General features: G+C 43.8%; 2 protein-coding genes and 1 non-coding gene across 4 annotated transcripts; all 3 read left to right on the top strand.

Moving 5' to 3' along the window:
• The first annotated feature begins 553 nt into the window (after positions 1 to 553).
• On the top strand, positions 554 to 2,708 carry LOC138961322 (G-protein coupled receptor GRL101-like). The gene is made up of 2 exons (XM_070332922.1): positions 554 to 576; positions 875 to 2,708. The coding sequence occupies exons 1-2, from the start codon at positions 554 to 556 to the stop codon at positions 2,706 to 2,708; spliced, it is 1,857 nt and encodes a 618-aa protein (XP_070189023.1).
• A 21,691-nt stretch (positions 2,709 to 24,399) lies between these two features.
• On the top strand, positions 24,400 to 51,936 carry LOC138963241 (uncharacterized). 2 transcript variants are annotated; one of them, XM_070335300.1, is made up of 6 exons: positions 24,400 to 24,531; positions 28,058 to 30,786; positions 47,126 to 47,386; positions 48,239 to 48,563; positions 50,359 to 51,116; positions 51,345 to 51,936. In XM_070335300.1, exons 2-6 carry the CDS (start codon positions 30,664 to 30,666, stop codon positions 51,492 to 51,494), a joined length of 1,617 nt encoding a protein of 538 aa, XP_070191401.1. In that variant the 5' UTR covers positions 24,400 to 24,531; positions 28,058 to 30,663; the 3' UTR covers positions 51,495 to 51,936. The 2 variants fall into 2 exon arrangements, with proteins under 2 accessions (XP_070191401.1, XP_070191402.1); XM_070335301.1 differs by lacking the exons at positions 24,400 to 24,531; positions 28,058 to 30,786 and adding an exon at positions 36,637 to 36,872.
• Positions 43,699 to 43,918, top strand: LOC138963369 (small nucleolar RNA U3). The gene has a single exon (XR_011454830.1). It is a non-coding gene; the product is annotated as a small nucleolar RNA U3 (small nucleolar RNA).
• Positions 51,937 to 72,089: the final 20,153 nt, after the last annotated feature.

Genomic DNA, 72,089 nt, shown 5'->3' on the forward strand with positions numbered 1-72,089 from the left:
TCTTTCCTGGCAAAATTGTATAGGCATAGATAAAAATGTCCACCAAAATACCCGTGTGACTTGGAATAATAGGCCGTGAAAAGTAAATATTCGCCGTAATGGCTTGAGATTTACTGGCCGATGTGAATGCGTGATATATTGTGTAAAAACATTCCATCTCACACGGCATAAATAAATCCCTGCGCCTTGAATATGTGCGCGATATAAATTGCATAAAATAAAAAATAAAAAATAAAAATAAATCCCTGCGCTTAGAACTGTACCCACGGAATACGCGCGATATAAGCCTCATATTGATTGATTGATTGATGGAAGGTAAAATTTACTAAAATAAAGAATAAATCAATCTAATTATAACTCAATGCATGAGCAAATCAATAATAACATAATGTCATCAATAAATACATGAACAAAATGAATTAGCAAGGAGGTAAAGAAATCAATCAATTAGCACCGTTTATCAGAACAGGAGGTGGTCCATATTATGCAGTGCTCCATATTAGGCAACCTTCCCCTATTTAATGTACGATGTATTGAACACGTGTTACCTACCATGGCACGCAATGGTATGGTATGGTATGGTGGGTCGGTTTAGGTGAAATACCATTGTAAGGTATGATATCGGATGAGTTGTTCTGATGTCGCGTTGGATTGATTTATGCTACAGTGGGCTTGGCTATGCTGGGATAGACTAGGTCATGCTTCGCCAAAATATGATACGGGTTGGGTTGCTTTTGGGTATCCTATAAGTTTTGATAATCTTTGGTAGGATAGGGTGGGGTAGGGCAAGGCAAGGTAGGGTAGGCAACAGTACAATATCATGAAAAGATCACATACCTGTGGGTCTAGTTCATAGAATTCTGTATCTTGGCAGGTGTAACGGAGTCAATGACTGCCCGGGGAAGGAGGACGAAGCAGAATGTGACACCTACACCTGTCCAGGTCTCTACCGCTGTCGTGGTCTTGTGACCACCTGTGTGCATCCTGACCACCTGTGTGACGGCTGGCCGCAGTGTCCACAATTAGATGATGAACGATTCTGCAACATCACGTGTCCCCATAACTGCTCTTGCCTGGGCCACGCTTTCACCTGCAGCGGGGATTTCCAGGTGGAACTGTTCTTTGATCTCCGTTACCTGGATGTCCGTGGCACTGGGTTGTTACCTGAACGTATCGGCGAGAAACCTATGCTGATTCATCTCAGTATGGCCAGGTGTGAGTTGAAGCAGGTGGGGAACTTGATGTTGCCCAACTTGCGCAGTTTAGATGTGAGTGACAATCACATCACTTCTTTCCCAGCTTCTGATCTGAGAGGACTGACAAACCTGCAGAATCTGTCAATGGCTAGAAATCCTCTATCGGGAATGTTCACCGGTAACTTTTCTTTGATTTCTCCCGTGAACGAAGTCCTCCTGCAGATCGATTTGTCTGGTGTGAAATTTAAAGAGCTGGATGTGCGTAGCTCTCTGCCTTTTCCCAGGCTTCGCAGCCTCAACCTGACCAATAGCGGCGTGACACGTGTCATCGGTGACGGCTTCCGGTCGATGACGTCACTCGCCGTCCTTGACCTTCGAGGATGTCCTGTGACAGACTTTCCGAGAGACATATTCGAGGGTCTGGGAAATTTGAGGCAGGTGTTTGCTGACAACTTCAAACTGTGCTGCCCTGCCGCGCTGCCTGCGGGTTTCAACCCTGAGAACTGTCGAGCACCTTTCAACGAGGTGTCTTCGTGCGATGCTTTGCTCCGCTCCGATTTCTACCGTGTCTTTCTCTCTGTGCTGGCTGCCCTAGCTCTCATCAGTAACCTGGGTTGTTTCTGTCTGCGTGTCTTCGCCCTGACAGGCCGAGGCAAAAAGAGCGGGTTCAACGTGTTTGTGACTCACCTGTGCGTGTCAGACTTCGTGATGGGCGTGTACCTGGTGATGATCGGCGTGGCGGACCGCATGTACCTGGGCAGCTACCTGTGGGAGGACACGGCGTGGAAGAACAGCGCGGGGTGCAAGGTGGCCGGCCTTCTGTCCCTGCTGTCCAGCGAGGTGTCGGCCCTCCTAATCTGCCTCATCACGCTGGACAGGTTCCTGGCGATCCGTTTCCCTTTCAGCCGGCTTCGCTTCTCTCCCTTCTCCGCTCAGGTGGCCTGCCTGCTCACCTGGCTGGCGGGTGTCGTCCTGGTGACCGTTCCCCTCCTGCCTGCCACCTCCCACTGGCGGTTCTACAGTCAGACAGGCATCTGCATCCCGCTGCCCGTCACCCGCAATGACTTCCCAGGCCGGCACTACGCCTTCGGGGTGATGATCCTCCTCAACCTCGTGGTGTTCCTGCTGATCGCTGTTGGCCAGATCTCCGTCTACACGGCCATGACCGGCAACTCCATCACCTCCACGGACACGGGCCGGAGGTCCAGGGATCTGATCGTGGCCCGACGACTCCTCACCGTGGTGGTGTCGGACTTCCTCTGCTGGTTCCCCATCGGTCTGCTGGGCGTGCTGTCGACTAGCGGCGTGCCCATTGCCGGCGAGGTCAACGTTGGTATGGCCATCCTGGTGCTGCCGCTCAACTCGGCGCTCAACCCCTTCCTCTACACTCTCAACATGATCCAGGAGAAGAGGCGGAAAGCCAGGGAGGAGAAGCTGCTGAAGTTCATCATGGAGCGCAGGAAGAGGGAGCTGGTGGAGGGGGCGGGAGGGAAGGACATGGAAATGTTGTGAGAGTTTTATTTTTAAACACACAGTGATGATAAGGTTGAAGGCCGATCGTTATTCGTTTAAGTGGTTGGCTCGTGTTGTGCGCGTTTGTTTACACGTTTTTACATTTTGGTCAAGTTTTGACTAAATGTTTTAACATAGAGGGGGAATCGAGACGAGGGTCGTGGTGTATGTGTGTCTGTGTGTGTGTGTGTGTGTGTGTGTGTGTGTGTGTGTGTGTGTGTGTGTGTGTGTGTGTGTGTGTGTGTGTGTGTGTGTGTGTGTAGAGAGATTCAGACTAAACTACTTGACCGATCTTTATGAAATTTGACATTAAAGTTCCTGGGAATGATATCCACGGACGTTCTTTTTATTTTTTTTCTCGATAAATACCTTTGATGACGTCATATTCGGCTTTTTTGTAAAAGTTGAGACGGCACTGTCACACCCTAATTTTTCAATTAAATTAATTGAAATGTTGGCACAGCAATTTTCGACAAAGGCCGGACTTCGGTATCGCATTTCAGCTTGGTGGGTTAAAGACTAATGAATGAGTTTGGTCATTAAAAATCGGAAACTTGTAATTAAAATAATTTTTTTATTAAACGATCCAAAAATAATTTCATATTATTCTTCGTCATTTTCTGATTCCAAAAACATAATACATATGTTATATTTGTATTACCAACAAGCTCTGAAAATTAAAAATAGGAAAATTATGATTAAAATTAATTGTTCGAAATCGATTTTTTTTTTTTTTTTATCTTATTCCTTGTCGGTCCCTGATTCCAAAAACATATACATATGATATGTTTGGATTAAAAACAAACTCAGTAAGCTAAAAAGAATAGAGATACAGAAAAGTGTGTTATCCTGCTCAGCGCGACCACTACCGCACTATTCTGGCTTGTCGATGTCACTGCCTTAGCCACGAGCGGTGGACTGACGAAACTACGAGTATGCGGTCTTGGTGAAAAAAGCGTTGCGTTCAGTTTCATTCTGTGAGTTCGACAGCTACTTGACTAAATGTTGTTATTTCTCCTTACGCTGCTTGTTTACATTTAGTCAAGTTTTGACTAAATGTTTTATCATAGAGGGGGAATCGAGACGAGGGTCGTGGTGTGTGTGTGTGTGTGTGTGTGTGTGTGTGTGTGTGTGTGTGTGTGTGTGTGTGTGTGTGCGCGCGCGCGTGTGTGTATGTGTGTGTTTGTTTGTGTGTGTGTAGAGCTATTCAGAGTAAACGACTGGACCGATCTTTATGAAATTTTACATGGGAGTTTCTGGGTATGATATCCCCAGATGGTTTTTTTCATTTTTTCGATAAATGTCTTTTATGACGTCGTATCTGGTTTTTTTGTAAAAGATGAGGCGGCACTGTCACACCTTCATTTTTCAATCAAATTGATTGAAATTTTGGCCAAGCAAACTTCCAGGAAGGCCGGACTTCGGTATTGCATTTCAGCATGGAGGTTTAAAAATTAATTGATGACTTTGGTTATTAAAAATCTGAAAATTGTAATTAAAATTATTTTTTTATAAAACGATCCAAAATTACTTTTATTTTATTTTTCATCATGTTCTAATGCAAACAACATTACCCGCTATTACGAGCTAGTCGTGTGACAGAGAGTTTTCTTGCACACGAGACTGTAGATGTTTCACGACGGCTTTAGCCGGAGTGAAACAGCAGCAGTCGAGTGTGCAAGAAAACTCTCTGTCACACGACTAGCTCGTAATGGCGATTATGTCTCACAGCATAGGCATAGAAAGATATAAATGAGTTTTTGTGGACGAAATAACAGGCACAAAACCAGACTGACAACACAATTGCCTTTTCACACATACTGTACACACGCATACGCGCAGAAGATAGATCCAATTGGTTTCGTGTCTTTTTCTGGTTGAATGCATTTAACAAAGTATCAACCAACGTTTCTGAATCTTTCAATGAAAAAAATAAACTTTTTTGTTAACCAAACAGCACAAACCAACGAAAGCTAAACACACAAACACACGCGCGCACTAACACAGATTGAATGCAAAGCGCGAACGAACACGGAGAATGTTTGTAGGTCAGGTCGTGGGAAAGTCCACCCGAAATGTTCCACAGGGGAACTGGTTGTGTTTGCATTGTTCTCTTTCTCACAGTGATGTTGATGTTGTTTACAGTGCAGCTTTGAAAGAATATTTTCCGAATTTGGGGCACACTTTCGTCTTTTGGTTCGTTTATCTTGTCGAAGTAACATTCGAGTGTTTCTAAATCCAAACCTTCCATCACCGCTGGTGCAGATTAGACCTGCCTGACTGTCTGCGTGCGTGTTAGAGCTGAAGACGAAGCCTCCATCGCAAAAGCGTCACCCATCTGTAGGTTCTGAGCATCGGATGTACGTTGATACGTGGTAAGATCCGCACGGAACTGTCTATGTAACTTTTCCTCGTCACAGGTGTAAGGTTCGATCTTTTCTTTGCAATTTCGTCCTCTGTGTACGTAGCAAAGCGTTTCACCATTTTCGGTTTTCGTTGCAGACGACGATAGTGAAAATAGTACCTATTGTTTTGTTTTGAGCTTTCGTATTCAGGGTTCTTCATTGAAGCTTGGTAAAGGGACCGTGTCGTGTAAGTGGAAAGTTGACGAAGCTTTTGAAAACCGAAATTGAATGAAGAAGAAAATGTGGCTTTCAGTTATATACAGGAGAACGGGGTTGGTGTTATTTTTTTCCCGTCAAACACGAAGTACACAGATACAACGTGGTTGACTGACCGAGGCCTGTTGGCACACTATTCAGAATGCACAACAAAATGTAACAACGCTTTGATACCCATTTTTCTACGTTCGTGATCACTTGAAATGAATACTGAAAACAAAAGTGTTGAAAGTAGTGACTGAATGTATGTAAAGGTAAAAATTTTCAGAAATAAATGCATAATCAAAATAATTGATTTCGGCATCAAAGCGTGTAACATACAATCTTGCACACGTTTGCTTTAGTAGTGGCAAAGAAGGAATGCGTGTGACATATAAGTATGTTATATTCGGATTAAAAACAAGCTCTGAAAATTAAAAATATAAAAATTATTATTAAAATTAAATTTCCGAAATCATTTTATCATATTCCTTGTGGGTTCCTGATTCCAAAAACATATAGATATGATATGTTTGGATTAAAAACACGCTCAGATGTTCAAACGAAGAGAGGTACAGTAAAGCGTGCTATGCAGTAAAGCGCACGCGCTAAACAGGCTCGTCACTTTCACTGCCTTTTGCACAAGCGGCGGACTACGGTCATTGTGAAAAAAATGCAGTGCGTTCAGTTTCATTCTGTGAGTTCCACAGCTTGACTAAATGTAGTAATTTCGCCTTACGCGACTTGTCTAACTTTCTGTTAGTCCGTCTCTCTCTCTGTGTCTCTGTCTGTCTGTCTGTCTCTGTCTCGGTGTGGGGCGGGGAAATAGCTCAGTCGGTAGCGGCGTTGGCTTCAAAATTAGTTGTCGCTATCGGCGTGGGTTCGATCCCCACGTTCGGCGAGGGATTTATTTCCCAGAATCAACTTTGTACAGATTATACTCGGTGTCCGAACACCCCAGAGTGCACGCATGCGCACGATAAAGAACCCACGTTCACAGCGAAAGTCTCAGGGCTTGGAAACATGAACACACACACACACACACACACACACACACACACACACACACACACACACAAATGGGCAGCGCCGTACTGTATGGCAGCTCGCTTTCCCCCACGGAGAAAGCAGCCCGAATTTCCATGAGGCTAACCTCACAGGACTATATCAATCTTGTCCTTATACTTATGTCTGGCTGTCTGTCTGTCCGTCTCACTCTGTTTTCTCTCCTCTCTATGAATGTGTGTGTGTGTGTGTGTGTGTGTGTGTGTGTGTGTGTGTGTGTGTGTGTGTGTGTGTGTGTGTGTGTGTGTGTCTCTCTCTCTCTCTCTCTCTCTCTCTCTCTCTCTCTCTCTCTCTCTCTCTCTCTCTCTCTCTCTCTTCTGTGTGAAAATGGATTTTACCAAGTTTGGATGTTCGGATGTGGAAACGAGAGTGTGTTTTTTGCAGAACTGAAGGAGAGGCTCTGCAGTTCCTTCTGTCATGATTGGCGTAATCATTTGGACTCGAGTGAGCGCCTATCACTGTGTGGAAAATATAAAGTCTGTTTTGAAAAAGAACGTTATGTGGACATTTTATGGAAAGATATGTACAGAAATGTCATCGCTCAATTTAGAATGGGCGTTTCACAGATAAATATCCACAGATATCGCTTCTAAAATTCAACAGAAAACAAGTGTTGCCCCTTTTGTGAAGATAAATTAGAGACCGAAATCCATTTTTTGCTTGAATGCCAAACATATTGTAAGTTAAGAATAAAGTATTTAGTACAGTTTTTAAGTGTTGGTGATCAGTTGGGCAGTATGATTACCATGTTTAAAAAACAAGACACAGAAACAATTGTAGATTTAGCAAAGTTTTTGTTTTTTGCATTTCAGTTAAGATTGTCAATGTTAAATAATAATGAGGACTAATTGTCGCTGAAGGTTTTGTTGTTGCTGTATTTATTGTTCGGTTGTATGTATATATTAGGCAGCATTGATGTGCAAGATTATTGATAGAGGAAAGCTTGGAACAAACCACTGTGTATTTTGCATACGTTTAAATATCATGTTTTCTATTTTTTCCTGTGATTCATGTGTACACCCCCCCCCCCCCCATTGAAAGGGGCTGTAGGCCCATATTCAATTAAACAGTGTCAGTGTCAGTGTCTCTCTCTCTCTCTCTCTCTCTCTCTCTCTCTCTCTCTCTCTCTCTCTCTGTTTCTCTCTCTCTCTCTCTGTTTCTAACCTCTCTCTCTCTCTCTCTCTCTGTGTTTCTAACCTCTCTCTCTCTGTTTCTAACCTCTCTCTCTCTCTCTGTTTCTAACCCCCCCCCCCTCTCTCTCTCTCTCTCTCTCTCTCTCTCTCTGTTTCTAACCTCTCTCTCTCTCTGTTTCTAACATCTTTCTCTCTCTCTCTCTCTCTCTCTCTCTCTCTCTCTCTCTCTCTCTCTCTCTCTCTCTCTCTCTGTTCTCTCTCTCTCTCTCTGTTCTCTCTCTCTCTCTCTCTCCCTCTCTCTCTCTCTCTCTCTCTCTCTCTCTCTCTCTCTCTCTCTCTCTCTCTCTCTCTCTCTCTCTCTCTCTGTCTCTGTCAGTAAGTGGCTGTTTGCGTTTTCAACCTCGAAAATGTCTTTCTGTGCGAGTTTGTTTCTGTTTCTCTAATGTGTGTTTCTGTGTCTGAGACTGGCTGAGCTCTTCATTTTTTCAAGTACGGCGAAAAACGAACTCAAAGCATCAACACGAGCCTGCAAGTTTGGACTAGACACTTGATTTCGGTAAGTTATCAAACGTCAATTGCTTACGCATGTGTTCATTCACAAATAATGACGTTTGTAATTTGTCATGATCAGGTGCCTATACTCGACATGTTACAGATTTAACAGAAACAAACTGTTACGGTTCCATCGGTATCGCAGCAAGTATGGAGTATTGCTTGTATTCATCATTGTTGTGATTATTATTGGTGTCAATGTCCACCCCCAGGAAGGTGATGCGCTGGGTAGGCCCCACCACTTTCTTCCAACTGATGTTAAATCCTAATTCGCTGAGTAATCTAATCAAGGTAAAAAGCATTTTTTCACACTCTTCTTTTGTTTCTGTTGCTTACAAAAAATCATCAATATAGGCCACTACTCCACTCATTCCTCGTCTAATCATACACCGTCTCACAGCCTGTGAAATCCTATGGAAATGAGCGGGACCTACGTTACTGCCAAACGGCAGTCTGCTGTCAAAAAGATAAGTAGGTGTTTTGTCATCACCAAAAACCCATTTGAGTCCAGTTACCTGATAGTTCTCTGGGTGGATACACACAGATCTGTATGCTGCTTGAAGATCAACTTTAGCGCACCAATATCCGCTCTTTGCTAATTTACAGGCATCTCCTAATGTTTGAAATTTAACACTTTCCGGTATTGAGTAATCGTTCATTGCTTGTCCATAAGGTCTTCTGCCATCGTGAATGAGTCTAATTTCTTTATCGTTTTTGAGTCACTTGAGAAAAAGTGACTCTATGTAATCGGTCAGTGTTAGTCTGTCCGGCCGGCCGGCCGGCCGTCCGGCCGGCCGTCCGTAGACACCACCTTAACGTTGGACTTTTCTCGGAAACTATCAAAGCGATCGGGCTCATATTTTGTTTAGTCGTGACCTCCAATGACCTCTACACTTTAACGATGGTTTCGTTGACCTTTGACCTTTTTCAAGGTCACAGGTCAGCGTCAAAGGAAAAATTAGACATTTTATATCTTTGACAAAGTTCATCGGATGTGATTGAAACTTTGTAGGATTATTCTTTACATCAAAGTATTTACATCTGTAGCCTTTTACGAACGTTATCAGAAAAACAAGGGAGATAACTAGCCTTTTCTGTTCGGCAACACACAACTTAACGTTGGGCTTTTCTCGGAAACTATAAAAGTGACCGGGCTCAAATTTTATGTGAACGTGACTCCCAGTGACCTCTACACTTTGACGTCTGCTTTGGTGACCTTTGACCTTTTTCAAGGTCACAGGTATGTCTTGAATTCTTCAGGTATGCATTGTGTTGTGAATAGCAATTTCTTCCTGTCCATCTGATGCCTCATATAATATTCAGAACTGCGAAAGTGACTCGATCGAGCGTTTGCTCTTCTTGTTTGGTATAGCTGCCAAGGCACTAACTATGGTAGGCTTCTTTGAAGCAATAACGTAGTTTCCTTTGTTTATCTGATCTATGAGTTCCTGCTCTACTGCTACTTTATGCTGTATCGCTGATCTGTGGTTCTTATGTTCTACTGGTGTTAATACACTGTCTCTTTCAATAATGCGAAAACCGTGTTCTATGCCATCCAACAAAAAGGTCTTACCGCTATCATCTACAAGCTCATTTTGCCAAATATGAAGTTTTGCGCTAATGGAAGAACTACCACATAGAAAGTTACGATTGTCAGCAGGGCCGGACCAAATGAGTTGTAAGGGGGGGGGGGGTTCCTCCATTTTTGGGGGGGCAAATCAGCGAAGTGGCGAAGCCACAAGCGCGCGCCTGCTTTGCAGGCGCGCGAACTAGGGGGGTCCGGGGGCATGCTCCCCCGTAAAATTTTTGAAAAACGGTTAAAATCTGTGCAATCTGGTGCATTCTGGGCCTTGTTTTGAGGGTTAAGAGCAGCATTGTTTTGGTGCTAAAACTAGTAAAAGTCCTAGCCCCCTCCCCTCCCTCCCCCCCCAGTCAGTCAGCCTGTCAGTGTGAGTTGGTGGGGGGGGGGGGGGGTACCTTTCTCTCATCGGATTTCACATTGAATAAAATTTGTTAGAAACACACACAAAATGTATTTAAAAAAAATTAAAAAATAAAAAAAAAAACACTCAAAGCAAGGTACATACTTTTTCCAGGGGTGGGGTTCCGGAACCCCTGGAACCCCCCCCCCCTGGGTCCGGCCCTGGTCAGGGTTCTGTGCTGCATAAGGACTAGAGTGGTTGGGGCCTACCTTGGCCGTAGAGACAATGTGCTGTGCTGGATCCTATATCAGGGGGTGGCTGCCAGGGTTCACTGAGTGCTGGGTTGTGGGATGGTCCTTGCCGCAGCTGCTGCACGCGTGCTCGTAGAAACAACGTGGACCATAGGCGCATGACCCCTTGTTGTACTGCAGGCACACCTCTTTGTCCCCCGGGTCCTGTCGGTCGCTGTCGGTGCGCGCCACTGGCTCCCCCGTTGCCGCCAGACTTCTTGGTGGCTGGCGTAGCCCGCTCCCGAAGCACAACTGTCGCCAGGTGTGGTGCTTCGGTCACCCAGGACAATTTGTCGGCCGCCTGACGCTGTCGATATTCGTCATCGAAGATGAGCACAGACTGCCAGGTGAAACGGCAGCCTAACTCCCCCACCATCTCTGTGCAGCGTAGATAGGCCGCTACATCAAAGTCTTTATCACGGGACAGGAGTGTGGCCATGATTCTGACATTTGCCACAATCCAGGCGGAGGGTGACACCTGATCTAACTTCGGCTTTGTATTGGGTAATTTGATTGTCACCCCTCCGCCAAGAGACACCTCCTCCTCCACAGCCAACGAGGATGAAACTAAGTCGATGATCTTTAATCCCTCACCTTTTGGTCTTGCCGGCGTCACTGGCGAACCGTCCATGTTGAGTCGCCCCAGCAATTCCGCCAAACCACTGGCACCTCTGGCGGTGTCGTTGCTCATGGGGCATCCCCCACCTTTTGCTTGCAGGGTTTTAATCCCTGCCTGAAGCAGGGCAAGATGCCCCCTTTTTATGTTGGCACTCAGAGATTCCAAATCCTCCGGCTCGACACATTTGAGGGCCGCCAACGAATCGAACCCCTCTTTGACGAGGACGCTGATAACCGCTGAAGGAAGGTTTGACTCCTTACACCATTGTTCTATTTCGGACATGATCACAAATAATGTTCACTTGCTGACGCGCGCACTTCAATGCTGCTGCCGCTGCTTTGCCGCTAATGCAAAAGCGTGTATCCTCTGGCACTCCCTTGCCAGAAAGTTTGGCGCCAAAACCTCCACTACAACACCCTCCCCCCTCCCTCCTTACTTCTAGGTCCCGCCCACATCCGCTATCTCCATTCCTTCCCCCTTTTCCTCACCGGCACGGTTGGCCTAGTGGTAAGGCGTCCGCCCCGTGATCGGGAGGTCGTGGGTTCGAACCCCGGCCGGGTCATTCCTAAGACTTTAAAATTGGCAATCTAGTGGCTGCTCCGCCTGGCGTCTGGCATTATGGGGTTAGTTCTTGGACTGGTGGGTCCGGTGTCAGAATAATGTGACTGGGTGAGACATGAAGCCTGTGCTGCGACTTCTGTCTTGTGTGTGGCGCACGTTATATGTCAAAGCAGCACCGCCCTGATATGGCCCTTCGTGGTCGGCTTGGCATTAAACAAACAAACAAACACAAACCCTTTTCCTCCATCCTTGTCCAGTCCTAAATACCATCGCCTCACCTTCAGTTTAAAAACAATTTATCGTTCCTCTAAACTGACACTCTAAATCGGTATCGCAGCAAGTATGGAGTATTGCTTGTATTCATCATTGTTGTGATTATTATTATTATTATGTGTGTGTGTGTGTGTGTGTGTGTGTGTGTGTGTGCTCTTTGTATATTGTTTGTTCCTACAAGTGTGAACCCTTTATTACAGTGTATGTGTGAAGGGGCGGATTAGGGGGGAGGGGGGGGGGGTTACAGGGGTGGACTATGATAAATTTAAAAGAAAACGAAAAAAAAAAGAACTTCACGTGACTTGAAACTCAAACGTTCTGACCAGTTATACAATAAATACATCTCAAACTTCCCGATCAGTTATGCGAACTAAAACAAAAACAAAAACAAAAACAAAAAAAGTAGCGCAGAAACACCGTGAAAAGATAGTGCAAATATATGACAAAACTTACATGAAACTGCTACATAATTATAGTGGTCAGAATGATTTCTATCACAGTAGCAGCAGTAAGTACACATATAAGATCTTGATCAATACAAGATACCACCAAGAGACTTATCAAATCCCACACAGTGTTGCAAAGCGAAAAACCGCATCAACAACCAAGCATATGTTTGATCCACCATACTCTTTAACAGCTAGGTACAAATTCCTCCCTCGCCATCCAAACTGTAGGCTGAATATTTCATGGCACCGCTCGCGGCCGTTACATAATTTTTCTTGATTAGATCAAATTGGAGCGCGCCGGGCCCGCCTGATCAGGTTAGGGAATAATAAAGTAGCACCATTTGCAGCCATTTATAATTTGTTCATTGGGACGAGCCCCTCAAATCGTTTTATATCAGGCCCCGGGCCACGCTAACCAAATTTCCCTCTTGGCATGTTTAAAATTAAGGATAAGCCATACAATTTTCATAAAATAGCTAAATCTCTTCAACTTCAGGGGGGCTTTGCCCCCCAGACCCCCCAACGGGGCATTGCCCCTGTACCCCACAAGGAGTCTACCCCTGCACCCCAGGTTGTAACCCCCCCACCCTCTGGCTTATATGATCCGCCCCTTGTGTGTGTGTGTGTGTGTGTGTGTGTGTGTGTGTGTGCCTGGTTGGCTGGCTTGCTTGCTGGCGTCATCCTCTGTTATACAAGAATTGTTCAAACAGTATGCATACATTGACCTACGGTGTACGCAAATAGTCTAAGTAGCCTACCCATGTGTCATGCGCCTTTCACTTCCAAGTCTTCCGTACACTGTTGATGAGTGCTCATCAGGACGAAAACACACACACACACACACACACACACACACACACACAAATACACACACACACACACGCACATGTACACACCAATTTACACGCACACAGATACACACAGGAGCGCGCGCGCACACACACAGAGAAAGGAAGGGCAAGACGGGAAGATGGCCGAAGTGGCAGTGCACTGGCCATGAAAAGTAGTGGAGACAATTCTTTTCATGCCATGAAATGCGGTACCAAATGTATTCTTCTTCCAATAGGAATATCACAGATACTTTGAAAAGATAAAAACACAGCTTAGCTGTAATTTATGAAAACCTGTTACTTGTGTATACAGTATTATAGACATTTGTTATGGACAGTTATTATAGACCCTAGTTAATGATACTTTCTAACATCGCAAGATTATTCCGGGGAATTCCACGATACACAGATCGATCGACGGGTTTACATCACACCGTCCGCTTACTCATGGGGTGAGCACATTGTATGAATCCGTGAAAGCATATATGCAAATTACATTAAGATACGCCTGCGTTTTTCTTACGGCAGTCAACATCTATGTTATGATAATTACAGGTTATTGCTACAGATGTCAAAGGGTGATAACTTTACAGACATGCAACTGATATGCAGCTTGAATTGTATTCGTGATAAATCATTGATGCAATCTGTGTTGAAGTTCATAAATAAGGAACAGCATTAGTATTTTCCAGTTTCTCAGTTCATTGACAGTACAAAGTTGAGCATAAATAAACTACACGTTTCTCCTAAATAACTCCGATATAGGCCAGCATGCTAAGGTTTAAGTTATAATGGACATCGTTGAATTCCTAACATTGTTTTAATTAACAAACAGAATGTGACATCAACCCGTATAAACTACGTCGTCATCTTGCACCATCTGTGACGTCATCACGCACATTTTGATCATGACGTAACAGTATCTGACGTAATACCACGCTTAAAGTCCGTTACGTCTTCGCGCACATTCGATTATGACGTAACAGTCTCTGGCGTCATGTCACGCTAAAAGTCCGTTATTTTAGGACACTCACGAAGCCCAGGAAACCATGTCCTCACTCTTAATGTTAGGTCTCACACTCACGAAGCCCAGGAAACCATATCCTCACTCTTAATGTTAGGTGTCACACTCACGAAGCCCAGGAAACCATGTCCTCACTCTTAATGTTAGGTGTCACACTCACGAAGCCCAGGAAACCATGTCCTCACTCTTAATGTTAGGTGTCACACTCACGAAGCCCAGGAAACCATGTCCTCACTCTTAATGTTAGGTGTCACACTCACGAAGCCCAGGAAACCATGTCCTCACTCTAGGTCTCACACTCACGAAGCCCAGGAAACCATGTCCTCACTCTTAATGCTAGGTCTCACACTCACGAAGCCCAGGAAACCATCATGCTAACCTTTGTTTTGTAATTATTATGATTGCTTAAAATAAGCATTATATGCTTGAGTATGTAATCATCCATGCATTGTTCTTGTCATGATTAAAATTGAATAAAATTGTGTTTAAACCAAACCATGTCCTCACTCTTAATGCTAGGTCTCACACTCACGAAGAAGCCCAGGAAACCACGTCCTGACTCTTAATGCTAGGTCTCACACTCGCGGAGTTGACATGCGCTGCGCACGTGTCCTCAGAACAATGGTCACTTCCAGCAATATCCGACATATACGTGCTCTCACGTGTTCGATGACGTTCTTTGCGTAATGACAGAGTGACGCAATCTGGAAGGTTCTGTTTAGTGACGTCCCTCTTATTCTTCCACTCGTCCGGAACGTTGACCTTGAACTTCTTTGTTTTGGGAAGTGTTGCGCTGCTTACGGCTTTAAGCGGGGACCACATTTGGACGCCGTTTTACGCTCTATGCGCCGCAGGCCGTTTTGTGCGTCGCGCGGGAATTGCCGAGTGGCCACACATCGACGATTTTTTTCACAACGCGGTATCACAGTGGAGCGGGTCTCCTGACAAGAAAGTTCAGTTGCATTCGACTGCCGCGCCGCGAGCAGCTGACGTCATCGCTCTGGTTTGCTCTGATTGGTCAAATTTCCGTCGTTCTATGTCTGTGTCATAGAAATTAGAACACGCGCTATTCTTCTGCAAATAACGCTTCGCGATCATGGCACGCTACGGCGCTCCCACGTGGGCCGTTTTGAGCATAAGTCAAATGTGGACAGGGTCGGACGGGAGTGTATGGACGGGCCTTTAGGTTTCATACTATTGGCTACATTTTCAGTCTTGTTGTTATTATTGGCAACGTTTGCATTCTTATTGTCACCGGCAACATTTGCATTGTTGTTGTCACCGGCAACGCTATCAGTCTTGTCGTCATTGACAACCTCCGGAGATTTCACATCACTTCCAACAATGGGAACCCGGCTGTCTTGAGAGTTGACGTCGGACTCGTGAAACTGATCGCTCTTTACAGCCGTCAGGGATACGGTAGCCAGGCTGGTTTGGGACACTGTGATCAAACTGCTCGCCGACTGCCTCGGATCCTGAGGCGCCGATGACAGCAGAGAAACTCGGGAGGAAATGGACTCTGCTTGCGGGTTCTTCGTAAGAGTGCCTATCCCGCGTTCTGCCCAACTTGTTTGTGCCCCAGGTTTAAAACTGTCCCGGGTCGGTGACTGCTTTTTCTTCTCCGATTGACTGGTCAAAGATCTGACGTGTTTTGCAGACCTGTGATTTCTGTTCGGCTTGGCGAAGCGTTTAGAGTCTGTGATGTGGTCCTCGTCCTCAGAATCGACGAGTACAAAGGGAAGTCGAATAACGTTCTTCTCCTGTCTCGGGAAGCCATCGTTGATGGCTTCAGCACCAAAGACGGCAACTTCGCCATCAAATGCCCGAAGTTCACCGAAGTCTGCCGAAAGTTTTGACTGAGCGTCCGCGGAGTCCTGCTCCACTCGCAAAGAGCTCGGCCTCGGCCTGGCAGCGGAGATTCTGTAGTGTACTTTACCCTCCAACCCCTGACCTGAACTTTGACCTCCCTTGATCGGTTGCGCATGCGCAGTCTGAGATCTGTATTGTTCCGTTTTTCCGGACTGACCTGCGAGCTGAGATTTAGACTGTGAAGCGAGATCTAGACACAAGCTTCGTTCTTTGTGGGCGGACTGACCTGCGAGCTGAGATTTAGACTGTGAAGCGAGATCTAGACACAAGCTTCGTTCTTTGTGGGCGGACTGACCTGCGAGCTGAGATTTAGACTGTGAAGCGAGATCTAGACACAAGCTTCGTTCTTTGATTGTGGGCGGACTTTGTAGGTGCAAGAGAAACAGCGGTAGTTTCCCTTTGGGGCATTGCGGAGTAAGTCTTGGGGCGAGAGCTGATGGAGGTGTAGGACACAGGCGGGTGGGAATCATAATCCGTCCCGTTGCTCACAGCACCACGAATCTGAGCGTCCCAAATGTTGCTAGTGGAACTGTGGAGTCCTACATCCTCCACAGCAGAGAAAGCCACGGAAGCCAGCATTCCGGGATCTCTCGCAGAAGGCACCATGGTCAAAAATCGATGCAGACGGAAGGGTTTCTTGGCCGGCTTTCTTGGAGACGTTTCACTGTGGGAGTCCGTTCTGTCATAGCCGTTCTCTCTGCCCGGCAATCTCCACGACCTAGCAGTGTGTCTGTCTCCAGAACTCTTGACTGAAGGCCGCACCAACGCCTCTCCTCCCCTCCTCCTCCTCCGCCGCCGTCTACTCTCTGGGTCGACGAAGCGGAGGGTGAGCCATCCCTCCACTCTCCTCCTCCTCCTCTTCCTCCTCTTCCTCCTCCTTCTCCGGACAGAATAGCAGAGGACCTGAGATAGATCTCGGTGGCCGTGGATGAGGAGGAGGCGGTGGATTTTCTGACGGTTCCCCGCAGGACGCCCGACTTGACTGTGCGGGGGAGATGGAGGTCGTGGTTGTTGATCGCCACCTTGCTCTTCGTCTCTTGGGGCAGCTCCACCGCGTCCTCCTGAGACTTGCCCTTGGACTGCAAAAACGCGATCACCTGGTGACAAGAAAAAATGAGCAGTTTTAGTGAAATGATGTGTCAAATAAAGCCCCAGTCTGCCTCGAATGGTTTACAAAACGATTTAAATCTTTTCATGAAAAAAAGCAGTTCTAACCTTATGGAACACACTTTCAATAGCATTTAATAGCATTAAATGATACAGTTCGTTTGAATAGTTATTTAGCTCTCGTAAACCACACACCAGTTTTCGTGGTTTATCTAACCCCTGAGCCATCGTGGACCCGTGTGATCCACTTTCCTTTTTTTCACAATTTAGTCGTCAGTTTGTCATTTCAATGCGACTCGCTATATCTGCAATAGCACGTTATTGTGTGCCTCTGAATCTAAAACGCAACAAACGGCTGCGAGTAACACGAACTTATCGTTTTCGACTCGTCGGCATTGTACTTGTCGCGTCTAAATATCGGACCGCTGAAAACACAATAGCTGTTATTGACGCTGGTTGTGTTGTTGTTGTGTTGTGTTATATGCGTGTTCTCCTTCTCTGGATTTACTATTCACGTTTAGAGGGTTCGGTTCATTGAGCGGACAATCACATAGCACTTGAACCGCTTTTCAACTGCATATCATTCAAAACGTAAGTTAACCACGTAGATAGTGACGTCTAGTAAAATTAAGTTCTTTGGTGGTCATATTAGCATGTAGTTTATGGGATAAAATGTAGGACTTTAGAGAAAGGTAATGAACCCAATTGTCTGAGAGACAGTTAGTATGTTCTCCTCCCCTAGCAGGTACGGTGTAGACAATGGTTAACCTGTATTACCTGTACTACCTGTATTACCTGTACTACCTGTATTACCTGTACTACCTGTACTACCTGTATTACCTGTATTACATGTACTACCTGTATTACCTGTACTACCTGTACTACCTGTATTACCTGTATTACCTGTATTACCTGTATTACCTGTATTACCTGTACTACCTGTATTACCTGTGCTACCTGTATTACCTGTACTACCTGTATTACCTGTATTACCTGTACTACCTGTATTACCTGTACTACCTGTATTCCTGTATTACCTGTATTACCTGTATTACCTGTATTACCTGTACTACCTGTATTACCTGTATTACCTGTATTACCTGTACTCACCTGTTTCATGTTGAGTTTGTCGGGATCGTGGTCGTTGACGGGCGTGGTGCTTCGGGGCAAGTCACGAACATTCATCTTGTGGTATCGCCGTCCATTCTGTGGAGACGAACGTCAAGTTTGTACAGACAAATAACTATGCTGTAAACAGGTATTTGTGGTTGAATGTCTTTTGTATGTGCCTCTGTCTTTTGATCTTTCTAAAGGGGTGAGAATCAAAAGATCGAGGACATCTGGTCGAGGACCAAAAGGTCGAGGACATTTGGTCGAGGGTGACAAAAGGTCAACAGCAAAACGCCGAGGGAACAAAAGGTCGAGGATTGAAAAAAAGTGGAGGATTAAAAAATGGTCGAGGATGCTGCTTCGAGTGAATATGAACCATGAGGATTTGAATAGGATCTGACCAGGTGTGGGGGTGATTTGTGAATATGAATACACACACACACACACACACACACACACACACACATACACACACACATACACACATACACACATACACACACACACACACACACACACACACACACACACACACACACAGATGTTTCACCTTGGAAAGCAAGATTCAATTTTGCATCTGTTTGTTGGTCGGAGTATGTATTGATTGTATTAAGTTATAAAGCAAAGTATAGCATTGCATCATTGTGTTAATGTCTTTTGTTTTGGGGAGGTTGAGCAATACATACAATTAATTAACAAGTCGCGTAAAGCGAAAATACAACATTTAGTCCAGCTGTCGAACTCACAGAATGAAACTAAACGCAATGCAATTTTTCAGCACTGCAATTTTTCAGCAAGACCGTATACTCGTAGCATCGTCAGTCCACAGCTCATCGGACTGGGTGGCCGAGTGGTAACGCACTTGCGCTCGGAAGCGAGAGGTTGCGAGTTCGACCCTGGGTCAGGGCGTTAGCAATTTTCTCCCCCCTTTCCTAACCTAGGTGGTGGGTTCAAGTGCTAGTCTTTCGGATGAGACGAAAAACCGAGGTCCCTTCGTGTACACTACATTGGGGTGTGCACGTTAAAGATCCCACGATTGACAAAAAGGTATTTCCTGGCAAAATTGAATAGGCATAGATAAAAATGTCCACCAAAATATACGTGTGACTTGGAATAATAGGCCGTGAAAAGTAGGATATGCGCCGAAATGGCTGCGATCTGCTGGCCGATGTGAATGCGTGATGTATTGTGTAATAAAAATTCCATCTCACACGGCATAAATAAATCCCTGGGCCTTCAATATGTGCGCGATATAAATTGCATAAAATAAAAATAAAATAAATAAGTCCCTGCGCTTAGAACTGTACCCACGGAATACGCGCGATATAAGCCTCATATTGATTTATTGATTGATGGCAAAGGCAGTGAAATTGACAAGAAGAGCGGGGTAGTAGTTGCGCTGAGAAGCATAGCACGCTTTTCTGTACCTCTCTTCGTTTTAACTTTCTGAGAATGTTTTTAATCCAAACATATCATATCTATATGTTTTTGGAATCAGGAACCGACAAGGAATAAGATGAAGTAGTTTTTAAAACGATTTCGGAAATTTCAATTTTGATCATATTTTTTATATTTTTAATTTTCAGAGCTTGTTTTTAATCCAAATATAACATATTTATATGTTTTTGGAATCAAAAAATGATGAAGAATAAGACGAACGTAAATTTGGATCGTTTTATAATTCTTTTTTTTTTTTATACAATTTTCAGATTTTTAATGACCAAAGTCATCAATAAGTTTTTAAGCCACCAAGCTGAAATGCAATACCGAAGTCCGGCCTTTGTCGAAGATTGCTTGGCCAAAATTTCAATCAATTTGATTGAAAAATGAGGGTGTGACAGTGCCGCCTCAACTTTTACAAAAAGCCGGGTATGACGTCATCAAAAGTATTTATCGAAAAAAACACTTCCGGGGATATCATTCCCAGGAACTCTCATGTAAAATTTCATAACGATCGGTCCAGTAGTTTGGTCTGAAACGCTCCACACACACACACACACACACACACACACACACACACATACCTAAAGTGTGGATGGTTACCTAAGAGGCGGCACTGGGTGTAGTGCCTTTCTAGTGCACTTGCACTACAACAGCACTGGGTGCAGTACTCGCTCCGGCATCGAAGAATTTTGCACTAATAAATGCACAAAATTTGACCTATTTCGTCGCCTATAGAGGACGGAAAGAATGTCATTTTGAACATTGTTATGACATTCTTTCCGTCAAAAAAGTCAATTTAACGGTGTTAAATGAAGCGACCATCCACACAATTAGGTTGTCATCCAGAGTTTAGGTTGCCATCCACGTGTGGATGGTTGCCTTATGGTGATTTAGGCAACCAAACCTGTGGAAACGGGGGTACACACACACCCACACACACACACACACACACACACGCACATACACCATGACCCTCGTCTCGATTCACCCTCTATGTTAAAACATTTAGTCAAAACTTGACTAAATGTAAAAAGCAGAATTCATAAATGTGTACGATGTGAAAGAGAAGGTTGGACTAAAATACCCATTTCAATTGCTACATTTCAACTAGATATGGGGAGGCAATGCCTCTTCCCCTGTAGACACCCCCCCCCCCCCCCGACATCCCCCCCCCTCACCCCCGCCTGGCCAGCAAATTAATGTACCCCTGCCTCACCGTGGAAGCCCATCACACACACACACCCCACACACTCACACACACACACACACACACACACTCACACACACACACACACTCTCTCTCTCACACACACACGCAAGCACACGCACACACACACACACACATATACACACACATACACACACACACACACACACACACACACACACACACACACACGCGCGCGCACGCACACGCACACACACAGTCCGTGTCCTAATCATTGGCAGATTCTAATATGATCAAGACTAAAACTCGGGAATTCCCAAGGAATCGCGCATTAGACTCTGTGCGGGGTAGCGGCAAGGTGGTTACGCAAAATCAATCATACCAATGACGTCAAAAGTAACCGTAACTGCCTGACTTGAAACAGTGTCAGTTTTTTGTCAGTCTCAACAGGATCGATCAGATTTAGCTAAATGAAATATGTAATTCCAGACACGCTTCCCAAAAGTTCCTTTCGTGACGTAACGTTTCGGTGCACATTTAGTCACGAGAGGGGAGAGAATCGGATATCCCTGACTCAGAAAGCCGGGTAAGAGATTAGTGCCTTGTTTCGCGACAGCTTGTGACAATCTGATTAGAGTAGCAGGGTGGTCAGGAGTAACATACCCTCCCGTAAATATCACGCACAACAACGTTAAAGCCTCGATCCACCCCGATTCGCTGATCTGCAGCCGAGCTTTGTGGCATTTTGCTGCTACGTCAGTGCCAGTGGTAGTGCGGTAAGACATGTTTGCTCCGCGCCGTCGTGTACAGTAGCCTACTACCTGCGATAAATGAACACCCTCTGGACCAGCCAAAAGTGGCCCTACATCGCAGGCGGCCAGTCATGACTGGTATATTTTGGTGAAGATAATGACGGGCGCAGTGGCGTGGTGGTAAGACGTCGGCCTCCTAATCGGGAGGTCGTGAGTTCGAATATCGGTCGCTGCCGCCTGGTGGGTTAAGAGTGGAGATTTTTCCGATCTCCCAGGTCAACGTATGTGCAAACCTGCTATAGTGACTTCGTGTGTACACGCAAGCACAAGACCAAGTGCGCACGGAAAAGATCCTGTGATCCATGTCAGAGTTTGGTGGGGTATAGAAACACGAAAATACCCAGCATGCCTCCCCCGAAATCGGCCTATGCTGCCTGAATGGCGGGGTAAAAACGGTCATACACTCGTGCTAAAAACGGTCATACACTCGTGCTAAAAACGGTCATACACTCGTGCTAAAAACGGTCATATACTCGTGCTAAAAACGTGAAAGAAGAAGGTGAAGATAATTAGACACATGGACATCAGAATATGTCCTTTGCTGACAGGTGTCCTATCATCGAAGGGGTCTCAAATTGAAGGTACCACTGTATGCGCACCCCTACACATCCTGTAAACTGCTTGACCCTGGCTTGACACACACCCCTACACATCCTGTAAACTGCTTGACCCTGGCTTGACACACACCCCTACACATCATGTAAACTGCTTGACCCTGGCTTGACACACACCCCTACACATCCTGTAAACTGCTTGACCCTGGCTTGACACACACCCCTACACACCATGCAAACTGCTTGACCCTGGCTTGACACACACCCCTACACACCATGCAAACTAATTGACCCTGGCTTGACACACACCCCTACACATCCTGTAAACTGCTTGACCCTGGCTTGACACACACCCCTACACATCCTGTAAACTGCTTGACCCTGGCTTGACACACACCCCTACACATCATGTAAACTGCTTGACCCTGGCTTGACACACACCCCTACACATCCTGTAAACTGCTTGACCCTGGCTTGACACACACCCCTAAACATCATGTAAACTGCTTGACCCTGGCTTGACACACACCCCTACACATCCTGTAAACTGCTTGACCCTGGCTTGACACACACCCCTACACACCATGCAAACTAATTGACCCTGGCTTGACACACACCCCTACACACCATGCAAACTAATTGACCCTGGCTTGACACACACCCCTACACATCCTGTAAACTGCTTGACCCTGGCTTGACACACACCCCTACACACCATGCAAACTAATTGACCCTGGCTTGACACACACCCCTACACATCCTGTAAACTGCTTGACCCTGGCTTGACACACACCCCTACACACCATGCAAACTGCTTGACCCTGGCTTGACACACAGCCCTACACACCATGCAAACTGCTTGACCCTGGCTTGACACACACCCCTACACATCCTGTAAACTGCTTGACCCTGGCTTGACACACACCCCTACACATCCTGTAAACTGCTTGACCCTGGCTTGACAGCGGACGTGTAGCAGCTGGTCTTTAGTATCTTGCACATGCACCCGATATCATTATTTTGCATGAAATACTTTTTTTTCATTTCTAAGCTCAGATCTATTCATTCGGGAAGCACGTTAACCGGACTACGTTTCCTCCTATGGCACTCCTACTCTAGGAAATAGCTTTTTTTGTATCAGCAGTTTTCTATTTTCAGTTGTGTCACATTCATGTGACTTGCTTCACGTACTTCAACATAAGTGCAAACAAACAAAATTGCACAAACACAAAATCCCACCCAAAATACAACAAACAATAGAACATTGCACAAACACAAAATCCCACCCAAAATACAACAAACAATAGAACATTGCACAAACACAAAATCCCATCCAAAATACAACAAACAATAGAACATTGCACAAACACAAAATCCCATCCAAAATACAACAAACAATAGAACATTGCACAAACACAAAATCCCACCCAAAATACACCAAACAATAGAACATTGCACAAACACAAAATCCCACCCAAAATACAACAAACAATAGAACATTGCACAAACACAAAATCCCACCCAAAATACAACAAACAATAGAACATTGCACAAACACAAAATCCCACCCAAAATACAACAAACAATAGAACATTGCACAAACACAAAATCCCACCCAAAATACAACAAACAATAGAACATTGCACAAACACAAAATCCCACCCAAAATACAACAAACAATAGAACATTGCACAAACACAAAATCCCACCCAAAATACAACAAACAATAGAACATTGCACAAACACAAAATCCCACCCAAAATACAACAAACAATAGAACATTGCACAAACACAAAATCCCACCCAAAATACAACAAACAATAGAACATTGCACAAACACAAAATCCCACCCAAAATACAACAAACAATAGAACATTGCACAAACACAAAATCCCACCCAAAATACAACAAACAATAGAACATTGCACAAACACAAAATCCCACCCAAAATACAACAAACAATAGAACATTGCACAAACACAAAATCCCACCCAAAATACAACAAACAATAGAACATTGCACAAACACAAAATCCCACCCAAAATACAACAAACAATAGAACATTGCACAAACACAAAATCCCACCCAAAATACAACAAACAATAGAACATTGCACAAACACAAAATCCTACAAAAAAGACAACAAACAAACAAACAAACAAACAAACAAACAAACAAACCCCCTTGAAGAGAGTGAGTGTCGGAGGCCGGGGTTCTAATAAGCCTAAAAACAAATCAGCGCCGCTGAATCCGCCGCGGCGTTACAACAGCATGCCTCACCTGCAGGTGTATTATGTTACAATCATCAAACACAAACTCATACACACCTTGTATGTTGAGTACCAACCTGCCAAGCACCTGTTTGTGAGTACCTGTCGTCATTTCTGCATTGGAGGATCGGGTTTACACTGTTTGCTACTGTGCATTCGTTAGACGCGTTAGGTATGTGACATTCGTTAGACGCGTTAGGTAGCCTATGTGACATTTTGTTTCTGTCATGCACACGAAACTATACTTTCTTCTCTTTATATTGTGACGAGGTTGACTGAAATGTATATGTAATTGTGAAGTTCTAAACACTGACCACAATGAAATAAGTCAAATTGATATACAAAATCCAAGTACCAATGAGTGTTTTTCGTTTGTTGCGAATAGCATAATGATTGAAGGTGGCATGTGCTGTCACTTTCCGAACAGCGGCTTCGAAAAGCCACTTAAACTCAGACACTGATTGTCAAGATAACACAGTTGTATCGTTCGTTCTGTTCGAGAGCTTTTGATGACGATATCTTCTTCTTCTTTTGCGTTCGTGGGCTGAAACTCCCACGTACACTCGTGTTTTTTGCACGAGTGGAATTTTACGTGTATGACCGTTTTTTACCCCGCCATTTAGGCAGCCATACGCCGTTTTCGGAGGAAGCATGCTGGGTATTTTCGTGTTTCTATAACCCACCGAACTCTGACATGGATTACAGGATCTTTTTCGTGCGCACTTGGTCTCAGTTGTGCTTGCGTGTACTGCACACGGGGGTGTTCGGACACCGAGGAGAGTCTGCACACAAAGTTGACTCAGAAATAAATCTCTCGCCGAACGTGGGGACGAACTCACGCTGACAGCGGCCAACTGGATACAAATCCAGCGCGCTACCGACTGAGCTACATCCCCGCCCCGAAGGATGATGACGATATGAAACGGCTCTTGTGTTGAGACAACGGACATCACTTGAACTTGTGGCGTCACAAGAACTACCTGAGTCTATATTCAAAACATACCACAGCTATATATTCTGATCGTTTATTTTAAAAGAAAGTTCCAACTCACAAGAAAAACCTTTTGTTTTAATACCATGCTTTTGGAGCAATCAGTTGTGCGCAACTTACTCAGCTCTGAAGTAGGAAGCTGAAGTTACATCAGAGATATTGTAGCAAGAATGAACAGGGTTTATTGTTACATCTGTACGGTACTTCTTTTACTATTCCGTAATAGCGTATCTATTCGACGGTGTTTGGGAGACGTCTGCTGAGTGGGCATTCATTTATTCAAAGTTGACGAAATAGTCGGTTACTATTTCAGTACCACTCGCTAAGCGGTAAGAGACTATAATTATGAGCAAACACTGTGTTCACTATTGCTAATCCGTCTGGGACGATCGCACAGCATTCTCAGGCAAATCATGACAACTTACAGTGTAAATTGAAATTATCACTGTCATAGATAATGTTCACTTACAGGAGGGTACTACCAAAGAATGTCATCAAGTATCTTCCCATGCAAAACGACACATGCTATGACTTTGTACATGATTAGGATTTGTACACGTATAGGTGTGCCGCACGATTTTCACGTGCGTCTTTCGTGCAGAGATGAAAGGAGAACTTATCAAGCGATGCTTGGGATGTCGGAATTGCTCGTCAAACATGCAGCCAGAAAAAAAAGGCTTCTGGCTCACTGAGTTGATAAATATAGCTACAAGCATAATTATAACTCAGTGTTAACCTTCCAATATTGTCAATTTCTTGCGGGGGTACATTTTCTATCGCAGGTCTACAATATTAACTGACATAATAAATATCTAGGTTACAAGAAACGAGCTAATAAATATAGCATGCGTGTTTCTTCTTTTTTTCTGGTTTTTTTTCTGTTTTGCTTTTTTAGCCGCCGAAAATTCTTACTTTTACCAGTTCTTGCCACTTTAAAGTTTCGAGGGCGTGTACGACTGTGTAATCTATTCTCGTACTGTGACACTGTTTATCATAGGATTCTTTATCTCATGAGAAATCCTCTTCTAAGTTTGGCAGCATAATTGTGTAACTCAGACCGATAGTATTGTTACTCACAAACCTAGGCCTGGGACAGTTACACTAATCGATGAAATGCTATACTCGACAAAAGAAACCTAGGCCTGGGACAGTTACACTAATCGATGAAATGCTATACTCGACAAAAGAAACCTAGGCCTGGGACAGTTACACTAATCGATGAAATGCTATACTCGACAAAAGAAACCTAGGCCTGGGACAGTTACACTAATCGATGAAATGCTATACTCGACAAAAGAAACCAGGCGTGTGCGTTTTCTTGTGGATCTTCCGGCGTGATGAGCGGAACTTCGCTTTTGTGCATTGGATTTTCGGGGGTTTCTGTGGTCTCCGTTTGATTGTAAAAACACTACCTCTTGTAAATTCAAGCAGTTTGTTGCATACGGTATGGAAATAATGGACTTTGTCAAAGAAAAGCTGGTTTCAATATTAACAGTCTCGTCACAAAGCGCAACGGCGTAGTTTATCATGACGAGTAGTATAATATGTATACTATACGTGACACAGCCTATACATGACCTCCATAGAACCATGTGAGGTGTATTCTGGTGGGAGTTGAGATGCGATACACTTACTCCAGCTCCTGAATAACTGCAGGCGTAGCAAAATGTAATCAATCCTTGCATAATTTCCTTTATATGTCTTGTATTTAATAGCATCGTCCATTTGCAACAAGCACAAAATAAGCGAAACAAATAGGAAATAGCAAGCAAATTAGGTCTCTTCTGAAAGAATAGAAACGTATAAGAGTGCTTCCCCTCAACAAGCGAGAGAGAGAGAGAGAGAGAGAGAGAGAGAGAGAGAGAGAGAGAGAGAGAGAGAGAGAGAGAGAGAGAGAGAGAAAGAGATAGACAGAGAGTGAGAGAGAGATTGAGAGGTGGACAGAGAGAGAAGAGAGAGAGAGGGAGAGACAGAGACAGAGACAGAGACAGAGACAGAGACAGAAAGAAAAAGAGAGAGCAGTAAACGACAACAACAAAAACATTACTGACTAGGTTTAGTGGACAATATACCAAGCCAGACCTGCACACGAAGGAAATGGAAATAAATTTATAAGAACGCCTTCAATCGATCAGTTGTCGATGGCTCAATGTAACCAGCGGTCATAATTGATTGACGGTGCAACATTTCCGTTCTCTGTAATCGATGTAATCTGGATCAAATAGGCAGTTACAATAGGCAACCATTAATGGATCACCAGTTGTCGTGATATGCATACAGCCTAAAAGCGGCGTTGCCCAAGAAGAAAGTTGAAAAGATTATTTCAATTTGAAAACTATGAATATATATTTCGTGCCCTAATCACGGAATTGCAGAATTCGCTGAATCAGCAACATTTTTGCCCATTTTGCGTCATCGGCAAATCGCTGCCCATTTCGCAAAATCGGCAAAAATATTACCGATTCCGCGAATTCGGCAATTCCGTGAATTGGGCACGACATATACATATCAACGCCTCAAAACTATAAGACTCACAATGTAACATATTGATCGTTTGATATATTCCGCAAGATTGTACTGGTGTTCTGCCCAAGGAAGACACAATTGCAGATGGACGCTGCCCCTTTAATAAGGTTCCTCTTACCTCTCTAGCTCCTACTGTTGAGTCCTGAGCCTTCTTGATTTTAACCATATTCATTTTTTGCAGTTGTATCGATACCAAGACAAGCATGACGCGAGGAAACTTCGAAGAAGGGAAACGAAGCAGCTTATCAGAGAGATGTATTGCATCCAGAACCTGCTGAGATTGTCACTTAGATAACCCTGGTTTTGACAAACTCTGGCCGCTGGAGCTTTACATTTTCAACAATTAAAAGTATTTCATAACGAAGTGCTGAAGATTTTTTACAAAGAAGATTCTTTTGGGAGGTGACATAAAATATGTTTGCAGTAACGAGAAAGTGGAGCGCACGCGATGACTACACGAACACATGGTTTATTGTGGGCGTCATGAAAAGTTCAAACTGTTATCATCTTCATCTTTCCTTACTTCGCTATTTCTGGCGTTCTGTGTAAAAAAAAAAAAAATAGGCGCTGAAAAGTTTGTAAAATAATTGCATTTAACAGTCTTCATCACATAGCAAGTCCCGGTGGAAAAAAATGGCGATGACTGTCCACGACCAAGCACGGCGACAGAGGATTAGTTAGGGCACGGTTGACTTAATCAAGGAAGTATTTAAACACAGCGAAACAAAGTGGCGGTTGTAATGAGCACAACGGAACCAGCAACACTGATGGTAGAGCTGAACGAAGTCAGCACCAGACGGCATCACTGTAGCCTAATAAAGCGAATCATTTCACAGCAAGCAGTCCTTGTGGTCAGAATTTCGCAGCTCGGAGAGGCAGTTGTGTGTGGAAAAGATCAAGTTTATGACAATGGAACTAGTAACACTGATAGTAATTGAATCAGTGAAGCCTGCACCAGTCTGCATCCCTGTAAAGCAACGGACTTGACAGCAGTCCTTGTGTGTGGAAGTGACCAAGTTGTGCATCATGGAACCAGTAACATAACAAGAGGAACCACTCATAGGACATGTATAACTGAACGAAGCCTGCACCAGTCGGCATCACTTTACTAGAGTAAACCCTTTCACGGCAATCCAGGACCTTGTCCTTGCTTGTGATCAGAATATCTCAGCTCAAAGAGGCAGTTGTTGTGTGTGGATAAGACCAAGTTGTGTATCATGGAACCAGTTACACTTATAGTGTAACTGAACGAAGTCTGCAAACGATCAGAATATCTCAGCTCAGAGAGGCAGTTGTTGTGTGTGGATAAGACCAAGTTGTGTATCATGGAACCAGTTACACTTATAGTGTAACTGAACTTATTCCCCCCTCTGCTTCTTTACCTCTGTAAACTTGTAGGGGTAGTTATTTTTCGATAATGACCCAGCAACCAAACAAATAACGACCCAGCAACAGCCTGAATCCTCGATAGTGCAATGGGTTGAGAAGCTGTTCTGTTTCGGTACTACTTTTTTCGACTGAAAAGTTCCGAACGCTCTAACGTACGAAGTATACATCTCTGGAGCAAACAATACAAACATACCGCATCTAAATTAACAACTACAGGCCTGAACACATGAATCTCCATATAAAATCCATGAGTTCGGTTGTTTTCTGAGTCTAGATCAGACGTTCATCACAAGCAATTTCCCAAGGCAAGTAACTCATACTTTGTCTAGCGACAAGAGTAGTTCCCCTTCTTTTCACTCAGTTTCTTCGACAACAGACTGCAATCCGACGGTCAGTTTTCAACAATATTTCATTTAATAAACAGATCACACGCAACCAAATGCACACATCTCATCAATTTAAACAACATAAAGCGGTTTCATACACTATTTTCCCCAGAAAACTTAACTTCATACAGTTTTTAACGTTGGAACACGGGTGCAAAAGTTCGTCTGCTAGTCCCATTTGACGAAAAAACATTATCCTAAACGATACCAAAACATATACAGAACACACAATATCTGCCTTTGCCGCCACAGCAGAATAACAGCATATCCGTGTACTTGATTTTAGCCCAAAATAGGAAAACTGACAAGAAGTGTTAACAGAATGGAATGATTTGCACGGAACTATACAACCGCGCATTAATCGATCGCCTGCGCAGGTTGACTGGTTGAGAGAATAGGATTCGATCAAACTTTCGCAAAAAAACTCCTCTTTTCTTTGAATAACTGAAGAAAGGAGGAATAAAGAGGTTACACACCTCGTCTCAGTGATTATAAAAAATAATGGTCTCAGTTCGCGGTCATGAAAAAGCTCGCTAAAGCTCGCATTTTTCATGATCCGCTAACTTCGACCATTATTTTTGATAATCACTGAGACTCGGCATGTAACCTCTACGAAGTCTGCAAACGATCAGAATATCTCAGCTCAGAGAGGCAGTTGTTGTGTGTGGATAAGACCAAGTTGTGTATCATGGAACCAGTTACACTTATAGTGTAACTGAACGAAGTCTGCAAACGATCAGAATATCTCAGCTCAGAGAGGCAGTTGTTGTGTGTGGATAAGACCAAGTTGTGTATCATGGAACCAGTTACACTTATAGTGTAACTGAACGAAGTCTGCAAACGATCAGAATATCTCAGCTCAAAGAGGCAGTTGTTGTGTGTGGATAAGACCAAGTTGTGTATCATGGAACCAGTTACACTTATAGTGTAACTGAACGAAGTCTGCAAACGATCAGAATATCTCAGCTCAGAGAGGCAGTTGTTGTGTGTGGATAAGACCAAGTTGTGCACCATGGAACCTGTGACACTGATCGTGACGGGACGCAGTCTGCATCAGTCAGCCTTGCAGTACAAACCCAAGGGCAGGATGAAAAACGGGGTGTGGTACCCGATACCCAGGAGTGCTCCTCCCCAGGTACGTCACACCTGTGTCTTATTGATCAATATGTGTTGGTTTTGTCGCAGGAGAAACTGTATTGAGTCTTTTTTAAAATTATTTTCTTCCCAATGTTTAAGGTGTGTTACGCGTTATTTGTTTAATTTTTGTTATTTTTTGTTGTTGTTTTTGTTTAGATGCATATTTTAGCCTTTTTATTAGTTCAAGTGTTCCGTAGCTGTCAACACCGTACGTGCGTGCTGCTGTGTGCTTTTGAAAGTCGCCTTGCCCCCTTCCCCTCCCCCCCCCCCCCCCCCCCGTCACCCGATAAACTCACTTCGCCCCCCCCCCCCCCCCCGATTTGTGTGTGCTGTTGTTGTGACAACGTTTTACCCCCCCGTAAGCTTTCTCTCATTTGGACTGGCACTGTTGGCATGTGTATACATAATCCATATCCATTGCCATTACCTATAGTAATCCTAGTGGCCTGGAGCCTTACTGGTTAGGCAAAAAATAAAAGTTGGTTTAGACCGACCCTACTGATTGTTTCATTTCTAAAAACAAAATCAACCTTTGGCACAGTTTGCGAACCATACCGAGACTAAGGGAAGTAACCTCCTTTAAACTCGACTAAATCTTCACAAGGTCATCAGCTTTAAAAGACGAAGACAAGTGACTGGCAGGGTCTGAACCTGCTGGAAAAAAACCACCCTGATGTTCTGGCTTTTCTATACTCTATGTAGCCTCGCCATTGACAGACAGACAGACAGACAGACAGACATGCAGAAAGAGAGATAGGCAGTCAGTCATCAGACAGATAGACAGACAGACAGACAGACAGACAGACAGACAGACACACACACACACACTCACACGCACACACGCACACGCACAGACGGACACAGACAAACACACTCACACACGGGACACAAACACACACACAGGAACACACATACACACACACACACACACACACACACACACACACGCACACACACACACACACACACACACACACACACACACACACACACACACACACACACACACACACACACAGAGTCGCCAAACTTTTCCTCCCAAACAAACACGTAAACAGGCCAATCAATGTGTTTCTTATCAAAGTCAGACAAGCACTTCATGTTCCTCATTCTATTTCAAGGCAGGTGCGTGTCATTAAAGGTAATCGCGCATGGAGAAATATTCTCTCTGATCATTCTGTGTCCGTTTACCCGCCACTCAGGTCAAATATGTTTGACGTGGGCAGGGAACGGTGTTGAGGCTTTAATCCTGCCACTAAACGATCAGACTAGGTCAATGTTGACACGCCAAATGGATGTGTTTGGGTAAACCGCGAAAGCATAATATTTTGTCGTATTATCTGGAAGGTTAGGAATAAAGAGCAATATCGATCGCACTTGCTTGTGTTCTTCCGATTACAATATGAGCGGACAAAGCGCGCTTTGTGGTTCGAATATAATTTTCTTTCGATGACAAAGAAAAGAGATAAGGACGCGTACAGTGTGGTAGAAAGGAGACGAAGTGGTGCGCAAGTCTGTTTGACTTGTTTTTTTATGAATTATATAATTATGCACTGGATAAAAATTCTACTTCATTGCTTTTCTGTAGAGAATAATGCGAGCATTTACTAAATACACATGTTTGAAGATAGATGAGATAGGGGACTTATTAGAACGACAAAGAAAACAGATAAGGTGCACAATACGGTGGACATAAGACGAACTGAGTGTGCTGTCTCTTTGACTTCGCTTGTTTTTGTGAATTATATGCACTGGACAACAATTCTACTGCATTGCTTTTCAGTACAGAATAATGCGAGCATTGACTAAATACACATGTTAAAGTAAAGTTTTATGTTATTTGATCTAGCAGAACATTTCCAAGATCATAAAGATAAATGAGAAAAGGGGTTTGATGGAAGAGACTTATGTCTCTCATTTTGACTGGAAAGATCGATTACCGCTTACATACGGCTTTAGTGTGGAATGCGAAGGCTCAGGTCAAACAAAAATATATGTTGGTTTAGGGTAACGTGACCAAAAATGATAGGGTCGGTAGGTCGGCTTTTGAAAACTTAGTCGATTTTAAAAGAGGTTACTTCCCTTAGTCTCGGAATGGTTCGCAAAATGTGCCAAAAGTTGCTTTTTGTTTGAGAAATGAAAATAACGTTTTAGGGTCAGCGGGAAAAAATAGGGTCGGTCGCGATCGAGTTACCGTTAACCAACAAATATTTTTGTTTGGCCCAAACAGAAATAATAGGAAATCATGCTGTCTCTGTCTTAGAAGTCTCTGTATCTCCGTCTGCCTGCCTGTGTCAGTGTCTGACTCGCCATCTGTATGTCTGTCGGTCGATATTTGTGCATGTCTGTAGACATTAAAAGACCACAAACAAAGAATTTGCACCGAAGTAATACTAATTTCAAACGTGTTTGCTTTTCCTTTTACATTGTCTTGTTGTTGGAGAAAAAAAGAGCTTTTCAACAGAACTAATCGTTCGATCTAGGTTATTTACTTGGGGAGGTAGTTAACCGTTGACTCGGTGGGTGATTAATGCTGAATTATTTTTTTATCACAGAACTATTTTCTCTCATTCGTCCATTTTCTCACAAACTATGCGACAAGGCTTCATCCACTATGAACATTTTTTTTTCATGCGGTAAACATAACAAAATACCAAATGACACTCTCTCAAACGCAACATATCCACGCGACTTTATTGGCCACAAGAAAGCCATACGTTTGACCTTGGTCAGGGTCATTCGCACATGCAGTTCACAGGGTGTCAGGTACGAAATGGAAAACTGATCCCTACTTCAGAGTCGACCACCCAGCCGAACCATATTGAAGACTGGTAAATAACTCGACCATTCAACGCGATCATTGCATTGTATAACACCGTCACGGCTGGGGCCTGACCACTGAAGCGTGAAGCGACTGGCCACCGGCTCATAACGTTCGATTCATCGACCCGATCACATGAAACAACATGGGGCGTTCGATCACCGTGATATTCAAGTTCTCTTGATGTCCGCTGTGATTGGTGTTGTTGTTGCTTTCCGGCGATCACCGCGTCACCACGTGTGCGCTTTCTTTCTTTCTCCGTTCCGATCTATTCATTGCTTCCGGTATTGTCTAAAATGCGGAGCAGGTAGGTGGAAACTGCACGAACAGTTGATCTAAGAATTCAATGACTGCTGAGAAAATGAGACGCCCGTGGAGGATGGGAGCATTCAGGGAATCTGTAATTATAAAGACAACGAAGAAGAAGAAGAAGCAGAAGAAGAAGAAGAAGAAGAAGAAGAAGAAGAAGAAGAAGAAGAAGAAGAAGAAGAAGAAGAAGAAGAAGAAGAAGAAGAAGAAGAAGAAGAAGAAGAAGAAGAAGAAGAAGAAGAAGAAGAAAAAGAAGAAGAAGAAACAAGAACAACAACAATAACAACAACAACAACAACAAAAACAACAACAACAACAACAACAACAACAACAACCTGAAAATAGAGAAACGACAGAAAACTATTCTTGGCTCAGTTAAGACACCGGATGACACAGAAGTCTTGTTGAAGGTTTACGTACAGTGGAAATAAAGACCCATGTCTCCCACACTATTCCGTTATCTCTTAATCTCTGGACACGATTGTTCTGCAGTGGGATTGAAAGACCACACCAACGGAATCAATACCTGTCTGACTGTGACGCAACTAATGACGTCGGGTAGAAAGTTGGGGAACAAATCGCCTGCACAAAAGTCTATTGATCTGACTATTGACAAATGTGCGTTGCCATTGTGTTTTGCACTCTCTGTACTCCACAGCACTTAGCATGTTGGGACATCAAACATTTGCATGGCTGACGTCTGTGGCATACAGTGACCTACACTGGTCACCCAACGCCTGGCCTTTCACAGGGCTCCCCACGGACGCCCCTCCTAGTGCGTCCCGGGACCCCCACTTTAAATGTTAGAGGGTCCATGGACCCCTACTGCAGTATTTTAGAGGGTTCCAAGGGTCCAAAAGCCGGAAATTCCCAGTGTACTTATAAAACATTAAGGTCACATATAGTGTACTGCGAAGTGTCGATTGCAGTCTGAAAATGGTATCTACGGTACGCACGATAAAGGAGATTTAGTGCGTCCTAGGATCCGCTCTTTTAAAATCTAAAGCGTCCAGGGACCCCCTCCATATATTTCTAGTACGTGTTTTCGGCTTCTAGTGCGTATAGGACGCAAGGAGGCGCGCTATGGGGAGCCCTGCTTTCAGCATGCAGTCATGCTATGGGGAGCCCTGCTTTCAGCATGCAGTCATGCTATGGGGAGCCCTGCTTTCAGCATGCAGTCATGCTATGGGGAGCCCTGCTTTCAGCATGCAGTCATGCTATGGGGAGCCCTGCTTTCAGCATGCAGTTATGCTATGGGGAGCCCTGCTTTCAGCATGCAGTCATGCTATGGGGAGCCCTGCTTTCAGCATGCAGTCATGCTATGGGGAGCCCTGCTTTCAGCATGCAGTCATGCTATGGGGAGCCCTGCTTTCGGCATGCAGTCTTGCTATGGGGAGCCCTGCTCTCAGCATGCAGTCATGCTATGGGGAGCCCTGCTTTCAGCATGCAGTCATGCTATGGGGAGCCCTGCTTTCAGCATGCAATCATGCTATGGGGAGCCCTGCTTTCAGCATGCAATCATGCTATGGGGAGCTCTGCTTTCAGCATGCAGTCTTGCCATGGGGATCCCTGCTTTCAGCATGCAGTCATGCTATGGGGAGCCCTGCTTTCAGCATGCAGTCTTGCTATGGGGAGCCCTGCATGGGGAGCCCTGCTCTCAGCATGCAGTCATGCTTTGGGGAGCCCTGCTTTCAGCATGCAGTCATGCTATGGGGAGCCCTGCTTTCAGCATGCAGTCATGCAAACAGTCCTGCAGTCAAAGGTTGACCTACATCTACAGTGTGCACGTGCACGTGCGTGAACTGAGGGCGGTAGAAAAAAGATCAGAACATGTCAAATTGAAACATCACTGCAATAACACATACAGACAAGCAAGTGCTGACACAAAATGAAACAAATAAGTGATAATACGCCGAAACGGAAAGTAATTGACAGGTCAGAAGAAAAACAAACAGAACAGATAAAATCGCGTCAAAGTGAGATCTTCAATATTTGAAAAAGACAGCGAGTGTAAACCTCGTATCACACATCAAGCCAAGTAATATTCTATTTATCCGACATTGTGCACTCACGCGCGTGCCTTCTGTCCTAAACTTATAGACAGCTCCGTCGCTTTGAATCAACTTACTTTCGAACTTCAAATCATTCTCTCTTCTGGGCAACTATTCGTTCGCGTCACAAGTAGATTGCCTTTTTACGTTTAGTCAGGTTTTGAAAACACACGTACATAGTCACACACAGACACACAGACTCTCTCTCTCGCTCTCTCGCTCCCCTCGCCTCTCCTCTCTATGTTTCACCATGCATGTTCTTTGTTGCTGAAAATCCTACTTTTGCCCAACTCCACCCATCTCTCTCTTAGATCTTCTTCTTCGTCCATGGGCTGAAACTCCCACGTTCACTCATGTTTTTGCGCGAGTGGGTTAATTTTTACGTGTATGACCGTGTTTACCCCGCCATTCAGGCAGCCATACGCCGCTTTCGGGAGATCTCTTACATCTATTACTACATGCACGGCCAAAAAAAAGTACCTTTTCCCGGGTATAATATTGACCGAGACATGTCTGAAACCCAGCTTTTAAAAGCATGTGAGCCCAAAAGAGCGACTGACAGGCAAAACCCACAGACTTCAGAAAGGTTCATTCCGGTCTGCGGACAGAACTGAACGCTGAGTCAATATAGGAAAGAGCGAGGGTGAAAACACATTAAGAGGAGAAAGCCGCGCGCGAGAAAGGGTGGAACTAAAAGCAAGGGTAGCCTAATGTTCTGTGAGTATATGTATAGGCTCTACTCGGAACCTGTGGTGTACGCCTGAAGGAAGCGATTCATTTTCTGCAGGTGTTTGGGGCATCGGAAGACCATATAACACTCTTCGGTGTGATTTTGTGCGTGGAATTGGTGGAATAATTTGAGTACAGACCTACCAATCTGTGCACGGTATTGTTGTGAAAAATGTAAGTGATTTTTTTACAGCTGTTTCTGTGTCATTAAGAATTGTAAGTGGCTGACTGACTGACGGATGAATGACTTAACTCTGAAGGATAACAAGTTCAAGAAAAAAAACCTTTGTTTTCAAGCCTGTTTTTATGGAGAATACTTCTTCTTCTTCTTGTCGATCACTCGGATGGAAACGCCGGTTCTCCGCGCAAATGTTGCCGTGCGCTGTAGGTCGTCCAGACTGTCATAGAGCTTCCCTTGCACCGTGGTCGCCTCCGCCCAGATCTGGCTCCTGAGGCCATCGTGTAGTGGGCAAGTCTACAGCAGGTGTTCCGTTGTTAAATGTTTTAACATAGAGGGGGAATCGAAACGAGGGTCGTGGTGTATGTGTGTGTGTGTGCGTGCGAGCGTGCGTGCGTGTATGTAGAGCGATTCAGACCAAACTACTGGACCGATCTTTATGAAATTTTCCATGAGAGTTCCTGGGATTGATATCCCCGAACGTTTTTTTCGTTTTTTTGATAAATGTCTTTGATGACGTCATATCCGGTTTTTCGTGAAAGTTGAGGCGGCACTGTCACGCTCTCATTTTTCAACCAAATTGGTTGAAATTTTCGTCAAGTAGTCTTCGACGAAGCCCGGACTTTGGTATTGCATTTCAGCTTGGTGGCTTAAAAATTAATTAATGACTTTGGTCATTAAAAATCGGAAAATTGTAAAAAAAATATTTTTTTTATAAAACGATTCAAATTTACGATCATCTTATTTTCCATCATTTTCTGATTCCAAAAACATATAAATATGTTATATTTAGATTAAAAACAAGCTCTGAAAATTAAAAATATAAAAATTATTATCAAAATTAAATTGTCGAAATCAATTTAAAAACACTTTCATCTTATTCCTTGTCGGTTCCTGATTCCAAAAACATATAGATATGATATGTTTGGATTAAAAACACGCTCAGGAAGTTAAAACGAAGAGAGGTACAGAAAAGCGTGCTAACCTTCTCTACTAAACCGCTCTTCTTGTCAATTTCACTGCCTTTGCCATGAGCGGTGGACTGACGATGCTACGAGTATACGGTCTTGCTGAAAAATGGCATTGCGTTCCGTTTCATTCTGTGAGTTCGACAGCTACTTGACTAAATGTTGTATTTTCGCCTTACGCGACTTGTTCTTTCTCTTTCAATCTAAATAGAAGTGTTCCACTTTTGAACACACTTACTTTAACCAGTTTTCAACACAGTGTAAATTGTAAAGAAGTATGGGACTAGGGTTTTGGATTTTCCCCCTGCTTTATAACCACAAAAAACGGTGAAAATGGCGTTTGGCAGAAGTACGTTTCGGATTAACACAGCATTTTGGTTTAGCGTGTTTTTATTAATTTCATGTATACATGTTATATACAGTAACAACATTAAGAACGTAACAAGCAGACTGCTTATGGACACGTTCTAAAACGTTCTAAAACTGATAATCAATACACATTCTGATAACAAGACATGGCGAACAAGTGATAACTTCAACCCTTTTCTTTCAAAATATTTCATAATATTTTATACAAATAAAGAGAGAGAGAGAGAGAGAGAGAGAGAGAGAGAGAGAGAGAGAGAGAGAGAGAGAGAGAGAGAGAGAGAGAGAGAGAGAGAGAGTTAATCTTGTTTGAAATAAATTTCTTATTGTGTAAACAATCACATATCTGTCCAAACTTTTACAACTATGAGGGGTAAGGTTAAGAGCACCCTACACGATAAAGACGTATCTCAACAATTAACAACCAGCCTGGCCGCTTCCTCTGCCGAGTTGGAATTGATTTCAAAAGCGGCCCTCATGTCAATCTGCTAAATTAGTTCAGCAAGAAATGCCCCCTCTGCACAGCACGCAGCAAGACTTTGAATCAAAGTATTAGTTCAAGTGGAAAGATGATCTCACTTCATGTGGAAACCTGGATAGATCCGTGCTGTGCATGCTTGTTTCAATTCAATTCAATCGAGTTCAGTTCAATTCAATTCAATTCAATGCAATGCAATTCAATGCAATGCAATGCAATGCAATGCAATGCAATGCAATGCAATGCATGCGATGCGATGCAATGCAATTCAATATAATTCAATTCAATATAATTCAATTCAATATAATTCAATTCAATTCAATGCGATGCAGTGACCAAGTGCAGTGATGTTTTTTCCCATGTAACAGCTTGGCCAGATCTGAGACGGAAAGCCGAAATGTTGACACAGGCAAGAGTGTGCCTTTAATTGTCATCCGCTTTTCTGGTGTATTGTCAACGATTCTTTCTCTCTAGTACACACATAGACATAAAGGCGCGCGATATAGAGTTCTGTGAATAAGCACCACAACCACTTGTTGTCTTTTTGTCTTTTTCAACCACCTATACTGCCTTTTTATATTTAGTCAAGTTTTGACTAAATATTTTAACATCGAGGGGGAATCGAAACGAGGGTCGTGGTGTATGTGCGTGTGTGCGTGTGTGTGTGTGTCTGTGTGTGTGTGTAGAGCGATTCAGACTAAACTACTGGACCGATCTTTATGAAAATTGACATGAGAGTTCCGGGGAATTATATCCCCGGGCGTTTTTTTCTTTTTTTCGATAAATGTCTTTGATGACGTCATATCCGGCTTTTTGTAAAAGTTGAGGCGGCACTGTCACACCCTCATTTTTCAATCAAATTGATTGACATTTTGGCCAAGCAATCTTCGACGAAGGCCGGACTTTGGTATTGCATTTCAGCTTGGTGGGTTAAAAATTAATTAATGACTTTAGTCATTAAAAATCTGAAAATTGTAAAAAAAAAAATTTATAAAACGATTCAAATTTACGTTCATCTTATTCTTTATCATATTCTGATTCCAAAAACATATAAATATGTTATATTTGGATTAAAAACAAGCTCTGAAAATTAAAAATATAAAAATTATGATCAAAATTAAATTTCCGAAATCGATTTAAAAACAATTTCATCTTATTCCTTGTCGGTTCCTGATTCCAAAAACATATAGATATGATCTGTTTGGATTAAAAACACGCTCAGAAAGTTAAAACGAAGAGAGGTACAGTAAAGCGTGCTATGAAGCACAGCGCAACCGCTACCGCGCCAAACAGGCTCGTCACTTTCACTGCCTTTTGCACTAGCGGCGGACTACGTTCAGTTTCATTCTGTGAGTTCCACAGCTTGACTAAATGTAGTAATTTCGCCTTACGCGACTTGTTTATTATTGGTTAAATACTTTACTATTTACCCTCCCTGGTGTTTAATTGTTTCTGTTGCTTGTCTTTGTTAGTCACAGCTTACTTGAGACGAACACAGCAGGATGCAATAGAAGCTTTATTACAACGTATTCATAGCCAAGGATCAGAAAAATAATCTATACCGTTCTTCTGTCATTTTGAATAATGATTATGTTCTAGGCAATTGTTTGGGGGTCAGGGGGAGGGGGTGGGGAGGTAGTGGAGCGGAAGGGGGGGGGGGAGGGATAAAAGTGGTGGAGGTAGAGGCACGCGGATCGGATGGATGACAGCGAAAAATGCAATCTTTCACACATACAAATCATCTTTTGTTTCCCTCTATGAATCACTCAGGGTTTTGGTTACACCTGTTAATGCAAATTTATGGATTTCTGGCGTGTAAAAACGTGTCTCTCATTCCAGACTTGTGACCTCTACATGCGATAGTTTGACGTTCATTCCCTTTGTTCGACACACAATAGTAATGCTGCCGTCTTCTTGTGTAAAACACTCATTTCAGGAGTAAGATCGTGAAGCGAATAACTTTCTGGAATGAATTGTGTTTCTTAAAAAAAAGGTGGGTGGGTGTAGTTTGGGGGGATGGGTGGGTTGTTAAAAAAAAAAGAGAGAGAGAGAGAGAGAGAGAGAGAGAGAGAGAGAGAGAGAGAGAGAGAGGGAGAGAGAGAGAGAGCGAGCGAGTAAATAAACAAACAAACAAACAAAAAACCAAACAAACAAGAAGGGCAAATGCTAATACCACTCACCGTCGTCATACGTACTATGAATCAGAAACAAATTGATCTGCTATTGCATTCGCAGGAACACTGTTGTCTTATCTCTTCATCAATACAAGTACAGGTGTAATTCTACACGATCAAGGAAAGAGTCGCCCATTTTTACAGACGCCCGACCGTGGCTTAAAAATGAATTAATGACTTTGGTCATTACAAATCTGAAAATTGTAATTAAAATTATTCTTTTATAAAACGATCCAAATTTACGTTCATCTTATTTTTCATCATTTTTTGATTCCAAAAACATATAAATATGTTATATTCGGATTAAAAACAAGGTCTGAAAATTAAAGATATAAAAATTATTATCAGAATCAAATTTCCGAAATCGATTTAAAACCAATTTCATCTTATTCCTTGTCCGTTCCTGATTCCAAAAACATATAGATATGATATGTTTGGATTAAAAACACGCTCAGAAAGTTCAAACGAAGAGAGGTACAGAAAAGCGTGCTATGCAGCACAGCGAAACCACTACCGCGCTGAACAGGCTCGTCAGTTTCACTCCGTTTTGCACAAGCGGCGGACTACGGTCAATGTGAAAAAATGCAGTGCGTTCAGTTTTATTCTGTGAGTTCCACAGATTGATTAAATGTAGTAATTTCGCCTTACGCGACTTGTTTACATTTGGTCAAGTTTTGACTAAATGTTTTAACATAGAGGGGGAATCGAGACGAGGGTCATGGTGTATGTGTCTGTATGTGGGTGTGTGTGTCTGTGTGTGTGTGTAGAGCGATTCAGAGTAAACTACTGGACCGATCTTTATGAAATTTTACATGAGAGTTCCTGGGTATGATATCCCCAGATTTTTTTCATTTTTTCGATAAATGTCTTTGATGACGTCATATCCGGCTTTTTGTAAAAGTTGAAACGGCACTGTCACACCTTCATTTTTCAATCAAATTGATTGAAATTTTTGTAAAGCAATCTTCGACAAAGGCCGGACTTTGGTTTTGCATTTCAGCTTGGTGGCTTAAAAATTAATGAATGACTTTGGTCATTAAAAATCGGAAAATTGTAATTTTTTTTTAATATAAAACGATCCCAATTTACGTTCATCTTATTCTACATCATTTCCTGATTCCATCAAATTTAAATTTTCGAAATCGATTTAAAAACAATTTCAACTTATTCCTTGTCGGTTCCTGATTCCAAAAAACATATAGATATGATATGTTTGGATTAAAATCACGCTCAGAAAGTTAAAACGAAGAGAGGCACAGAAAAGCGTGCTATGCAGCACAGCGAAACCACTACTGCGCTAAACAGGCTCGTCAGTTTCACTCCGTTTTGCACAAGCGGCGGACTACGGTCATTGTGAAAAAATGCAGTGCGTTCAGTTTCATTCTGTGAGTTCCACAGCTTGACTAAATGTAGTAATTTCGCCTTACGCGACTTGTTTAGCTCTCCGCTTGCGTGCTAACTGTATAGAACTAAGTAAACAAGAGGTGAGCCACACCCCACCCCCTCATCCTCCCCCCCCCCCCCCCCCATCCCCAACCATGGCGTATATATGGTGTTTTTTCCCCGTCCTGTCACAAAGCCTTCCGTGATTTGACATACTTTGCTAGTGGATCTGTTGTGTGAGTGCCACCTACGAGTTTTCATTAGTTTCGCCATGATGGAATGGCTGTAAAGGTTTGAACGTAGTCCGCCGCTAGTGCAAAAGGCAGTGAAAGTGACGAGCCTGTTTGGCGCGGTAGCGATTGCGCTGTGCTTCATAGCACGCTTTACTGTACCTCTCTTCGTTTTAACTTTCTGAGCGTGTTTTTAATCCAAACATATCATATCTATATGTTTTTGGGATCAGGAACCGACAAGGAATAAGATGAAATAGTTTTTAACACGATTTCGGAAATTTAATTTTGATCATAATTTTTATATTTTTAATTTTCAGAGCTTGTTTTTAATCCAAATATAACATATTTATATGTTTTTGGAATCAGAAAATGACGAAGAATAAGATGAAATTGTTTTTGGATCGTTTAATAAAAAAATAATTTTAATTACAAGTTTCCGATTTTTAATGACCAAACTCACTCATTAGTTTTTAAGCCACCAAGCTGAAATGCAATACCAAACCCCGGCCTTTGTCGAAGATTGCTTTGCCAAAATTTCAATCAATTTAATGACAAAATGAGGGTGTGACAGTGCTGCCTCAACTTTTACAAAAAGCCGTAATGACGTCATCAAAGGTATTTATCGAAAAAAAGAAAAAAACGTCCGGGGATATCATACCCAGGAACTCTCATGTCAAATTTCATAAAGATCGGCCCAGTAGTTTAGTCTGAATCGCTCTACACACACACACAGACAGACAGACAGACAGACACACACACACACACACACACATACACCACGACCCTCATCTCGATTCCCCCCTCTATGTTAAAACATTTAGTCAAAAGTTTTGACTAAATGTAAAAAGAAAACGAAGAAGGTATAAGCCAAATATTTTGAAGTGATGAAAAGTGCATAACTAACACGGAGGCTTTTTTTTTTTAACATGGGAGACAACCACTGTAAACGGTAAGGTTTCTTTGTCAAGGGAAGTAACTGTGAGTAGTTCTGATCCCTCGAAACTGCAGTCTCCCACATACAGTAAACATAACGTCATTTTGTACAATTGGTACAGACGACATTATGCACAGACATATGATACATCTTTTGCAGCTAAATCAAGTCTATAATACGACCTTTCGGTAAAATCAACATCTAACAACTAACATGTATGCTGTACATCCCATTTGTTTAGTCATACGGCCCTGAGTTGGGGTCTCGGTTAACCCAAACACTAAATAAGATCATACTTTTAGGGATCACTTCAAAAGTATGTTCTGCCGAGACGTCAGGTAAAACTGACAGGACCGTAACCCGCAAGGACGAGAAGCAGCCTCCCCTTCTGAGCGCGAAGCGGGCATGGCTGACTGCTGGCTCTAGCGGTTGGCTTGTGCCATTGATGAACGTTCCTCTCCTCCCTTCTGTGGGGAGTTGGAGGAAGGGGTGGCATTCTGAGCGGTTACGGTTCAAATAACTATGTTTCAAACAATGAAAAGCTCTTCCCCAACACCTCAGATTCAGACCTCGCCCATGACAACGTAAGGGTTATCAGGTGTCTATTGAGATCATACCCCCCTTCACCGTTTCCGCCTACCGCCATACACCTAATGACCGTCTTCATGTATACAAACAGGATACACTTTCATCTTCTTTACTATATTAACCTTGATCTTGTATGCACCCCCAGGTAAAAATGTCCACCAAAATACCCGTGTGACTTGAAATAATAGGCCGTGAAAAGTAGGATATGCGCCGAAATGGCTGCGATCTGCTGGCCGATGTGAATGCGTGATGTATTGTGTAAAAACATTCCATCTCACACGGCATAAATAAATCCCTGCGCCTTGATTATGTGCGCGATATAAATTGCATAAAATAAAAATAAAATAAAAAATAAATAAATCCCTGCGCTTAGAACTGTACCCATGGAATACGCGCGATATAAGCCTCATATTGATTGAGGTACTTTTATGGTGCAAACCCTGATGAGGGTCGTGGTGAGGGTCGTGGTGTATGTGCGTGTGTGCGTGTGTAAGTGCGTGTGTGCGTGTGTATAGAGCGATTCCGAGAAAACTACTGGACCAATTTTCATGAAACTTCACATGACAGTTCTTGGGTACGATATCCCCAGACTTTTTGTCATTGTTTCGATAAATGTCTTTGATGACGTCATATCCGGCTTTTAGTAAAAGTTGAGGCAGCACTGTCACGCCCTCATCTGTTGACCAAATTGATTAATATTATGGTCAAGCAATCTTCGACGAAGTCCGGACTTTGGTGTTGCATTTCAGCTTGTAGGTTTAAAAATGAAAATTGTAATTAAAATAATTTTTTTTTATAAAACGATCTTAAATTAATTAAGGGGGGGGGGTGGGGGTGGGGGGGGGGGGTTCCACTGTTGTAGAAATGTTAAAAATTCACTTTGACCTTGACAGTTCTCTAGAGCACTGACTTCGTTCTGTTGTGACATCCGTTGAGTGATTGCATGAAACACACGTTACAACTTCACCTCACCGGCCTTTAATGTTCCCAGTTCTCTAATAACACCGGGTTTGCCTCCATAGTGACAGACGTTGAGCGGTTGTTAGGAAAGCTGTAAATCACTTAATGAAGTTTAGAGCCCTTCTTCGTGGGGTCCCAAGATCCCACTTCCACTAAAGAAGCCCTTGTGCTTGGGTCGGCGCTGGGTGTCACTACATTCAAATAGATCCGTCTGTGTGGCTTAGTTTTGCGTCTTTGGTAGGGCTTAGTCGGTGTGCGCTAATGAAGTTCCTCTAGGAAACTAAGGATTGACGCACGACAGTTTGTGAGTGGTGTTTTTTCCTGTCTTTATTTGTGATTTACACCTCCTTTTTGTGGATTATGTGATTAGATATTTCCTTTTATCGTTCTTCAGAACATTGTAACGTGTTCCTTAAAGAAAAAGAAGTGTTGTGTCTTTCTTAAAAGAGCACCACGTTCACTAAGTGTTTACTCTATAAATTGAAGTGTTCAACTGTTGAACAGTCTTTCTATAACCAGTTTCGAAAACAGGGTGACATAGTGCATAGTTCTACTAACAAAATTACCATTAGTGTTCAGTTCAGAGACATCCTGTTTGCTGCCGCGCGGGCAGAGAAAATGTTCCCTCTTTATCTTCACCGCGCTGGCAGCAAAACCCCTCACGCGGAGGTGTTTTCAGACAGGCCAGACACAGGTTGGCCCGGAGGTGTGTTTACCATGTGCTACTTTTGCTTATAGAACTATGTACTATGATGTCACACTGTGTCCAAAACTGGTTACAGAAAGTGTGTTCAAAAGTGGAAACTTCAGTTTAGAGTGTGTTGGGGCCATTTTGTCAGAAACCTTGCCCACGAACGTGTTTTTTTTCCTTCTACGGTGTGTATTTCGATGTAATAATTGCTGCCTTACCACGGTGTGTCAACTGATTCCGTTCATACACCGGATTTTTCCGTTCGTACGCAGGATGTTTCCGTTCATACTGCCTAATTTCCGGCACTTTCTTAGCGGAAAAAACGTGGCGGATGGTCGTGTTGGCTGCGGACTTTTGTGATAAATATTGCAAAAATTAGGTAGCTAATTGGTTGTGCTATGTGTACGATAAGTACCAAGGTGCTAGTAATCCTCATAATAACACACGCGGGCCAAACGTGGCAGAATTGCCTGATTTAAAAAAAAAAACATTTTCTTTTTGTTTTTCTCGCTCTGTTATCAAATCTGATCCCTGATTTCCATATGATCACCAAAACCATTGCCTGTTACGACATTTCGCTTGAACAGAAGTTTATAGAAACCCATGGCTTTTGTACAATCACTTGTCTTTTGAAAACATGCCGATTCCGTTCATTAGCTACCTAATTCTTGCAATACCACAAAAGTGCGCTGCCCACACGACTTACTGCCACGTTTTTTCCCCAAGCAAGTGCCGAAAATGAGGCTGTACGAACGGAAACATCCTGCGTACGAACGGAAACATCCGGTGCATGAACGGAATCATGTGTCAGTTGACACACCGTGCTTTCGTTCACCTCAACACTTCATTCATTTTAGATCAGTGTTTGATTCGAGTGCGACTGGTTTGAAGTACTCAATTTTCTTTTTGAGTGTCAGAAGGATCCGTTAACTGCTAAAGAAGACGTCAACACCACGTGCTTTACCAGACAAACGCGTTGAAAGAACATGTTTCTAATGCAGACCTTCCCCTCATATCCTTCGTCCGGTGAAATGCCTTTGTTGTGTAACGTCTACGACATGGTTTAACGTGCTTTCATCGTAAATGTGAAACCCTCTGCGTCAAAGGACCGGTGGTAGGACAAGCAAATTGCTGTTCAGTACTTGAACGCGGAAATCTAGGTACTGACCAGATTGTCGAGCTAAAAAACACACACCTGTACTGCATGCTTGTATTACTCTTTTATTTTCATTTTAAGTCCATACAATTTTTTACTTTTTTTTTTTCCATCACAACAAGTATTTGCGTTTCTTTTGCCTCGGAGTATAGATAGGAATACTGACCTTACTACTTGATCTGTTAAAAAAATGCAAACAGATCGAATTTGTCTTTCCTGGATTAAATTTCTATGTTCACCTGCTCCGAGATCTTAAACGGTAATCTGTTCATGAAATTTACTACATGGTTTTATTGAACTTAAATTGTATTTTTTCAGCTCTTGCGACACAGAAAAAGAACAGCTCCTTCCAGTGCCGCCTCCACCAGGAGCATGCGCGTTGCGTCTGCGCACTCCGTCATGACTTCCCAGCAGCCTCAGCAGCTCAGCGTCAATGACGTGTACAAGATGGCCGAGCGCACGCGCATGCGCACGTCGATGGAGTCACGTCAAATGATGCTGGAACGCACCCAGAAGATGGTTCGCAACGACTCTGGCATGTCTCGTCCTGAGACAGGATGGAGCCGGGGCTATAGTGAGGTAAGGTCACTCTTAACTCAAACTAATCAAACTAAGCCAAAATGAGAACCACTTGAAACGATTTCGAAGTCATCAACCTCCGCGTGTCATTTCACAGCCATTCTATCTTCTTCTTCTTAACTCATGTTTTTAGCACGAGTGGATTTTTACGTGTATGACCGTTTTTAACCCCGCCATTTAGGCAGCATACGCCGACTTCGGGGGAGGCATGCTGGGTATTTTCGTGTTTCTATAACCCACCCATGGATTACAGGATCTTTTCCGTGCGCACTTGGTCTTGTGCTTGCGTGTACACACGAAGGGGGTTAAGTCACAAGCAGGTCTGCACATAAGTTGGCCTGAGAGATCGGAAAAATCTCCACTCTTAACCTATCAGGCGGCAGCGACCGGGATTCGAACTCACTACCTCCCGATTAGGAGGCCGATGTCTTACCACCACGCCACTGCGCCCGTCAGCCATTCTATCATTCTATCATATCTGCCATTCTACCCTCTGAACAGAAGTTTGGAACACTTTGTGACATAGTTTTTAGTTCTACAAGCAAACGAGACACACGTAATAGACACATGGTGTTCACATGGTGTTCACATGGTGTTCACATGGTGTTCACATGGTGTTCACATGGTGTTCACATGGTGTTCACAAGTGTTCATTTGTGTGTAGAAAGTCAGCTGACATCAAAACTTCCAGAAATGTCATCTGATTTAACAAGCATGTCTTATTTGTTCATTATTCCGCAGAGCTGCGGGTCGAGAGTGTGAGAATTCAACATTTTTTGAAAAACTTGCAGAAATTCCAACAAATTGAATTCTTCACCTTCCAAAATAAATGAATTGTTGAAAATGTCACAGAGCCGTGGTCCGCGTGTGGGAAGCACGCCGGGTCACGTGATCATCAAGAGGACACTGAAGGAAAACGAGGACTCTGGCGACGACACCGACAACGGGCCAGGTTTCATCAGCAACGTGGAGATCTCCCTCAAGCCCCGCACCGCCTCCGCCGGCGCCTGGAGCAGCGGCATCATCACCAGCGCCCACCACCACAACAGGCTGGGGTCCGCCGTGACGACTGTCAGTAGTTACGTCAGTAGTTACGTCAGTAGTTACGTCAGTAGTTACGTCAGTAGTTACGTCGGCTCCGAACTGAGCTGTGCGTCTCCGCGTCCGGAGGAACCAGGTGGGATTTGTTTCTACTGTTTGTCTCTCTTTTCTTTGTCTCTGTCCTGCTTGCTTTCTACTGTTTGTCTCTGTCCTGCTTGTTTTCTACTGTTTGTCTCTGTCCTGCTTGTTTTCTACTGTTTGTCTCTGTCCTGCTTGTTATCTACTGTTTGTCTCTGTCCTGCTTGTTATCTACTGTTTGTCTCTGTCCTGCTTGTTATCTACTGTTTGTCTCTGTCCTGCTTGTTTTCTACTGTTTGTCTCTGTCCTGCTTGTTATCTACTGTTTGTCTCTGTCCTGCTTGTTTTCTACTGTTTGTCTCTGTCCTGCTTGTTATCTACTGTTTGTCTCTGTCCTGCTTGTTATCTACTGTTTGTCTCTGTCCTGCTTGTTTTCTACTGTTTGTCTCTGTCCTGCTTGTTATCTACTGTTTGTCTCTGTCCTGCTTGTTATCTACTGTTTGTCTCTGTCCTGCTTGTTTTCTACTGTTTGTCTCTGTCCTGCTTGTTATCTACTGTTTGTCTCTGTCCTGCTTGTTATCTACTGTTTGTCTCTGTCCTGCTTGTTATCTACTGTTTGTCTCTGTCCTGCTTGTTATCTACTGTTTGTCTCTGTCCTGCTTGCTTTCTACTGTTTGTCTCTGTCCTGCTTGTTTTCTACTGTTTGTCTCTGTCCTGCTTGTTACCTACTGTTTGTCTCTGTCCTGCTTGTTATCTACTGTTTGTCTCTGTCCTGCTTGTTATCTACTGTTTGTCTCTGTCCTGCTTGTTTTCTACTGTTTGTCTCTGTCCTGCTTGTTATCTACTGTTTGTCTCTGTCCTGCTTGTTATCTACTGTTTGTCTCTGTCCTGCTTGTTATCTACTGTTTGTCTCTGTCCTGCTTGTTTTCTACTGTTTGTCTCTGTCCTGCTTGTTATCTACTGTTTGTCTCTGTCCTGCTTGTTATCTACTGTTTGTCTCTGTCCTGCTTGTTTTCTACTGTTTGTCTCTGTCCTGCTTGTTATCTACTGTTTGTCTCTGTCCTGCTTGTTATCTACTGTTTGTCTCTGTCCTGCTTGTTATCTACTGTTTGTCTCTGTCCTGCTTGTTTTCTACTGTTTGTCTCTGTCCTGCTTGTTATCTACTGTTTGTCTCTGTCCTGCTTGTTATCTACTGTTTGTCTCTGTCCTGCTTGTTACCTACTGTTTGTCTCTGTCCTGCTTGTTATCTACTGTTTGTCTCTGTCCTGCTTGCTTTCTACTGTTTGTCTGTCTTGTGTGTGTCTCTGTCCTGCTTGCTTTCTATCTTGCCTGACAAGTCCACCTGACGAACGGATATTGACGCTCTCACATGAAGTTTTCTACATCTATAGGATTGGTTTTTCGCCTTTCCCGCAACTCACGCCGTTTGAAGAGTTATGAAACATTTCCTTGGTTTCTCCCAAACATTGTTGCTGTTCATGATTGAGATCATTCAGCTTTTCTAATATGTACAGTATGTTATTTACACCTATACCTGTCAGCTGTTAACCTTTTCTGGTCATGTTCATAATTCCACAAGCAAGCAGAGAAAAACTGACAGACGACAGTTAAAAACTTCTGGGACAAAAAGGTGACATCAAGTATTGTAAACATGTTGAAGTTATTGACGCTCCGTTGTTTAGTTCCGACGAGGCGAAGTTTTGCGCGACGCTCCAAATTTCAGTTTGTAGTTTGGCGACCTCGAGTATGCAATACTTACGGCAAATTTACACTGTTTGTCCTTTTCTACCGATTTTTTTTTCTTCCTAGCTACGTCTAATTCACGCTGTTTGTGTCTTAATCCATCGTTTGCAGAAGCCCGCAAGATGAGCGTGGCGCGACAGTGCTGTGAGGTGATGGGGCCCGGGGTATGCCGGGATTGCCGCAAGCTGCGCGTGCGCATGATGGACCGGGAGCGGATGGAGGCCGACTTCCCGCGCCTGCGCGTCAGCGAGAAGAACGTCACCACCTCCGCCATACTCATGCGCATCTTACCGGATATGACGCAGGCGGAAATCCAGGACAAGATCGCACGAGGAGAAATAGCCAGGGACGGTCTGATGTTCCCGCGTCGTCGTCGTCGAAACAGCGATGACTCTGACGACGACAAGGAAAACGACAACAAACTACGTCACAACGGACTTCACCCTGCACAGGATGACGACAACGATTCTGACGGAAGTGACGACAGGGACTCTAGGGGAACCTCCGAAACCTTCATCACGCAAGCGCCTGTAATCCCCCAGATCAAACTTCCTAGATCTGCTCCTGCATCCAAAATGTCCACAAACCCTTTGTACCTGTTGGCAAAGCTAAAAATGAAGATGGGATGTGAGGCCAGCACTCCTCTGTTCTTTATGGACCTAAGGCACATGAACTCCAAGATCTTTCAAGGTCGGGTGGGCAAGAGCTCGAAGGCACCCAAAGAGGAGCCGGGGAAGAGAGAGGGACAACTGAATGTACCCGGTAACCCCACGTACCCGGCTTTTGTCAGTCCCAGGAAGAGCAAAATGATGGAGGAGCCAGCTTACAAAGCGTCCTTTCAACCACCACTGCTTGCCAAACACAAACAGGTAAGACACATGCAGAAAACATGTCATCACTTTGAAACTTCTTATAGCTTGCCGTAAATACAAGAACAAAAATAAACAACGACGTTCCGAGATTCTAAAGACTTTTTCATCACAGTCTAATCGAAGATTTATTGAGCTCTTTAATGTATAGCTCTTTATTGTTCAAACTGCAACATCTCGGATTCAATACTTGACCGTTTTTAACACTCCATCCTCTCTTGCCCACAGATCTCCAACCCTTCCTTCTTCGCCGGGTCCGACGATCCTTACTCCTTGCCGGACCGTCTGCCGGACGTGATCGAGTTCGCGGACGGCAAGATGGCCATTACTGACCCCAGCGCTGCCCTGCGGTCAGAGTCCTCTATGTCCTTCGCGTGATGACGGACCACAGCTGTCCGGACGAGGCGAGGTGTTCAAGGCCAGCACAGGACCCTCCGAGGAGACAGTGCTTGAGTGAAAGTAGAACCGTATATATGGGAATCGTCATCGCTTTGTTCATGCAGCGATCAACTTTGACTGGGTAGTGTCGAATGAACGGAGAACCGCCTCACCGAGCAGACAGTACATGCGTGAAAGTGGAACCATAAATGGACATCTTCGTCGTTTTTTCATGCACAGCAGCGGTCAACTTTCAGTGGGCAGTGTCGACTGGACGAAGAACCGCCTCGATCAGTGCGCCCTGATACAGTGTGCGAAACTGAAATCTGTGTGAGGATATGAACAAGATGAATATGGTCGAGATTTCGGTCGTTGTTGATGGATGTTCGGCTGCGTATTTCTGTTGGGAGTTTTAGTGAATAATTATGATATAAAATATTGAGCAATGTTTTGCTCTACTTTTGTTGTCAGGTGTGTGTGTGTGTTTGTGTGTGTGTGTGTGTGTGTGTGTTTGTGTGTGTGTGTGTGTGTTTGTGTGTGTGTGTGTGTGTATGTTTGTGTGTGTGTGTGTGCGTGTGTTTGTGTGTGTGTGTTTGTGTGTGCGTGTGTGTGTGTGAAAGAGAGAAAGAGGGGGGAGGGGAAAGGGCTTCAAACAATACTGAAATCCAAGGGGAATAAGCAGCCAGGTGTCGAGAGAGAACTCAAATGAATAATAAGTTACTTCCCTTCACAGTCCAGACACGTTCCGCACACACACGCACACACACTCACATACACATACACACACACAAACACACTCTCACAGTTACTCTCTCTCTGTCACACACACAATCCGTGTCCTGATCATTCTAATATGTAGGGGAAGGGCTCCTAATATGGACCACTTTTTGTTTCACGCTGATAACTAGCTTGTTTTCTTGCGAAGAAGTTTCATTTTGTGTTTGGTAGTCCTTCTCTCTTAGGTTAACCGTTAGGCCTAATTAGAGAGTGAAATAGCTTTGATAGATATTCAGCAAAACTTAAAGACAGAAAAAACCACAAATGGTGCGTATTAGGAGCCTGGGCGCCTGATATGGACCACTGAAGTGGACTTCTCGAATCACTGAAAAAGCCCCCCAAACTTCAAAATAACATGGTACAACTTAGTTTGCAAGTCAGACTAATCAAAATATGCTTTAGATTTATCTGTTTCGGGTTGATGAGAGCATTATTTGAAGCACACCAGGAAACTAAAGAAGCTTATCAAAAACAGAGTGAAAATAAGTGAAATTATCAACTTCCACGAAAAGAAGACTATTTGTGATATTTTTTTTTAAATCTCGAAGGCTAGTTATAGGTTATTTCCAGCAAGCTTCTGAATGAATTAATAAAAATAGCATTTAGCTTTTATTTTCTTTGATTTGTTGAAGGTGGTCCATATTAGGGGACTCACACATACTTTGAGATTTTCCTATTATTTTTTGTTTGCAGTAGAAACTCGGGGTCAACACTGCTAAAATGTAACAAATACGGCCTTAGCTGTCATATGTAGCAATTTTTGTGTGATAAAAACTTTGACTGGGGACAGAAACGAGTCCGTTTTAGGCGGCAAATTTAGAGTGAACCCTGCCAAAAGTGAAAAAAAGAGAAAAAGCCTAACGGTTTTGAGGTTTGTGTTTCTGCAACTGTTTTGACATGTGAAAGTTATCCAGAGAGGGTGAATACAGCCAATGAAATTGTTTTGAGCGCTCTAGCGCCGTTAGTTTGTCAGAACAGGAGGTGGTTCATATTAGGAGCCGGTCCATAGTAGGAGCCCTTCCCCTACTTCCGAATTCAGGACAATATCTATAAACAAACAATGCATTTATTTATGAATATGTTTTTGAAATGTCAATTTTGATTACTGGAATCCAAGGGGAATAAGCAGTTAGGTCTCGAGAGAATACTCACTGAATGAATAATAAGTTACTTCCCTTCCAGACACGTTCCGCATTTGGCTCTCAGTGCACACACATACACACACACACACACACACACACCGGCACACACACACACACACACACACACGTGTACACGCACACAGACATACACATACGTACGCTTTCAATGGACTGATGTATTATTTCGCTCATTTGAACAATCGAACGATGATGCAGAAGTTGTCAAAATCATTCTTGCCCTTAATTGTAAGTATCAAAGGTTTTTACTTTCATTCCTAATTCAGTGACAAAAATAAAGAAGATACAAGTATGCCAGCAAAACGGAGAAAAACACACACATACCAACCGAAGAATAAAAACAACTCGATACACATTTGTTGCTCTAAGAAACGAGAGTTGTGGATTAGCTGATAAGTAGCCAATGCTACAGCTTTAAAGTTAACGTTAACATAATAAGAACTGTTAAAGAAACCGTCGGGGCAGTGATAATTTCACAAGAATAACAGATTCTATTTGTGCACAAAAACCACCCCAACAGCGATAAAGAAAGTGAAAAGCGACCATATCAGGTCAGCAGGATTTTACGGAGATTTAACCTGTCAGACAGTTAAGTGAAAGAAAGTCCAATCGTGAGAGATAGAGCAGACTATGTCAACACTCTGGAATCTTCTCTGACACCAACGTTTTCTTTGCTCTCGCGCGAACGGGAAGATAACGCGACTCTGAAGCTTTTGACTGGGAGGGCTTTTCACGAAGTAATGAGAATATACAGACAAATCATTGAGCACTACGAAACGGTGTTTGTTATCGGTGTATCTAGGATTTCTATACACCAATCACTCGCAAAACGAAGCAGTTCTTCTGCATTGATGGAGGGCTGTACTAATGGCTGTCTTCAATAGAAGATGTTCAGTTATAACTCTGTCAAGTTGTTTGTGGGTTGTGGACGAGTTGATTTGCTTTGTTTTCATTTTCTATGGAAAAGCAAGGAAAAGAAGTGTCTTCCACAACCCATTACAAACCGACACAGTTATTTCCCGAATTCGAATATTCTTTGACAAGAGCACCTTAAATGATCTAAGTTACTATGTACGAAGATTGGAATAATCCGTTCCCCACTAGGTGTGAAAGATACCTTCTTCTTAATAATCCGTTCCCCACTAGGTGTGAAAGATACCTTCTTCTTAATAATCCGTTCCCCACTAGGTGTGAAAGATACCTTCTTCTTAATAATCAGAGAACTGGCATGACCTATGAAGCAAACAAACAAAGAAACAAAACAAAATACATCACACCCCACAAACAAAACAAAACCAACCACCATCAAAATAACCGTCGCCACCACCACCACGAACAACAACAACAACAACAACAACAACAACAACAACAACAACAACAACAACAACAACAACAACAACAACAACAACAACAACAACAACAACAACACGACAACAACAACAACAACAACACGACAACAACGGACGAACAAGACGTGAGAAAAGCAGAAAAGAATAATAATTCACTGAACAACAAATCAAGACCTTATTTTCTGTCCTTACTTACAAAGTTCACAAAATCCCAAGTCCTGAATATCACTTATGACCTCTTCCATCAGATCTCCTTAGGGTCGACAGCGCAATCAATGTCTATATGTATTGACCCTGACACGGTGCTAGGACACCCGACCACCATTCAGTACAGCGGAACCCCCATTGTACGACCTACACAAATCTGAAATAATCAGGTCTTAAAAAGGAGGAAGTCTTACAATAGAGGTAAGTTTACATCATACGTAGGCTTACATCCTAAACAAGACAGTTTATCGCTGCCGAAATATTTATAAAGAACATACCAAACCTGGTTTTCTGTTGTGCCATCTTTTGTTTTTTATTTGTAAGTTTACAGAGATTATAAACAGACACTCTGAAAAATCAAGGCCCCTTAAAGATGGAAGAGGGAAGATAGGTTCTGGAGAAAACCTGTTCTTGAATTAAGAGCAGAGATGACAAGAAATGACAAGTTGTTTCTTTAGAAAGCTTTTCTTTTCTTTGAGTTCCTTCACTACAAAACTCAAAACAAAACAAAAAATCCTTAAAAGTTGTTTTTGCATGATTTATGGGCCAGAGTTTACTTTTCTTTTGAGTTTTTTTGAAAACATTCAACTTCAAGAAAACTAACGATAGAATTTTAAAAGTATGTTTTATTCCAATCTAAACAGGCTCAACCATGCAATAGCAGAGCAATTTCTTCATATTCATGAATAGATTTTGTTCCCTGTGTAGATACCAACATAAATTTTGTAAAATAAGGCGAGTTTTGGTACTTCAAATAATTTCTGAAATAAGTTTTGGTACTTCAAATAATTTCTAAAATAATTCTGCGGTATTTCATAGAAAGTCTCTCTGTTATTGCACGTAGACATCATTCCTGACGAAAAAGAAAAAACAAAAAACAATGAGAAGATTGTAAAGTTAGTCTGGAAGATGAGTATTTCCCAATGACGGCACTGCTGCTCAAAAAACGATTCTGAGAAAACGGCGTCGAAAGTCTTCAAAACGATGTCAATTGTGAAGAAATCACTTTGAACAAGATTAATTTACTGCAAGGAAGAGGATGATGAGGACAACGTTTCATCGCACAATGATTCTATGAAATTTTAAGTACCTTAAAAATAAAAAAGCTTTTTGTACCATGTTTGCGTGCCATCTCTGGCCTAAAACTGCATTTGTCTGTGAATGATCTGCCATTTTCCACAATAAATTGATAATTTAAAACCCCCTTCTTACTTACTGGCTACCCGTTGTGTGGCAAGTAGTTCAGCAACCAAGGACCTCCATTTAACATTATTTAAATTAACAGCTATTGTGTTTTCAGTGTAGCAATAACATAAACGCAGTTTTTCTTGTCAATATTTGCACCGTTAACCTGCTGGTTAATCACTCCATACATTAACAAGTCGTTTTTGTCCGTTCTGTGGTAAGCTTTGTGCACACAAAGCAAATCTTTTGTATCAACAGACCTACTCATTTGAACACTAAATGCAAACCAATTCAGCGTTCTTGATAATACAAAGGCATTCAGCACCACGTTCAGAATACATTTGCTTCGCTTCACTGAATTCGTCGACTTGCACCTCTCTCTCTCTTTCTCTCTCTCTCTGTCTCTCTCTGTCTCTCTCTGTCTCTCTCTCTCTCTCTCTCTCTCTCTCTCTCTCTCTCTCTCTCTCTCGCCGCGTCTTTCTCTCTCTTTCTCTCTCTCTCTCTCTCTCTCTCTCTCTCTCTCTCTCTCTCTCTCTCTCTCTCTCTCTCTCTCTCTCTCTCAGTCACTCTCTCTCTCTCTCTCTCTCGCACACACACACACCCACACACACACACACACACACACACACACACACACACACACACACACGCAGCTTTTCATTCAAGCCGTTGGAACGAAACACTCTGTGACGGTTAATCTCCTGTGCACCCCATTACCGAATGTTTTCTTTGGAGCTCTTTCAGGGTCTAAACCTTGATTACACTGCAGGAGAGTCGTCAGCAACCTTTGCCGATTGTTTCCCTTCAAAATGGTTCAAGATCACAGACACAGTGTAAACACAGTAATGGTACGGTTGGCGAGTGTATTTCTGGTATCTTGAGGTTTTTACAGGTAGAATGCCAGAAATTACAGTTGACACGATTCATGGAAGTTCACTGTTCTTGAGCAAGTCTCCACAAAATTAAAAGGCGGGTTGGGTAAGTGAAACATTTTTAAACTTTATTTTAATGTAACATTTGAATGGACGATACAGTGTTATTGTTTATTAAAAGCCCAACTGACAAATATGGACAATCCAACATTTTTTTCCAAAGCCTATCCTCCTTCTCGTGGAAGCGCGACACCAACTACAAAGATACCCCCCCCCCCCCCCCCCCCCCCCCGACCCCCTTCCCCACGCACACCAATTCTATCCAGGTTAACTGCTTGCAAACGAAACGAGGTAAAATTACTATCTCACACATCTTCACAAAATTAACGACAGACTAAATCGGGTGTGGCGTGACACAAAGTCAAATATTTGAACACACTCGATCACTGTAAACACTTCATAGCACTTCTATCAGAGTCAAGGGAGCGAACCTTGCCATCCTCCAAGCGATGATTTATCTCCCTTCTTGACATTGACACCTTAACGTTTACTCGCGAACTGCTGATAACGCTTTGAATGCTTAGAACTTTCCGCATAATATGAAATTGTTGTGCATACACGGCTAGAACTAGAAAAGAAGTTGAAAGAGACAAAATACTAGGAAATAATGAGGTTTTTCAGATCAAGTGATTTTTATTTCAGACCACAAACGTCAAGTGCTAATAAATATGCAAAATATTGCGGAACTACTCAGTCTATTCACCTAGCTTGATACTCGGGAAGAGACAGCGTTTGAAGAGATAGACGAAACAAAGAGATTCTCATGTACAAATAATTATTTAAAAAGAAGCGATTCTCTAACTTGTTCATGAAGGTTTTATCAAATCTATCAACAAAAAGATGTCTTGAGAATGTTGAAACTTGATGTGCATATCCTGGCGTTATAATCTTTCCAGCCGTAAAGCAACCTTCTTTCTGCTATATTTGCCCTCGTCAATGTCTGTCTGTCTTTCCCAACATTGCCAAATCTCTGACGTTACAGATCACATCCAAAACCTTCCCGCCCTCGTAAAATATAGTTACTAGTCCTCTCCTCAGCTTGTTGTCAGCTCCATGCAGCCCGAGTCTTCCTCCCACTCAATTCTGTCAGCTCCATGCAGCCCGAGTCTTCCTCCCACTCAATTCTGTCAGCTCCATGCAGCCCGAGTCTTCCTCACACTCAATTCTGTCAGCTCCATGCAGCCCGAGTCTTCCTCACACTCAATTCTGTCAGCTCCATGCAGCCCGAGTCTTCCTCCCTCTCAATTCTGTCAGCTCCATGCAGCCCGAGTCTTCCTCACACTCAATTCTGTCAGCTCCATGCAGCCCGAGTCTTCCTCACACTCAATTCTGTCAGCTCCATGCAGCCCGAGTCTTCCTCCCTCTCAATTCTGACAGCTCCATGCAGCCCGAGTCTTCCTCCCACTCAATTCTGTCGATACAGTGGAACCCCCTTTTTAAGACCTCCAAAAATCTGAGAAAATTAGGTCTTGATAAGGAGGGAGTCTTAAAATGGGGGTTTAAATTACAGAGGTTATGGGTAGAAAATCTGAGAAAACAGGATCTTGAAAGAGAGAGAGACTTAAATTGGGGGTCTTAAAAGCGGGAGGGGGGGGGGGTAACTCCACCTGCATCCTGAAAACCGCTCCTCCAATGCCGACCATCGTAACCATCACTTCTCCCCCCCCCCCCCCCCCCCCACACACACCCTTCCCTATCCCGCTGCTCCACAAAAAATCCCACAAAGAGTAAGCGCATCAATGCAGAAACAACACAAGGCATGCACGTGCATCCAAAGATTTGTGCACGAAGTCAACCCGGTACACTAGGGCGCATGTCACGACGCCCTCTTCCTGTTGCTGGGAAATCGGAATTGATCCTGTCTGAGATCGATCGCTGTGATTTCCGCCTGATCGGCTCACGACAACACCCGGCACCTCGCTGCATCCTGCTGATTAAAGGCACAATTCGCATCCTGGAAACATCTCGCAACACTGTCTCAGATTTGCCCAGGCTTTTAAACGGGATCAGACCATCCCTCGACTTGGTCACGTGCAAATACTGAACACCGTAACTGCTTGCTGTAGTGAGTTGAAATTTGATTCAAGAATTAATTTCCCAGAAAAGGCACCAGTGCATTTTACGAAATGAGTCCCCCCCCCCCAAAAAAAAAAACAAAAAAAAAAAACAACCACCCACTGGTCTGTCCGTGTGAACAAGCCTGACCAGACCTGACACGGTGAGGCGAGCTGTTTTCACGTGGCGGGGTGAGACCAAGAGGAGGGATGGTCTGTCCGTGTGAACAAGCCTGACCAGACCTGACACGGTGAGGCGAGCTGTTTTCACGTGGCGGGGTGAGACCAAGAGGAGGGATGGTCTGTCCGTGTGAACAAGCCTGACCAGACCTGAGACGGTGAGGCGAGCTGTTTTCACGTGGCGGGGTGTGCCTTTAAAGCTGTATCGATCTCTTGATCTGATTACGGGAGGAAAACACGATTGTGTGTGTTGCACGTGCTGGTGGTAGCGAACAGCGCGGGACAGAAGGTCAGTCGTGCACGTGCTGGTGGTAGCGGACAGCGCGGGACAGAAGGTCAGTCGTGCACGTGCTGGTGGTAGCGGACAGCGCGGGACAGAAGGTCAGTCGTGCACGTGCTGGTGGTAGCGGACAGCGCGGGACAGAAGGGCAGTCGTGCACGTGCTGGTGGTAGCGGACAGCGCGGGACAGAAGGTCAGTCGTGCACGTGCTGGTGGTAGCGGAAAGCGCGGGACAAAAGGTCAGTGGTGCACGTGAAAGTGAAAAAAGGCGATATTAGGAAATAAGGGTTGGGATTGTATTGGTTGTGAAAGATGACGATGATAAGTGGTGTTTTACGCCCTCACGGTAAAACCTTTTGGGACATGCTCGTGATTGTTACCCCGACTTTAAATAAAGTGGTTATGAAAAAAAGAGGGTGGGGTGGGATGAAAGAGGGAACACTCTTGCTATCATTGAGGCAACATTTCCCACGTGCCATTATAGGCCAGTCACAAGAACACTCTTGCTATCATTGAGGCAACATTTCCCACGTGCCATTATAGGCCAGTCACAAGAACACTCTTGCTATCATTGAGGCAACATTTCCCACGTGCCATTATAGGCCAGTCACAAGAACACTCTTGCTATCATTGAGGCAACATTTTCCACGTGCCATTATAGGCCAGTCACTAGAACACTCTTGCTATCATTGAGGCAACATTTCCCACGTGCCATTATAGGCCAGTCACTAGAACACTCTTGCTATCATTGAGGCAACATTTCCCACGTGCCATTATAGGCCAGTCACAAGAACACTCTTGCTATCATTGAGGCAACATTTCCCACGTGCCATTATAGGCCAGTCACTAGAACACTCTTGGTATCATTGAGGCAACATTTCCCACGTGCCATTATAGGCCAGTCACTAGAACACTCTTGCTATCATTGAGGCAACATTTCCCACGTGCCATTATAGGCCAGTCACAAGAACACTCTTGCTATCATTGAGGCAACATTTTCCACGTGCCATTATAGGCCAGTCACTAGAACACTCTTGCTATCATTGAGGCAACATTTTCCACGTGCCATTATAGGCCAGTCACAAGAACACCCTTGCTATCATTGAGGCAACATTTCCCACGTGCCATTATAGGCCAGTCACAAGAACACTCTTGCTATCATTGAGGCAACATTTCCCACGTGCCATTATAGGCCAGTCACTAGAACACTCTTGGTATCATTGAGGCAACATTTCCCACGTGCCATTATAGGCCAGTCACAAGAACACTCTTGCTATCATTGAGGCAACATTTCCCACGTGCCATTATAGGCCAGTCACTAGAACACTCTTGGTATCATTGCGGCAACATTTCCCACGTGCCATTATAGGCCAGTCACAAGAACACTCTTGCTATCATGGAGGCAACATTTCCCACGTGCCATTATAGGCCAGTCACTAGAACACTCTTGCTATCATGGAGGCAACATTTCCCACGTGCCATTATAGGCCAGTCACAAGAACACTCTTGCTATCATTGAGGCAACATTTCCCACGTGCCATTATAGGCCAGTCACTAGAACACTCTTGCTATCATGGAGGCAACATTTCCCACGTGCCATTATAGGCCAGTCACAAGAACACTCATGCTATCATTGAGGCAACATTTCCCACGTGCCATTATAGGCCAGTCACTAGAACACTCTTGCTATCATTGAGGCAACATTTCCCACGTGCCATTATAGGCCAGTCACAAAAACACTCTTGCTATCATTGAGGCAAAATTTCCCACGTGCCATTATAGGCCAGTCACAAGAACACTCTTGCTATCATTGAGGCAACATTTCCCACGTGCCATTATAGGCCAGTCACTAGAACACTCTTGGTATCATTGCGGCAACATTTCCCACGTGCCATTATAGGCCAGTCACTAGAACACTCTTGCTATCATTGAGGCAACATTTCCCACGTGCCATTATAGGCCAGTCACAAGAACACTCTTGGTATCATTGAGGCAACATTTCCCACGTGCCATTATAGGCCAGTCACTAGAACACTCTTGCTATCATGGAGGCAACATTTCCCACGTGCCATTATAGGCCAGTCACTAGAACACTCTTGCTATCATTGAGGCAACATTTCCCACGTGCCATTATAGGCCAGTCACTAGAACACTCTTGCTATCATTGAGGCAACATTTCCCACGTGCCATTATAGGCCAGTCACTAGAACACTCTTGCTATCATTGAGGCAACATTTCCCACGTGCCATTATAGGCCAGTCACAAGAACACTCTTGCTGTCATTGAGGCAACATTTCCCACGTGCCATTATAGGCCAGTCACAAGAACACCCTTGCTATCATTGAGGCAACATTTCCCACGTGCCATTATAGGCCAGTCACTAGAACACTCTTGCTATCATTGAGGCAACATTTCCCACGTGCCATTATAGGCCAGTCACTAGAACACTCTTGCTATCATTGAGGCAACATTTCCCACGTGCCATTATAGGCCAGTCACAAGAACACTCTTGCTATCATTGAGGCAACATTTCCCACGTGCCATTATAGGCCAGTCACAAGAACACTCTTGCTATCATTGAGGCAACATTTCCCACGTGCCATTATAGGCCAGTCACTAGAACACTCTTGCTATCATTGAGGCAACATTTCCCACGTGCCATTATAGGCCAGTCACAAGAACACTCTTGCTATCATTGAGGCAACATTTCCCACGTGCCACTTATAGGCCAGTCACAAGAACACTCTTGCTATCATTGAGGCAACATTTCCCACGTGCCATTATAGGCCAGTCACAAGAACACTCTTGCTATCATTGAGGCAACATTTCCCACGTGCCATTATAGGCCAGTCACTAGAACACTCTTGCTATCATTGAGGCAACATTTCCCACGTGCCATTATAGGCCAGTCACTAGAACACTCTTGCTATCATTGAGGCAACATTTTCCACGTGCCATTATAGGCCAGTCACAAGAACATTCTTGCTATCATTGAGGCAACATTTCCCACGTGCCATTATAGGCCAGTCACTAGAACACTCTTGCTATCATGGAGGCAACATTTCCCACGTGCCATTATAGGCCAGTCACTAGAACACTCTTGGTATCATTGCGGCAACATTTCCCACGTGCCATTATAGGCCAGTCACAAGAACACTCTTGCTATCATTGAGGCAACATTTCCCACGTGCCATTATAGGCCAGTCACAAGAACACTCTTGCTGTCATTGAGGCAACATTTCCCACGTGCCATTATAGGCCAGTCACTAGAACACTCTTGCTATCATTGAGGCAACATTTCCCACGTGCCATTATAGGCCAGTCACTAGAACACTCTTGCTATCATTGAGGCAACATTTCCCACGTGCCATTATAGGCCAGTCACAAGAACACTCTTGCTATCATTGAGGCAACATTTCCCACGTGCCATTATAGGCCAGTCACAAGAACACTCTTGCTATCATTGAGGCAACATTTCCCACGTGCCGTTATAGGCCAGTCACTAGAACACTCTTGCTATCATTGAGGCAACATTTCCCACGTGCCATTATAGGCCAGTCACTAGAACACTCTTGCTATCATTGAGGCAACATTTCCCACGTGCCATTATAGGCCAGTCACAAGAACACTCTTGCTATCATTGAGGCAACATTTCCCACGTGCCATTATAGGCCAGTCACTAGCGAGGATTGTGTTTGAAACACGTGGACGAAAAAGCACGTGTGAGAAGTTTGCCACAATACAAGCAAGAGTAGTCACTCTTTCACAAGCCATTTAAACCTGGCAGAATTCGTCTATTGTGATAGATGTTTGTCCAACAAACCAAGTAGAACAGTGAAGTAACCAAAAATTAGCATTCATGGATTAATTTTCTCTGGTCATTTTTCAGTATTATCTGGTCACTGTCAAACACGTCTTCAATGGACCGCATCGAGCTGTATGGTCGGAGGAATTTGGTCACTGCGTACGGAAAGACTGTTCCTTTAACACACGACTTCGGAGAAGAATTGAGAGAAAGAATGGAGGCTTTGCATATTTTTAATCTCAAACGTATTGCATGAATAAAAGAATCGGGCGCGGTAAGAGCGGATACGTGACGTGTTCTGACGGTTAACAAAATCTGGATTTTCTGCTCTATGCAGTCAGGCAGATCAAACCATTCCTTCCTCTCCTTTTGTCTCTTGTTTGCCCTTTCTTTATTTTAGTTTCTTTTGTGTTCTTTCTCTCTTTCTCTCTTTCTCTCTTTCTCTCTTTCTCTCTAGCTTTCTTTCACTCTTTCTTACCATGTTTTGTTCGAGTGGCATTAGGGAAAGGTCACATTTGTGACTCTCCACCACGAAATGAGTCGCATGTCACCTCGCGCGGTTCTGCGCTAGGCTTAATATAAGTCCGGGGAGTGTCTGGTAACAGTGTGAGGGTCACCTTAGTCACAGGCTTATAACTCAAACAGTTTTTGCTCTTTTCTTAAACGGTTTTCACCACTGGATAGAGCATAAAAAGCTCTTTAGGAAAATGTAAAAATATGAAAATCATGCAAAGGTGACATGCGACGCATACCGTCGTGGAGGGTCACATTTTAGCTTGGAATTTCGAGCCATATGTTAATTTTCATGCTTGGGTGCGTTTCTATTTTACATGAGATTCAAACACATTTTGGAAATCCGGGGGGATGTCTTCAGGTTAATGTCCTTAAAAAACAAAACCTTAACATTTTTAGATTAGATGCAGTTGGATGCACCTAAAACATGAGCGTGTGATTGAACGGCCATTATGTGTGAGCCATGCACGTCAACAATACTGAAAGGAGCGTCCCCAATCTGCAAACTTTTAACTTGAAAGCGCTTCGGATTTGACGTAATATAAGAATATTGTACAAGAAAACACAACCTTGTACAACGAATCTGTTGGAACCTACCTCCTGCATTGAAAGCCATGCGTTGTCACTTTCAACGATGCAAAATGACAAAAATGGTGTTTCTTATAGTTTGGCGAAATGGTTATTTCATATCATTTCAAAAGCGTAAGATGAGGAAAGAAGACCTGTTGAGGGGCGAGGGGGGGGGGTAAGGGGGTGGGGGGGGGGGGGGGGTAAGGGGGGGGAGGGCGGGGAGAAGGGGGTGGGTTCCGGATTCCCTGACCCCTTCCCCGGCAAATGTGCCCTTTTTCTCAAGGAGAGACTCAACACCTCTTTCAAATGATACATTGCGACAGACCCCCGCCGCACCAGCCCCGTGTACCCTTGCCCCCTGTTGGAAGCCCCTTCGTCTCATACCTTATGTCCAGCCCCGTGTACCCTTGCCCCCTGTTGGAAGCCCCGTCGTCTCATACCTTAGGTCCAGCCCCCTGTACCCTTGCCCCCTGTTGGAAGCCCCTTCGTCTCATACCTTATGTCCAGCCCCCTGTACCCTTGCCCCCTGTTGGAAGCCCCTTCGTTGCATACCTTAGGTCCAGCCCCGTGTACCCTTGCCCCCTGTTGGAAGCCCCTTCGTTGCATACCTTAGGTCCAGCCCCCTGTACCCTTGCCCCCTGTTGGAAGCCCCTTCGTCTCATACCTTAGGTCCAGCCCCCTGTACCCTTGCCCCCTGTTGGAAGCCCCTTCGTCTCATACCTTAGGTCCAGCCCTGATAAGCTTGAGGCTTCTTCTTCCTCACGTCCACTCCAGTGTTACGTACGAATGACGACATCCTCTTCAGGGCCGCCAGGTCGCAAAAAAAAAAAAAGAAGGTGAATATATAGGGCGGCCCCTTTATACACCACTCGTGCAATATAAATACATGCATATAAACGTTATTGAAATTAGCATGAGGCTTTTTCCTCGGCTGAGGGGCACGAACCGAAAATTGTTGCCAACCAAACGGGAGAGAACAAACCGCGGGTTCTGATTTGTCGAAATCACAACACATCTCAGTTTCAACCAATCCAACACGGCGGGTGGCTCCCGTTAGGGGCAACCTTGTCGTGCACCTCAGCCTTGGCGCCCAATCCAGGTACCAATGTCCTCTCCAGGGCCGCTATGTCACAGCACAGCATGTGACTATTTTGAGCTCTGTCTGAGCGGCTCCTGTATACATCACTCATGCAATACAAATAAATGCACATTAAAAGTTATTGACATTAGCATGAGGCGTTTTCCTGGCGTCCATTCCAGGTACGAATGACACCGTCCTCTCAATGGCCGCTATATCACCACACCGTATGGGACCATTTTGAGCTCTGTCTGAGCGGCCCCTTTAAGTCAACCACTCGTGCACCACACAAATAATGCACGTAAAAGTTCCAAAGAACCTCAGCGCCACGATGTCTTCTGCGCTATCTTTTGTGGTCGTCGGGACATTATTTCGGTCTGCATTTTCATTTACGTCGCCTATTTGCTGACCCTTTACAACCAATTTCAACGTCCGAATGCTAACCCTCGTGTCTTTTATTCAGCTGTGGTGTGTCGTGAATTGGCTTTGATTAGATGGTTTGGTGTTTAAAGTTCAAGTTAACGAATGCATTAAATACGCGTCGACGTTTTTTTTGTGCATTTGTGATTTAAAGGAACGCTCCTTCCGTTGAGGACCGTCTTGGATCTGACCAGGCTTTTGTATGTATGGATTAAAATATCCCTCTCTTGGAACATATGCCTAAACTCAGCATGTTGAGTGACAACATTTTCATCAATTAATTTCACAGGCTGCCGCCACTGTCCGTTAAAAACATAATTAATAAAAAAAATATTGACGTTGAACAGAAAGCACCCAGGATGCTGATTTGTGGTATGTGTCCAAGTGAAGTGATGATCTCACACCACGTACAGCCTGGCCACATCTGTGATAGTCAGCAGGACTGTTCTCACACCACGTACAGCCTGGGCACATCTGTGATAGTCAGCAGGACTCTTCTCACACCACGTACAGCCTGTGCACATCTGTGATAGTCAGCAGGACTCTTCTCACACCACGTACAGCCTGGGCACATCTGTGATAGTCAGCAGGACTCTTCTCACACCACGTACAGCCTGGCCACATCTGTGATAGTCAGCAGGACTCTTCTCACACCACGTACAGCCTGGGCACACCTGTGATAGTCAGCAGGACTCTTCTCACACCACGTACAGCCTGGGCACACCTGTGATAGTCAGCAGGACTCTTCTCACACCACGTACAGCCTGGGCACACCTGTGATAGTCAGCAGGACTCTTCTCACACCACGTACAGCCTGGGCACACCTGTGATAGTCAGCAGGACTCTTCTCACACCACGTACAGCCTGGGCACACCTGTGATAGTCAGCAGGACTCTTCTCACACCACGTACAGCCTGGGCACACCTGTGATAGTCAGCAGGACTCTTCTCACACCACGTACAGCCTGGGCACACCTGTGATAGTCAGCAGGACTCTTCTCACACCACGTACAGCCTGGGCACACCTGTGATAGTCAGCAGGACTCTTCTCACACCACGTACAGCCTGGGCACACCTGTGATAGTCAGCAGGACTGTTCTCACACCACGTACAGCCTGACCACATCTGTGATAGTCAGCAGGACTCTTCTCACACCACGTACAGCCTGGGCACATCTGTGATAGTCAGCAGGACTCTTCTCACACCACGTACAGCCTGGCCACATCTGTGATAGTCAGGAGGACTCTTCTCACACCACGTACAGCCTGGCCACATCTGTGATAGTCAGGAGGACTCTTCTCACACCACGTACAGCCTGGGCACATCTGTGATAGTCAGGAGGACTCTTCTGACGCAAAGCAGGAACGTGCCTTGAACACAACTCAGTATGCAACACACACAGAAATGCACATATAAAAGTAGAAAAACAAAAGTATTCCGTACTCACCGATACAGGAACAGCACAATACAATACGAATTTTCTCTCATGAAAGCTTCACCAGGAAACCGACAAAAACAAAGGACAACACTGACGGTTAAAAGTTGTAAGTAAGTTAAGCGCCATATAGCTTTCTGCGCGTGTGTTTGTTGTTGGCGGCAGGACATTATTTTTGTCTGCTTTTTCATTAAACTCAGACCGTTGCATACCTTTTTCAATCAATTCTAACGTCCGAATACTAATCCTCTTTATTATTCAGCTGTGCTGCACTGACTCGGCCGTGAAAAGATTGTTTGGTGCCTGAGGTCGAATTTGTGCATGCATTGAAGACGTTTTTTGTGCTTCTATTTTTTTTCGCTCCTGTGAATAAGTTAAAGTAAGTTTGTTTGTTTTTTCTTCTGCTTTGTGAACCACACTTTTTTTTTTAAAGTGTCTGAATTTTTTCCCCCGTGTATTGTTCTGACCCCCTCCCCCCCCCCCCCTTTTATTTGTTCTTCCTCTCTTTCTTTCTTTCTTTTTTTCTGTCTTCCTCTCTTTCTTTCTTTCTTTTTTGTCCTTTGCTTGTTCGTTTTTTTCTTTTTCTTTCTTTCTTTCTTTCTTTCTTTCTTTCTTTCTTTCTTTCTTTCTTTCTTTCTTTCTTTCTTTCTTTCTTTCTGTCTTTCTTTCTTTTTTTTCATTGCGTGCAAAAATAAGTGTCACCTCAATCAAGGATCAGCAATGAAACTGACTGCCGCATGCATGATGACCGAAAGCTCCACCATTGCTGAGGGTAATATTAATCAAAAGGCCGTGCGAAATTCCCATCCGCCACGTGACATGATGACAAATGATCGAACTGAGCGCATTATTGTAGCACACCTTGAGATATTGCCCAGGTCAAAACCTTCGCAGGACAGAACGTAGAATCGCTGAAGCGAATGTCTAAAGCGCCCGAAGACATTCGGGAGGTGAAAGTGGAGAACAAAGCAAAAACAAAACAAGGCAGGGAAAAGACCTTTTTTGTTTTTAGTCGTAGGGTTAAGCTGCGTCAAAATGGAAGATTTGAAGTACCATACAACATTATCAACTTATGCTTTAAGTGACGCTGGACTGGTTCTTTGTCAAAGCAAAGCAATTGCACAGACGAAGTATAACATTTTTATTGAGTTGCAGACTCACACTTACTATCCAGGGATCATGTATGCCAGTTTGTTAACCGGTATTTAATAGCAAGTACCAACAGTGATCGTTCTGTACCAGCACACAACCAAGGTTAGTCAAATTAAGCGGAACATTACTCTGTGTGTGTGTGTGTGTGTGTGTGTGTGTGTGTGTGTGTGGGTGTGCGTGCGTGCGTGCGTTCGTGTGTGTAAGTGTGTGTATGTGTGTGTGTGTGTGTGTGTGTGTGTGTGTGTGTGTGTGTGTGTGTGATACGGTTTAAAAAAAAATTGTCTAACGAAAAAACAAACCGGTTAACTATTTAGCTTCTACTATTTTCATAATGCAACCGGAAAACAACAGGAAGTTACCGGTTGTCACCATCACAGCAATCATTATGACAAGCACTTTGTGTGTCTGATACCAGTGTGCTGTGGGCCAAGGACCCATAGCAAACCGAGCAAATGCACAGGTTCATATCAATAGCTTGTCTTGCTACTTCCTCTTTGTCACTGTGGAATAATCTGAATTCCTAATTCTTATTGGTTTAAACAGGTTTTTTTTATTCAATTGCATGAATACAAAGCCATAATTGAATGTTATAATAAAAGAGCACAACAAGATAAACTTATAAATGTGCTCTTAGAAACAAACGAGTAATTATTATTCAATGTGATGTATTTTGTGTTTTAAAACGCTTGACACTGCGAGGCAATTGTCCTTGTTTTTATAAGATCGGCAAAACATTTGAGTCCTGAGCCTTGACACCCAGCTTTATTTGAAGAAGATGTTGTAATGTGCCTATCAACGGAAGCGGCGTGGATCTACAGCCTCGAACTAAAAAAAAAAAAAAGCGCGTACATAAGTCCAACCTTACCTACGTATAGTCTTCTTTGCACTAGGCTGTGCACAAGACCGCGCCAGAGTCGGCCACTGAAGTCTATTCGCAGGGTTGGATCTGAGAGGGGTTTCTTGGGTTCTGGAGGCCCCCACCTCCTTACCAAGTAAATGAAAGCTTTTTTTCTGAAGAAGAGACCCAAAATACCCCTTTCAAATGCTTAACATCAGCATCACCCCCGCCTGAACAGCCTCTGTACCCCTGCCTCGTTTTTGAAAGCCCCTACCTCTTATATACTGGGGCCAGCTCTGATGTGCAGAAAGGCTTGCAAGGTCCATCACTGCTTCCTGCTTTCCCTCTCCCCGATACAGTTTTCTCTAGTATGTAAGACCAAAGACTTAGCTCTACTTTCTCTAAAGGTATGATCTACAGCTTCATGGATCTTCATCATCAGTGTAGTCATTCAATACTGCGTGTTTCAACCAAATCTAGGACCAGGCGGTCCTACGCCATACTTACAGCGGCTGCCGCATCAATCGTTAGCTTTTTGTTGTTAGTTTTAACCTGCCTAATGAGTAATGACCGAACTGTGGGGAGAGAGAGACTCGGAGACGCTAACGGAGAGAGGACCAAATCAAGCACTTCAGTTTGGCTTCCCTGCACTTAAGGCTATTTCGTTGGCATCAATCGTAGCTTTTTGTTGTTGGCTTTAACCTGCCTAATTAGTAATGACCGAGCTAGAGCTGGAGAGAGACTCGAAGAGAGAGGACCAAATCAAGCATTTTAGTTTAGGCTGGCCTGCACGTAAGACTATTTCACGCTTAGCTGTGATAAGAATATTATATTAATGGCAGACGGCTAAATATCCCAGTACTATGTACACACAGTCTGGTCGACGAGTAGCACTCGGAGCTCTTTCTTAATTTCTCTCTGTGCATGTGCATGGAAAACTTGTGTGATAGACAATAGATAGCGATAAGCATGCCCTGGACATTATGACAGGAGTTGACGGACGTTCTTGACTGCAGTGTTTCTTGTGAGTATACATCCAATATTACGATTTTTTCCGTTGAAGTTATGTCTTCATTTTTGCGTAGACCATGTTGTAAATGACCATAGATCGGTGAGGCTTTGGCAGGGGGTGGGACTATCATTCCACTTGCACACAATCCACAACTCTACAGCCAGGCTGCGTTCCGTGCAATATGATTGTTGGTGGTTGCTGACCGTCTATCAGGCTTTTTACCTGTGTTTATAACATCCTTCCACACACACACACACAAACACACACAAACACGAAAACACACACACACATCACACACACACACACACACCAACACGAAAACACACACACACACACACACACACACACACACACACACAAACACACACACACACACACAAACACACACACACACACACGCACACACACACACACAAACACCCACACACACACACACACAAACACACACACACACACACACCCACACACACACACAAACACCCACCCAAACACACACACAAACACCCACACACACACATACACAAACACCCACACACCCACCCACACACACACACAAACACCCACCCACACACCCACACAAACACCCACACACACACACCCACACACACACACAAACACCCACACACACACAAACACACACACACACACACAAACACACACAAACACACACACACACACACTCTCGCGCGCGCACGCACACATTCTATTGAATTTCGACACGGATTTATTGTTTTATTCAATTATTGGCAAGCGAACACGTGTTAATGCAGATTCTCTATTGAAAATAATGTCGAACCAATAACACTGCGAGTGTTCTGTTATGAGTAATCTGTTTTGCGGCCTGTTATCTGATAACGCGCATATCAAGATGTCCGAGATACAACTGGACTAAACAGGTTATTACATTGTGGTGCCGCGATAACATGATTATGAGTGTCAAGATAGCTGATCGCGCGCACGTGTAGGACAAAGAGAGAGAGAGAGAGAGAGAGAGAGAGAGAGAGAGAGAGAGAGAGAGAGAGAGAGAGAGAGAGAGAGAGAGAGAGAGAGAGAGAGACAGACAGACAGAGAGAGAGAGAGAGAGAGACAGACAGAGAGACAGAGAGACAGACAGAGAGACAGAGAGACAGAGACAGAGACAGAGAGACAGACAGAGACAGACAGAGAGACAAAGAGAGACAGACAGACAGACGGACAGAGAGAGAGACAGAGACAGAGAGACAGAGAGAGACAGACAGACAGACAGAGAGACAGACAGACAGAGAGAGCGAGAGAGAAAGAGAGAGAGACAGACAGACAGAGAGAGAGAGAGACACTAAGAGAGAGAGAGACAGAGACAGAGAGACAGAGAAAGAGAGAAAGAGAGACAGAGAGAGGGCTTGAGTGTGTGTACATGTGCGGGCGTCAGTGTTTGTGTGCGTGTGTGTGTTTGAGTGTGTGCGCGTGCTGTGTGAGGTGTGTGGGTTCGTGTGTGTGTGTGTGTGTGTGTGTGTGTTCGTGTGTGTGTTCGTGTGCGTGTTAGCGTGTATATGTGTGAGGGGGTGGGGGTGCGGGGCTCGGTGCTTACGAAATTTAGCACTTGAAAGGAGTACGAGTATTTCGGGTTTCTCCTGGAGGAAAAAGGTACATATTTTTTAGATGCACTGGTT

This window comes from Littorina saxatilis, linkage group LG3, assembly GCF_037325665.1.
Source record: "Littorina saxatilis isolate snail1 linkage group LG3, US_GU_Lsax_2.0, whole genome shotgun sequence".
NCBI lineage: Eukaryota > Metazoa > Mollusca > Gastropoda > Littorinimorpha > Littorinidae > Littorina > Littorina saxatilis.

Coding starts and splice junctions, on each gene's coding strand:
- LOC138963241 (XM_070335300.1), top strand. CDS start 30,664: ATGGAACCTGTGACACTGATCGTGACGGGACGCAGTCTGCATCAGTCA. Junction 30,787..47,125: donor CCAGGAGTGCTCCTCCCCAG/GTACGTCACACC, acceptor GTATTTTTTCAG/CTCTTGCGACACAGAAAAAG. Junction 48,564..50,358: donor TCCGCGTCCGGAGGAACCAG/GTGGGATTTGTT, acceptor CATCGTTTGCAG/AAGCCCGCAAGATGAGCGTG.
- LOC138961322 (XM_070332922.1), top strand. CDS start 554: ATGGCACGCAATGGTATGGTATG. Junction 577..874: donor GCACGCAATGGTATGGTATG/GTATGGTGGGTC, acceptor GTATCTTGGCAG/GTGTAACGGAGTCAATGACT.